Source organism: Lolium perenne, chromosome 2, assembly GCF_019359855.2.
Source record: "Lolium perenne isolate Kyuss_39 chromosome 2, Kyuss_2.0, whole genome shotgun sequence".
Taxonomy (NCBI): Eukaryota; Viridiplantae; Streptophyta; class Magnoliopsida; order Poales; family Poaceae; genus Lolium; species Lolium perenne.
In genome coordinates, this window is record NC_067245.2 from 155532616 (window position 1) to 155584416 (window position 51801).

At 44.7% G+C, this 51801-nt stretch overlaps 3 protein-coding genes across 3 annotated transcripts; 2 read left to right on the forward strand and 1 right to left on the reverse strand.

The window, feature by feature from the left end:
* The first annotated feature begins 15113 nt into the window (after window positions 1–15113).
* On the forward strand, window positions 15114–18471 carry LOC127322049 (protein LIFEGUARD 2). Its single transcript, XM_051350995.2, has 4 exons — window positions 15114–15518; window positions 16183–16296; window positions 17741–17898; window positions 18006–18471. The coding sequence occupies exons 1-4, from the start codon at window positions 15245–15247 to the stop codon at window positions 18207–18209; spliced, it is 750 nt and encodes a 249-aa protein (XP_051206955.1). The 5' UTR covers window positions 15114–15244; the 3' UTR covers window positions 18210–18471.
* A 9507-nt stretch (window positions 18472–27978) lies between these two features.
* Window positions 27979–29285, forward strand: LOC127322028 (protein LIFEGUARD 4). Its single transcript, XM_051350974.2, has 4 exons — window positions 27979–28311; window positions 28426–28539; window positions 28680–28837; window positions 28941–29285. Exons 1-4 carry the CDS (start codon window positions 28074–28076, stop codon window positions 29136–29138), a joined length of 708 nt encoding a protein of 235 aa, XP_051206934.1. The 5' UTR covers window positions 27979–28073; the 3' UTR covers window positions 29139–29285.
* A 201-nt stretch (window positions 29286–29486) lies between these two features.
* LOC127322027 (MMS19 nucleotide excision repair protein homolog) lies at window positions 29487–40083 on the reverse strand. The gene is made up of 21 exons (XM_051350973.1): window positions 39773–40083; window positions 39276–39338; window positions 39121–39175; window positions 38524–38621; window positions 36765–36923; window positions 36608–36667; window positions 35590–35778; window positions 35413–35466; window positions 35142–35228; window positions 34304–35036; window positions 33549–33922; window positions 33393–33466; window positions 33029–33131; window positions 32049–32908; window positions 31247–31322; window positions 31051–31162; window positions 30747–30823; window positions 30573–30653; window positions 30166–30245; window positions 30015–30094; window positions 29487–29897 (listed from the first exon to the last, which is right to left on the reverse strand). The coding sequence occupies exons 1-20, from the start codon at window positions 39848–39850 to the stop codon at window positions 30076–30078; spliced, it is 3432 nt and encodes a 1143-aa protein (XP_051206933.1). The 5' UTR covers window positions 39851–40083; the 3' UTR covers window positions 29487–29897; window positions 30015–30075.
* Window positions 40084–51801: the final 11718 nt, after the last annotated feature.

Sequence of the window (51801 nt, forward strand, 5' to 3'; positions counted from 1 at the left end):
CCGCTTCCCCTCTATCCAGGCAGAGCCGCGAGGACCTCTCCGGAAGCGTGCCTTTGACTCCTTCGACCCGGATCCCTACATCCTTTGGAAGGATCTGAAGATGGGGAAGACTCCGGCTGCGCGCCTTGGCCGGGACCCGCCGGAGCCCACCGGAAACCCCGAGGAGCTGGTTGTGCTCGAGGTATTTTCTTTTCCGGCTTCTTATACTTTGCCATTATCGCTTTCTTGCGAATTGCTTCTTAGCCATATCCAACTCACAGATCCACGAGCGCGTGCCGCCCCCTGCGCGCCGAGGCCGGCACCGAGTTTGTGGACAAACTCATGGCCCAGGGCCGAGAAGAACAAGCAGCCGGCATCTACTGCCGGCTCCAGCCATGCTCCTCCCTCCAAGCGCTTCCGGACGGAGCCCGTGGGGGAGAAAGAAGTGGGCGTGCGCCGCTACGGGCGCAAAGCGATGCCAACCGCTTCCGGGTAATTTCATTTTCCGGCTTGCCTCCTTTTTTGCTACGTTCCTTTTCCGGTTGCTTTTTCTCAACCACTTGTCTTTTCTCTTTTTCTCAGCCCCGCTCTCAAGCTTGGCCCAAGGCCATCGGGCTCTGAGGGATCCGCAAGGACCTCAACCCCTCCTCCTCGTTCAAGCCCGGCACCATCCGGTGCCGTAACACCTCTGCCTCCCTTTCGGGGGCACAACAAATTCGGGGCGTGCGGCCCCTTCACCGTCAGATCACCGCACGGAGGAGGATCTTTCCTTCCTCCCGAACACCAAGACACCGGCGCCGACAACACCGGCGCCGGAGAAGAAGAAGGCCGGCGGGCGGAGCCTTTTGCTCCTCCCGTCCTCGAAAAGACAACTTCCGCGCCGGAATCTTCCGCGCCGGAAGGCTCCAAGACGGGTGACGCTCCTAGCGCTCCCCCTTCTCCACGCACCATCCTCATGCCTCCGCCTGAGGCTCCTCGCGCCCAGCCCTCCAAGGCCGCTCCTGGCGCGCCGCCGGCCAAGACTTCCGGGGCCTCTTCTACCGCGCCGCCGCCCAAGCCCTCCAAGCTCATCAAGGGGAAGGCGACGGCCTCCAGCGCCCCTTCGGGCGGCCAGCAGCCCTTGGTGCTGCACGTCTCCAAGGCTGCCAAAAGCGCCAGCATGAAGGCCACCGGCCTCCTCGGCCGCATTACGGAGTTCCGGCGCCAAGGCCGGGACTGGGGCACCTCCTGCCGTATGCCCAAAAGTGGAACGCCGCGGACATCACTCCGGCGACCCGCGGCATGGGCAAGGATCGGCTGCCGGCACCTGATCCCGTCGGGGATCGGTGTTACGAGGAGCACTTCATGCGGCTCCGGGCTGCCGTAAAAGAGCTTGACAGCGCGTGGTACGATTCCACGAACAATCTGACGGTATGTTCTATTAACTTTCAACCTTTGCCGGTTTCTTTGTTTCCGGTTCTGCTTTATCTTTTCCTTAGTTTCATGCCGGTTTCTCTCTTGTCTATCTTCCCAGTCCCCGAGTTTTGTGGTGAGAGCGCAGCTCTTAGCGCAAAACTTAACTTAAGTTTTTAGCGTGAAACCGGCATCGCCAGTCCCGAGTTTCGGGTTAAACATCTTCTCCTTAACACATAATTTACCTTAGAAACGCGCAAAACCGGCACTGCCAGTCCCCGAGTTTCGGGTTAAGAACTTTGTTCTTAGCGCAAAACTTATCTTAAAAATGCGCAAAACCGGCACTGCCAGTCCCCGAGTTTCGGGTTAAGAACTTTGTTCTTAGCGCAAAACTTTATCTTAAGTTTTTAGCGTGAAACCGGCACTGCCAGTCCCCGAGTTTCGGGTTAAACATCTTCTCCTTAACACATAATTTACCTTAGAAACGCGCAAAACCGGCACATGCCGATCCCGAGTTTCGGGTTAAGAACTTTGTTCTTAGCGCAAAACTTATCTTAAAAACGCGCAAAACCGGCACTGCCAGTCCCCGAGTTTCGGGTTAAGAACTTTGTTCTTAGCGCAAAACTTTATCTTAAAAACGCGCAAAACCGGCACTGCCAGTCCCCGAGTTTCGGGTTAAGAACTTTGTTCTTAGCGCAAAACTTAACTCATTTCTTCTTTTTCTTGAACAGGTCACCGCTGACACTCGGAAGGCCCTCTTCGAGGAGCTTTTATGGGAGCACCGGGAGCTCGCTGAGGCACACGACAAGTGCCAAGGTAAGTTTTTTATTCTACCGGCATCTTTGCTACCGGAAACCTTTTCTCCTTGTGACGCTTACAATTTCTGTTCAACAGTGATCCCGGAAGCTTCCATCGACGCTCTCAAGGAGCAGCTCGCCACGGCCCAACGTACTATTTTTTCCTTTCTCCTTTGAACTTGGTTTCTTTTCAGTTTTACTAGTGTAACCTTGCTAACACTCATTTTTCCGGTTACAGGGGAGAAGGATGAGCTCAGCCGGCAGCACCAGGAGGAGCTGGACGCCCTCAAGACCAGCTACCAGGAGCTCAAGTCTCAGCTGATTCAGCTGGGGCTTGACCACGCCAAGGCCCTCAAGGCCGCTGAAGTGACCGCAGCGGCCAAGTTGGACGAGGCTCTGGAGAATGCCTGCAATGCCACTGTGGTGTTGCGGGCAGAGCTGGAGGAGATGGCTAAAGCCCGAAAGGGTGCCGAGGAGAAGGCCGTGCGGCTGGAGGAGGAGCATAAGGCATGCGATCAGCTGATCCTGCAGACCGACACACTCGCCCTCCGTAAGTTCTTTTCTTTTACTCTTTGACTACTGCATACGAGCCTTTTTTCCTTCGACCCCATTTTTCTTTCCGCTATCTTTCCGTCCGGTCTCTCTTCTTCCGGATTCTTTTCTCTCCGGTCTCTTTTTCTTCCGGTCTCTTTTTCTTCCGGTCTCTTTTTCTTCCGGACTCTTTTCCTTAAGCTTTTTCTTTCTTTACACAGGCCTTTTTCCGGACTCGCAGAGGTATGCCGTCAAGAAGGTCGACGCGCAGCGCAAGGACAAAGGCCAAGCGGATCTTACCGTGCCATGGACGCCCAAGGACCATCTGGTCGCGCTTAACGCGCGGGTGTCCCATATGCGCTGCATAGACCGCAATCTTTCGGACATCCCTGATGTAGCTACCCAGCTATACAGGACTTTATGGCCTGGCGAGGAGGTGCCGGACACCTTCTCCCTCATCAGCGACCGTCTGAAAGGTGCCGGCAGGAGGATCCGCGAGTGGCAGTGCTTTCTGCCGCGCGCTGGAGCGGACTCCGCCCTCCGCGTCGCCTGCTCCTGGTACCCGGAGCTCAATCTGGACGCCCTTACCGGCGTGCGCGAAGGCGCAGAAACGGATCTGGACCCGATCCTCTCCGCCAAGCGGCAGGATCGCGCGTACCGCATCGCGGAGTATGCTGATATGCGCACCTTCATCCCTCCCCCTCCTGGCGTCACGGACTATCTCGACGAGGAGGAGGGTGAAGCCGAAGAAGAGGTCCTGGGCGATGCTGATGCCGGTGCTGCTCCTCCGGAAGCCCCTGCTGCATGATGATTTCCTTTGAAGTGTTTGCTCATTATATCTGCTGGTCCTGTTGCCTTAAGACAATATCCGTTAAATTCTGCCCCGGAATGCCGGGGTCTATGATGTAAGACTCTAAGTTTGCCTGTGGTTGTGCTACAACATTTCCTGCCGGTAAATTATACCGGTAGCTAAGTATTTATGAGTTTGTCTTAGCATAATTGCTTTTGGTTCTGCTTTTATCCTGCACTGCAAAGATTTCTCAATTGCTTCCGCATCCAATTTGATGCATACTTGGTTCTTTTGCCTTGGCTCTGCCTGCCTTCTCTGGGCGTTCTTTGGCGTATGAGCACAAGGTTCTTTCACCAAACAAGCATCTTCTTGAACTTAGAAATAACTTTGAAATTTTGCAAAAAACCGGTTCAACCGGGGTTAGTTAAATTTTTCGGATTGTTCTTTCCTGCTCTCCCTTTTCGCAGTTCATGTGCTTATCCCCTACCGGTTTATCTTGCTTGCCATGAAGCCGGTTTGCGGACAGCAGCAGAGTCGAAGACTCCGGTAGGATTTAGCACACTACTAAACCGGAAAGAAAAAACATTCAATAAGCAACCGGTAAACTGAAAAAATAAACAAGTTACATGCAACTTAAGTTGGGGTAGTCCCCGAGATTCACTCAAGGTTCCGGCATCTTTTATTCATAGCATATAAGGTACAAAAAGGAACTTCTTACACCACCACTTCACGAGTAGAAAGGACGTAACAGAGCTACGTTCCATGGACGCTTGCTCTCCTCTCCGGACCTGTCCGCCTTTCCTTTCTTCCACTCCTGTGCATCGATCAAGTAGTATGCATCATTGTGAAGCACCTTGCTTACAATGAAGGGACCTTCCCATGGTGGCAAAAGCTTATGCCGGCCTTCAAAGGCGCTGCACCAGTGCGAAGTACAAGATCTCCTTCCCGGAAAACTCTTGGGTTAACCTTCCGGTTATGATAGCGTCTTAGGTTTTGCTGGTAAATGGCTGTTCTTGCCAAAGCCAGCTCTCTTGCTTCTTCCAGCAAGTCGACATCATTTTCTCTGGCCTCCTTGACCTCTTGCTCAGTATAGAGCTGTACCCTTGGTGAATCATGAATGATATCGGTTGGTATCACCGCTTCTGCTCCATAAACCATGAAGAAAGGAGTGTATCCGGTAGACCGGTTTGGAGTTGTTCTTATACTCCACAGTACTGATGGTAGCTCATCGAGCCAACATCCCGGTGACTTTTCCACCGCATCAATGAGTCTAGGCTTGATACCGGAAAGCACCAAGGCATTCATTCTTTCCACTTGGCCATTGCCTTGTGGGTGTGCCACTGAGCACAAATCCAAACGGATGTTCTTTTCTTCACAGAACCTTTTGAACTCACCTTGAGCAAAGTTGGTTCCATTATCGATGATGATCTTTGTGCGGGTATCCATACCGCAAAATGACATCTTTCAAGAATTTCACAGCTGTATGCCCATCACACTTTGCGATAGGTTTTACTTCTAGCCACTTGGTGAACTTATCCACCATCACCAAGATGTGAGTCATGCTGCTTCTTGCAGTTTTGAATGGTCCCACCATGTCAAGGCACCAAACGGCGAATGGCCATGTTAGCGGTATTGTCTTTAAACCGGATGCTGGGGTATGGTTTTGCTTGGCGTACCTCTGGCAGCCGTTGCATTTTCTTACCAAATCCTCAGCGTCCTCCAAAGCAGTGGGCCAATAGAACCCATGCCGGAATACTTTTGCTACTAAAGCCCTTGATGAAGCATGATGCCCACATTCTCCTTGGTGAATTTTCTCAAGCATTTCTTTTCCTTCCTCCGGTTCCACACATCTTTGAAGGACACCGGTAACGCTTCTCTTGTACACCTCACCATTGATGAATGTGTAAGCTTTGGACCTTCTTTGTATCCTCCTTGATTCATTTTCGTCAGCCGGCAAGGTGCCGCTGATCAGGAATTCCTTAATAGGTTTAACCCATGATGGTATTTCTCGAACCAAAAACACCGGTGCATCTATCTCCATGCTATCTACCAGCATTGTTTCTTCCGGTATGGGTACAGCAGTCCCCGAGCCTACCGGAGCAGTCCCCGGGTTCCCTTCATCGATATCCATGGGTACTACGTGTGACTCTGGTACAAAAATTGATTCTGATTCCGGGCTCGGCTTGATCGATGGCACTCTTAGGTGAGCCAAATCTATTCCGGGAGGAATTTCTTGCCTAGATGAGCCCATCTTGGACAAAGCATCCGCGGCTTCATTTTCTGCTCGCGGCACGTGGTGAAACTCACATCCTTCGAAGAATCCGGCAATCTTTTGCACGTGAAACCGGTACGAGGCCATGTTGGCATCTTTTGCATCCCAATCTCCTGAGCACTGCTGTACCACAAGGTCTGAATCGCCATAGCAAATGATCCGGTGTGCACCGATTTCTTTTGCGACCTTAAGCCCATGGATCAAAGCCTCATATTCAGCGACATTGTTCGATGCCCTGAAATGTACTTGCAAAACATACCGGAGGTGGTCTCCTTTTGGTGAAGTAAGCACCACACCGGCACCTAGACCTTCCTTGAGCTTAGATCCATCAAAGTGCATCTTCCAGTATTCTATCCTCTGATCTGGCGGTTTGTATTGCATCTCTGCCCAATCAACAAGGAAATCAGCCAAAGCCTGTGATTTTATGGCATCTCTTCTTTCATATACCGGCACGTACGGTGATATGTGGATTGCCCATTTTGCAATCCGGCCACTGGCATCTTTGTTGCACATGATGTCGGAAATTGGTGCTTCGCTCACCACTTTCATGGGGTGCTCCTCAAAGTAGTGCTTGAGCTTGGTGGCGGCCATGTACACGCCATAAGTCATTTTTTGGAAGTGAGGGTAGTTTTGTTTTGAGAGGGAGAGCACCTCGCTTAAGTAGTATACCGGCCTCTGGACGGTTTTTTCTTCCTCTTCTCTTTCAACTACAACCACTACACTCACAACCCGGTTTGTTGCTGCTATGTATAACAGCATAGGCTCCCTTTCTAGAGGTGAAGCCAGTATGGGTGCTGTGGCTAGCATCGTTTTTAGCTCCTTAAACGCTGCGTCTGCCTGAGGGGTCCAGACGAACGTGTCAGATTTTTTCATGAGAGCATAGAGTGGCAGAGCTTTTTCTCCCAACCTGCTTACAAACCGGCTCAGCGATGCCAAGCTTCCGGTAAACTTTTGCACATCTTTTAACTCTCGAGGGATAGCCATTCTTTCTATCGCCCGGATCTTTACCGGATTAACCTCTATGCCTCGGCTTGAAACCAGGAAACCGAGCAGCTTGCCGGCGGGGACACCAAAGGTACATTTTGCCGGATTGAGTTTCATCCGGAACCGCCTTAGGTTATCGAATGTTTGCCGGATGTCATCGATTAAAGTGTTCTTTACCTTAGTTTTTATCACGATGTCATCCACATAGACTTGCACATTTTTTCCAATTTGATCAAACAAGCATTTTTGCATACAGCGCTGGTACGTTGCACCAGCGTTGCGCAACCCAAAAGGCATAGTGACATAGCAATAAGCCCCGTGCGGGGTAATGAACGCAGTTTTTATTTGATCTTCCTTTTTCAAGGGAATTTGGTGGAAACCGGAATAGGCATCCAGGAAGGACAACAACTCACACCCAGCAGTTGAATCAATCACTTGATCGATTCGTGGCAAAGGAAAAGGATCTCTTGGGCAAGCCTTGTTCAGGTTGGTGTAGTCGATGCACATGCGCCACACCTTCGGAGCTTTTGCCTCCAGGTTCTCATCTTTCTTCTTTTCAACCATTACCGGATTGGCCAGCCACTCTGTGTGCGTGACCTCCACAATGAATCCGGCAACAAGCAGCTTGGTTACCTCTTCTCCTATGATCTTTCTTCTGTCTTCAGCGAACCGACGCAGTGGTTGCCGCACCGGCTTGGCATCTTTCCGGACGTTTAGAGAGTGCTCAGCCAGCTCCCTCGGAACACCTACCAAATCATCAGTTGACCAGGCAAAGATATTCCGATTCTCACGGAGGAAGGCGACGAGCGCTTTCCTATGCTTGGTCAAGGCCGGCACCGATACGAACGGTGCGCTCTGGGTAAGCCGGATCCAGCACAATGTTCTTTGTTTCATTGGTTGGCTTGAATGCCGGTGTGCCCATGTTTTCACTCATTGCCGCTAAGCTCATTTGTGAGGATTGAGCCAGCGCAACAGCTGTCTGCATTCTTTTCTTTTCCTCCGCGATCACCAGCGATTCTCGCTAGGTTTGATCCGGCAGATGCGATTTCCAGTGAGATCTTATAGTTTCCCACCACAGTCAATGGCCCACGAGGTGCCGGCATTTTCATCTTGAGGTAAGCCGTATGAGTGGTGGCCATGAAAGCAGCCAACGCCGGTCTCCCCAGCAATGCATGGTAGGGACTGTCTAGATCCACCACCTCAAACTCCAGATTTTCCACCCGGCAATTGTCACGTCCTCCAAATGCCACGTCCACCCGAACTTTTCCTATCGGGGCACAGGACAAGCCAGGGACGATCCCATGGAACGTTGTGCGCGTTGGCTGAAGCATGTTTTCTGTTATGCCCAGCGTTTGCATGGTGTGCTTGTACATGATGTTGATGCTACCGCCATTGTCTATCGCCACCTTGCTGAACTTCACTCGAGTTTGCGGCCCTTTCATGATCGGGTCCACAACAAGAGCATATCCACCCGGATTCGGCATGATCTTTGGGTGATCCTTGGATGACCAGGTAATTTCCTGATTGGACCACATCATGTACTTGGGAACTGCCGGCATCACAAGCATTGACCTCCATGGAGCGCCGGTGTACACTTTGCCGGTCTGTTGGCTCGATGACAAAGACAACACAGCACAGATGCGGATCTTCGTAAACATTCCGGCCTAAAGGTGCCGGTGGAGGTGGCTGGTTATCATTTTGCTCCACCCGGTTAACTTGTGATGCTGCTGCCGGTTTGGGCTGCACCGGTAAGGTGTTTGCCCCGGTAAGTGGTGGTGGTGGCGGTAGCTGTTGTTGCTGCTGCGGCATGTCTTGCGGTGGCCGCGCATCTTTCACTGTTCCTTTTTGCATCAAGTACTTGGTCCAGGTACAATCCTTCGTCAGATGGTTTGACGGATGTGCCGGATTTGGCGTGTGCCACCGGCAAGGTTGATCCATGGCAGCTTCCATGGTGTATTTTGCGGGTTCTTGCCAGTTCTTCTTCTGGACCCAAGGTTTCTTTTCCACCCATTGTTTCTTAGGACCCGCCCATGGCTGCGATCCGGTTTTTTGCCTCTGGCTGTCGCTGGCCTCAAAGTTTTCCTGCACAGCAGCAACTTGCTGCGGACCGTACCTTCGATCCGGAAAATCTTCTCTTCTTTTGTTATTCCGGTTGTCCGGTCTTTGTTCGTGGCGCAGCTGTTCCGGCTCCGGTTGCACTGCCGGCTGCGTTGGGTCTCCCAACGCATAGCTATCCGTCACACGTATCATCTCTGCCAACGTTGTCGGCATGTTGCGCTGCAACTTTTGCCACAACGGTGAACCTCTTCTGCATCCACTGCTAAACCAAGCAATGGCTTGTGCCTCGATCACCCCTTCACAGGAGTTCCTTGTGGTGTTCCACCGGGCTAGATAATCCCGGTCTGTTTCGTTCGGGCGCTGCACGCACAGAGCAAGTTGCTGCGGCCTGTTTGGCCTCGATAGGTCTTGCTGAAATTGCTCACAAAGGCCTCCTCAAAATCCAGCCAGCCATTTATGCTTCCTGCCGGCAAGTTGTTTAGCCAGATTCTTGCCGGTCCAACCAAAAACGATGGTATGATCCTCACGGCCCAACGCCGGTTTCCTCCTCCTGCTACGGTTCCTCCACCGCCTGCAACGTATACCGCGGTCACGTAATCCGAGAGCCAATCTTCCGGCTTTGTGGTGCCGTCATACGTCTTTGTGTCACGGGGCAACATAAAGTTGCGAACTGGTGGTTTTTCTTTCATGATCCTTGGGCCAAAACACTTTGGACCTGGAGGACCTTCCTCCTCGATCATTTCTGACAAGTATACTCTATCCAGACGGTGCCTCGCATCCCGTTCCGGTAAGTATCTCTCTCCCAGGCGTTCTCCCAATGGGTTCCGGTATGCTGCCGGTCTCGTGGAATCGGCTTCATCGTAACATTCCGGTACCGCGGCCCTTGCCTGCCGGTACCTTGGGGGATCTATTTCCTCCTCCTCGTACGCTGCCCTTGCAGCTCGATAGTTTTGCCCGGCCTCATATTTACCGGCATGATTGTTTCCGGCATAGCCTCTGGCGTAGCCTCGCTCTGCCCCTTGGCTTTTTCTTCCGGCATCATGTTGCCCGGCTTGTTGCTTACCGGCAAGAACCGGATCGTACACAGTCATCTGCTGCGCATTCACATCTTTTTCTCTTCTTCTATCCGGATGGGGGGACGAAGCCTGCCCATGGGACTTGCTACCGGCATTCTTTGTTGAACGCGCGGATTTTGAGGCCGCTGCCTTGTTCAGCTTAGCCAGCTGCTCAGCATTTTGCTGCTCTATGGTTTCCAGCAGCTCTCTAACACGCTCTTGTTGCTTTACCAAAGCCTCTCCGGAAAGCGACTCGCACAGCTCTACTGCAGCCTTAGCAGCTTTTATAGTTTTATCCGGGCTGCTATACTTAGGCTTTTCCACGATGCTAACAGATGCAGAGGCGCTCTTGCCGGTAAGAATCTCTTTGCGCAAATCTTGATCTAGGTTGCGAGCTTTTAGCCGGTTTTCCGGCATCCTAGCAGCATGCGCGCTAACAGAAGCAAAGCCATGGGCAGCGTTATACTCACGTACGGTTAGGTTCAGCTCGCGCTGCGCCCTGACGATGTCCTTGCCGCTCTCCAGCATCTTCTGGCGCTGCGCCTCCAGCTCCGCCTGAGCCGCTGCCGGATCGATGTTCTGCGCGATGGGGGTGGCGAGGATGTTCATCGCCGCCTGGAGCGGTGTCTCCGGTGGCGCGGATGATGCTCCCGCTGCGCCTGCGCCGCGCTCCAGCGGTGGCTTAGCCGCACGGGTCGAAACCGCGCGACCGGCACCTTCAGCCGCAACCTCCTTTCCTACACCAGCCACACCGGTCATCATTACCTCGACGCTGCCGGCGGCGCGGCCAGCACAGAGCCATCTTGGCGGGTCCGGTGCCACCAGCACCGGCGAGAGGCGCTGGCGCACGGGGACGGTGCCGAAGTAGACGCGGTGGCTGCCGAACTTGATGATGCGGCCGTTCTTGGGGAAGACGCCGCCGTTGGCGAAGCAGCCCGCGTTGTCGTTGATGAAGTCCATGGCGTAAATGCTCTGCACCAACGCGGACACCGTACGCTCGCCGGAGACCTCGAGGACGCCCGCCCGAATGTGAACTCCATCAAGCGCCACTTCATGCCCCACGGTGGCGCCAATCGTCGTCGTGGTGAACGAGCAGATGCCATAGGATGGCTTAGATTGGGGCCGAATGGACGCAAGAGGATTCGGGGGAGGGTTTGCGATCAGGTGGGAAGAGATTCCGGATGGTTTCCTCAAGAACTTGGCCAAGGCCAGAGGTTGAAGAAGAAAGACACAAGGAAGAACTCCCTCTAGATCACCATGTTCATAGATTCACACAAGTTACAGGCTCTGCCTTCCTACATACACGCGTGCCCCTGAAGAAGGGCTGCCCCCTCTCCTTATATAGGGGAGAGGGTGGCTTACAGAGCAAGAAACCCTAATGGCATCTTTGACTGGACAAACTACTTTACAGAGTTACTGTACAAAGCTACTTTAATCATGAGTGACGCCGGAGTCCTCTTTAATCAGGGCTGCTGATGTCCTCCGGCTTCTTTGGACGTCACCTCTCTCTTTGGCGCCAGGGCTCTGAATAAAGTTACTTTGCTTAGCTCATCCTTGTCTTCTTGCTCTGAAGAGAATCTTTGACCAGTCCTGCCGACAGGCTCTCCTTTCCGGTATCTTCTATACCGGGTTCCGGTATACCCCTTTGGGGATACCGGCTTAGCCTTGCTCTCCCGGATTCCTACTAGGCTTCCGGTAAGGACATTAAACCGGTATCTGGATGGCTTAAACCATCCGGTTTGGCATGCCTTTGGCATACCGGGGGTTATCCCCCCAACAACAATCTCTTTGAGAGGGTTTATATAAGGAATTTAAGTAACAAATAAGTTGAATATATAGAGCAAACTCCCCCATAATATATGCATGTGTGAATGATCTTGACTTTCATTGCATATATTGGCATTCAAAGCCTAGTGGAGTTTCCTCTAAATATTCAACTATGCAAAGCCACAAGATGCAATGCAAAAAAGGCACATGCTTAAGCACAAAGCAAAGACATAACCAAATTCCCTTAAACCCTCCAAACTTCTCCCCCATTGGCACCAATTGCCGAAATAGGTGAAAATTTTAGAAGGCCAATATAGTGAGAGTTCCTCCATAGCGTGTGCATTTCTCATAATTTGAGTGGAATCAAATGCACGTATCCAATGACGAATATTCGGAAGGAATCACACTATAGATAGGATCAAAGATCGCAAAAAGATAACGAAGTCAAGAAGCTTCAACAAATGAAGCAAGCAACCAAATGAACCACAAAGAAGATACCAAAAGAAAGATAGATATTATGATAAGATCAAGAAGATTACTCTAAATAATATGAGGAAGCTCCCCAAGGTTTGTGCACAAAACTAGACAATTTGCATTGGAGTATAATGTGCACAAACATGGAATCATCACTCCCATAATATCATTCAAAAAACAAAAGATACCAAGTGAATCAAACTCTAATGATCACAACAAAATAGTGCATTAAATAAAATGAGAAAGCTCCCCAAGGTACATGCATAAATTAAAATGTTGCATTTGGATATAATATGCATAACATGGAATCCTCACTCCCTCATTACCATTTAAAACACAAACATTTGCAATAAATCATAGATATAAAATTAAGCTTAACACTTGCAATAAACAAATGGTTGAACAACAAGTAATATGCACCATAATAATAGGCTCAACCAAGAGAATATGTGAAAGGCATGACAAAGCATATTATAAGACTATTATATGGATGAGCAAAAAGTATCATCATAGTCTTCAATGAATTATATTGCTTAGATGACCAATCAACATGCAACAAATAAATAAGATATCAACTGGAGATGTATCATCTCTTATGTGTATAAGTTTCTCTAAGTGGACAAAATCACTAAGATATTTATCCACAAAGAAACATGCACACACAAAATAGACACACAAGACATATATCATGATATCCAAGACGAAGTCATGCAATATACTAATAAGATTTTTTGCTTAATAGCATGGCCAAAGGCTCAATTTTATCTTATTGTACATTCATGAACTTCAACCACAAACATCTAAAATACATCACAAATATCAACAAGTGATAAAAGATAGTTGGGATGTATTTGAGAAAGGCAACAAGTATCACAAACGAGGATACCAAAAGAAAAAACTAAATTTGCACTTTCATCTATATGGCACACGTGAGAGCCTTGATGAATTGATATGCAATAAAATTGCTAGATATGCATAGTTGGGATGGATGAATCATGAGCATGATTTAAAATACTTCCCAACAAATGCACCCATCTCAAATTACTCACATTCACAATAAAAAGGTTTCATAAAAACTTTTTCAAGAAGCACAATATTTGCAAATCAAGAGATTCATGCCAAGATGCAACCATAAGGTTGGATACAAGAAAAGTATGCATAATAAGATACTTGTTACCAAGATAGCATTGGTGTGGATGTAGTAGATATGTGTTCGTTGATCATCCTAGCTTGCCTCAAGTTACCATTGAGTCACCACTTCTTTCCAAGAATGAGACAAGCATCCAATGCATATCCATTGTACCTAACACAAAGGTAAGTACAAAATGGTCCCCGAACTAATTGGGTCCGAAGTAGTTAGACACACTACAACATATAGGACAAACTCCACAATTCTATGTGCATATAGATATGAAATTGAATTTCATGCACATCTTAGCCAAATTAGGATTTGATGGAGTTTACCCTATATATTGGATCAAAGAAAGTAACACATGCCATAAGATATACATATATTAAATATGCATGCACAATACTTTCAAGAACCAAAGGAAGATACAATTTGGACAAAACAGCAAATAAATCAAGAGATAATGGTTGCCCAAATTATATCAAAGAATCAAATCAACACAAGATTGACTCGAAAAACTTATCTCATTATAAGAAGTTAATTAAGTCTAAGCACAAAGGAATGAGATAACCAACTCCCAAGAGAGCAAGGTTCCAACAAATAAACCAAACCCTCGACACTTCTTATGATGGCACAAAGTATCAAAAAGAAAAAATTTATATCTCCCAAAACCAAATTTTTGATAATGATCAAGAGATGTTAAGCATTCTAACAAATATATAAGAGCTCCCCCAAGATTAGTGCATTATCTAGGATTTTTCATATGAATACAAAATGCATAAAACTAGGATCATCACGCTACCTATATCTACTAAAATGCTAAGAAAGTTTGAATAGTCATCTTGAACTTGCACTTCATTTCGTTGATGTCTTGAAGTTAATCTTGAGGGCTCACTTCATCTTCAAGACATACTTGAGACTTGATCTTCTTCATTTGGATGGCAAGACTCAAGCAAAGGATCTCTTCGAGATGGCTCATCTTGAACTTGCACTTCATTTCTTCATTTTTCATCATGTTGATGTCTTGAAATAACTTGAGGGTTCACTTTATCTTCATCTTCAAGACATACTTGACATTTGATATCATTCATCAATTTCTTCTTCTTGCAACCTTGAAGCCAACAAATGGTTCAAGCATTGCCTATAGACAACACCTACAAATATAACTCAATGCAAACATTAGTCCATAGGGATTGTCATTAATTACCAAAACCACACATGGGGGCTCCATGCACTTTCAATATCCCCCATTTTGGTAATTGATGACAATCTCTTTGAGAGGGTTTATATAAGGAATTTAAGTAACAAATAAGTTGAATATATAGAGCAAACTCCCCCATAATATATGCATGTGTGAATGATCTTGACTTTCATTGCATATATTGACATTCAAAGCCTAGTGGAGTTTCCTATGCAAAGCAATAAGATGCAATACAAAAAAGGCACATGCTCAAGAAGACCGACTGAATTGAATTCATGGTTGGACGTCAAAGTAGTCTTCTCTTGCGCTGTCCGTGTCCGCACAGTCATCGTCGTCGTTGACGGCGCATGCCAACCTCGCAACTTCTCAAACGCGTATGCGGGCCCGCTGGACTCGGTAGTACAAAAAAACAAAAACAAAAAACAGATCCTGCGTCTCGGCTCGCCGCCTACCGGGACCCACCGTCGCTGGACCAACCAAAACTTTCGAAACCGCCAGGAAAAAACCACGAGCCCCAAAGCAGAGCAGGATAGCCTCTCTTCTGCAGCTGGCATACGGGGTCCACATCCTGACCCGCCTGTCACGCCGAACGTGCAGAAATCCCTCAACCACCGTTCATCCTTCGACACGGTCATTCGTCTCAACTTGACCTCCTCATCATCTGACTATAAAAATCCACAACTACAGTCGAGTCTTCTCGGCCGCACCGTCATCGCCGTCTCCGTCCTCTTGCCCCTCCTCCTCCTCTTCCACCTCTCACCTCCAAAAACCCTAACCCCCCACAGAGGAGAAGCCATCCTCGCCGCGGGGGCAAGATGTTCGGCTACCAGAAGGGCGTCGACATCGAGGCGGGGACCTCCGCCGGGGCCGGCGCCGCGCCCACGCGGGGGCTCTACCCGGGGATGACCGAGAGCCCCGAGCTGCGCTGGGCGCTCATCCGCAAGATCTACGTCATCCTCTCGCTGCAGCTCCTCCTCACCGCCGTCGTCGCCGCGGTAGTCGTCAAGGTCCGCGCCATCCCCCACTTCTTCGTCTCCACCAACGCCGGATTCGGCCTCTACATCTTCCTCATCATATTCCCATTCATCGGTGAGACGCACGCCTCCAACTAAACCCGTTTCGTTTTCGCTTACGCATTTTTTGCTGTTCCCGATTTTTCGGTCAGGTTTCCCCCAAAAGAAAAATGTGCCGTCGAATATATTTATCCCCTTCTTATTGTCGCACTTGCAGTCGTTGCGTAATTCCACCCAATTTCTAGGCAACACTACTTGTATTCGTGCGATTTAATTGTCTGTGGTTTGGACTAGACGGCTTTGGTGGAAGGACACGGTCCAAGAGCTTTTCCCTTTGCGTGCTCTGAGTGAGTATGGATGCCGTTGCCGTCGCGTCACCGCAAAGCGATTTACCTGGCTTGGTTAGCTAATGATTCTGCTGCATTTTTTTAGGAACGTCCCCATGCGGTCTCCTAATTGTGCGTTACTAACATGCCATCTTCTAGATTGTGCGAATTGCAGCCTGTATGGCTGTATCTGCTACCAAAAATCCTTGTTAATTGGGTAGTTACCTACTATTATTGTAGATTCTGTTGATTTCCGTTTGTTGGTTGCAACTCATGATTATGCTGCATTTTGCAGCAACCGTCACCCTGCAGTCTCCTAATTTTGCGTTGCTAGCATGTGGTCTTGCTGATTGTTTGAACCGCAGCAGCCTGTATCATCTGTTACTGAACATCGCTCTTAATTTTCATGTGCAGTGCTCTGCCCGCTCTACTTCTACCGCCAGAAGCACCCAGTCAACCTGCTGCTGCTCGCCATCTTCACCATCGCCATCAGCTTCGCCGTCGGCATGACATGTGCCTTCACTAGCGGTAATTGCCCTCCCCACCATCTCCTCTGTTCCTGCTGGCATCCACCTAGTTCTCGAATCACTCTAATGCTTATGTACATCAGCATCCTATAATGCCTCTACCATTGTACTTGCATCCTTGTGTTATTCATGACGCATGACAAATACTAGATAATTTTCCTGCTATTAGCTTGTTATATATTCACCTTGTACGACAATTGGGTAGTTTCCTACTATTATTACTGTGAAGCCTGTTGTCTGCGTGTGGACTGGGTCCTCAAATACATGTGATGCGAATTTTCCATCGCCAAGCAAGAGGTAGGCACTGGCAGGCAGCCCATGTGGCTGTAGTTGATGCATTTTCCTAGTCCGTGCTTATTCCAAACCTGTACGATATATATCGCCTTTTATGATATGCTTGTCTGAGTCAGAACCATTTGCAGCATTGCCCACTAGTACCATTACTTTGCATGACAATTGGACAGTTTCCTACTATTATTGCGAAAGCATGTTTATTGTGTGTGGACTGGGTCCTGAGATACATGTGCTGCTATTTGCCATAGTCATGCGAAATTGCAAATGATAGGCACTGCCAGGCAGCCCATGTGACTGCAATCTATACTTGATGCATTTCCCCAGTCTGTGCTTATGGCCAAGCTCTAGCTGTTGTCACCTTTTATGATATGCTTGTCTGAGTCAGAAGCAATTGTGAAGTTGATCTTTGATTGAGTATGCTTTGCTCTTCTCATCTGTTACCTTTTGAATTTTAAAATTAACAAACAGTACCTTTTCTTTTTTATATAGCATTGGTTGAACTTGCATTTTATTATAAAATAAATATTGTCGTCAGCTTGTCATAATATGAAAATGAATTTGAAGGGTACTTTGCCACTTTGGGTGCAACAGTTGGCCAACCTGCTTATGTTAGCATAGTTTTTGGCAAGGATTTAAGTTGTATGACTAGCTTAAACTTTATAAGAGGGGTCTTCACATAATATAGAAGACTACTGTTATAAAGGCTACTCTGTCCATGTGCTGGTCTAATCTCATCTGATTATAGCGATTGAAGATTGTAATCGGTCGATTCAGACAAAGTTATGTTGTCAGGCACTCTAAGATCTGTTATTCATTTGTGCTTGCGTCAGCAGTCGTAACTTTTTATTTTGGGTGGTTCGATCTAGCGTGTGCATGACATGAGGTTGTCTTCAGTGAGTCATCACTTTATACTTCATGCACTAGGATATGTTTAAGGCTTGTAGGTGTAAAATAAAGAGACACCATATCATTAGAATGCAAGCGCGCTTCAATGGCTCATCAATTTTGTATGAAAGTTGCCTTGGTAAAGAGATGCATGACACAGATAGGAAATCAAGTTTAAGTTCATCTGGCATCTAATTTTGGCTGCTCTCAAGTCATGTATGTATTGCTATTTCCCTGTTGCTAATATGGTCTATTAACTTGATCAGGCAAGGTCATTCTGGAGGCTGCAATTCTCACCACAGCGGTTGTCTTCAGCCTCACTGCTTACACATTCTGGGCTGCAAGGAGGGGCCAGGACTTCAGCTTCCTTGGTCCTTTCCTGTTTGCTTCACTCATAATGTTGCTCGTGTTTGGGTTCATTCAGGTCAGATGCCTATGCGGCTCGCATTTCCTTCTCTAGTTGGTTGTGCTGTCCATTTATCAGTCTTCCCAGTTTGACAACCAAATACTGATCATGCCTTTACCACGCAGATCCTCTTCCCGCTAGGCAAGCTCTCTCACATGATATACGGTGCGCTGGCGGCGCTCATCTTCAGTGGCTACATCGTCTACGACACGGACAACATCATCAAGCGCTTCACGTACGACGAGTATGTCTGGGCTGCTGTCTCACTCTACCTCGATGTCATCAACCTGTTCCTGGCCCTGCTGACCCTGTTCAGGGCAGGCGACTAAGCTCATCGCCTGGCCCCTGATCGATCGACGCCTCTCTCGCCCTGCATATCTACCACCTTGAATCCCGTGGACATATTTCCCCTATCCTGATGAGTCCTTAGACTTGGAGAACTGTATAGGTGCCTAGCTAGTACGTTGAAATTGTTGCTGAGTTTAGTGGAGCCTAGGAACCACGAAATTTCTGCCTTGGTTCTATGCATGAATGATGGATGCGATGTTGCGTTTGGGTGTTATTTGACATATGCTGGATTAGTTGTGCTGCTGCTCTGTGTCCTTGTTTATTGTTCGTTTCTGCCTTTCTGGTGTCATTTGTGTGTATGCATGTTACACTTGCAAGCGAAGATTTGACACATCGTGTCACTGGCTTAACTCGTTTTGGATCATGGGGCACGGAAGTGTAAGCGAAAAAAGAAAACATGAACAATATTGCGTCAGGCACTATCAATTGGATTTCTTGGTTCGTCTTACTTTTAAGGAAAGTGCAGACGGGGCTGCTTTCTCATTGCATGTAGAAGGTGTACAGAGTAGAGGAGGTTTGAAATCTAGAAACCGTAAAAAGAAATAACAGAAAATAATTAAAAACCAAGGCAAAGTGCTCCGGGTAGATCAGTCCGGCTCTCTCGGTCATCCATTAATCTGTCCTTCCAGCAGCCTGCCACAGATTGGCCTCCTGAAACATCTTGGCTGCAATTTCATTCAGATTTGCAGGGTGCGCTTGGAAAATTCGAGTGTTTCTCTCTTTCCACCAAAGCACACCAAGTTAACTGACAGAGGGCAGGCCAGCTGCGACGCTGCGTCTTCGGAAGGCAGACATAATTATAGGTCTATCCAGAACTCGTGCGAGAATGGTTAGTGTAGAAGATGGGGTCTTCCTGTAGAAGCCCAAAAGTTTCAGCCTGCAGCGGTGAGGAGGCTGACGGAGAGAGGCGGAAACGTGCAGCTCCTGAAGATGTTGGTTGCCATGTAAGTGAAACGACGACGTCAAGTCCAGCTTGGTTGTTCTCTGCACCTCTTCTTTTTTCTCATGGTGCATCACAATATATGATATTTCGAGAGAAGGAGCTGGCATCTTGCGCTTGTGGAGTTGGTAACGCCGGTTGGTTTTGTTCCTGAGTGTTGTTATGTCCTTGCTGATGAATGGAGTTGTCGACTTCTAGATTGGTTCCGATGATTATTGCATTTGTTGTTGCATATACCTAGGAAGATGTACTTACTTTCCTGCAAAATCAAGTGATGTTTCATGCCTTCCGAAGACACCACAAAATGTATATTTAAAGTAGTAACATTTATTTCTGGGTGCTGCGCACCGAGGCGATTTGCACAAAAATAACCCAAAAGTTAAAGAAAATCACAGACTGACCCTCCGGCGAAACTATTTCACCAATCTAACCCTTTTGTGTGGCGCCCTCTCATCGGCGCCACACAAACCAGTGTGGCGCCCCTCCTGCCGGCGCCACTCGCCCAGCCGACGTGGCGCCCTCGATGCTGAGCTGGTCTGCCGATCCGACGTGGCAGCATGTGTGGCGCCCCTCCCAACGGCGCCACACATGCACTTGTAATTGCCCAAACCATACTGTGAGACAATTCGTCTGGGACTTAGCCGTTTTGCGAGGCTCTATGTGTGGCGCCGACGCAACGGGCGCCATACTAGCATGTGTGGCGCCGATGCCGAGGGCGCCACACAGGGCAGTGTGGCGCCACTGTGTAGGGCGCCACACATTGACTTGTGTTAAAAACCTGAAAAATCCTACCAAACTCCAACTATTTTGAGTACAACATTGGACACAACAAGTAGCAATTTCAGAACATACACATATAACACTTCATAGCTCACATCGTAGCAAGTAGATTCAAACAACAAGTAGCATTACAGACATGGTTCGAAATGACATAGGGTTCACAACTCGATACTTATGAACATATAGTTCACAACAACATGGAGCACATCCTAGTGTCGTCCTCGACGTGTCGTCCTCACGGGCTGCTTCCGGACGGCCATCCTCTTCGTCCGCTGCCGTGGCTCTTGTTGCTGATGCTCCTCCTGCTCCTGCTGCTCCTCCTGCTCCTCCTCCTCTGAAGATAAGAGCTCGTCGTTCCTCATCCTCCTCAAAGATGATCTCCGCGGCGGCGCCTCATCCTCCTCAATGACAACCTTTTTTTCTTCGGTTGACATAATCTTCCGGAGTGTACCGGTTTGAAGCATTGCCCCTTGGCTTGAACTGGTAAGCAGACCGTGGGGCTTGCTTGGAGGTATGCTTTGGAGGTATGCTTTGACTCAGAATTTCCTCGTCGTCAGGAATCTTCACAAACAAATATTACATGAGATTACAAAAGTTGAAATTAGTAAGAACATGTTTGATAGCAACAAAATAGTCCATACCTCCCGCTCTCCAGAAGAGGAGGATGTAGGAATTTCGCCTTCGCGGCAACCTAGCAAGCTGGCTAACCGCCGCATCTTTCGTGCAGTGTTCTGCGGCATGGAACTCATGGTTACAAAGCCACCACAATATAATAGCGTACATTCAAAGTTGGTGATCATACCTTAATGAAATTCCGCAACGGTCCGACAGGCTTTTCATCTCTCCCGCTCTGCTCCCACATAATCTCGCACTCGTGAGCTGTTTTTTGGATCTCCTCCCGCTGTGACAAACATAGCATACACAATTGAAGCGAGCACATGGCAATCTAGATGATGTACTAGTTAGTGAGAGAATCCATTACCACGAAGTTCAGCTCCGATGCCTAGGGTTCGTCCACAAATCTAGGTCCTCCACACACATACACCCATTTCAACACATACATAGCCATTTCAAACATCTTTGGTTCAAACACAAACAACATTTCAACACATACATACATAGGATTTCAACACATACATGTAAAATTTTATATCTAGGGTTCCAACAAATCTTTGGTTCAAACACATATACTACAATGTAGATTCCACCAACATTAATTTCCATATCAATGGTTCATTTCCAAATCCACCAACATAAATTTCCATGTCTAGGGTTCATATCCAAATCCACCAACACTAGTGGATGAATCGGAGGGAATCGAAGGGGAATACCTTGAGGAATGGAGGAGGAAGGAGTTGGCCGGATAGATCTGATGAATCCTTGGTCGATTTGGTGGGGGGGGGGGGGCGAAGGGGAGGCGGGCGGCGGCGGCGGTTGGGGAGGAGAAACAGAGAGGAAGGAAGAGAAGTGGCTGGGTCGGGCTGGGGGCGGGCGCGGGCGCCACACTTAAGTGGATGTGTGGCGCCCGTGGCATCGGCGCCACACATGCTAGTGTGGCGCCCGCGGAGTCGGCGCCACATGTAGAGGCTCGCCAAAACGGCTAAGTCCCAGACGTCCGGAGCCCCTGGATGTTTTCGACCCAAAAGTTGATATAAGTTGGCATGTGTGGCGCCGTTGGGAGGGGCGCCACACATGCTGCCACGTCGGATCGGCAGACCAGCTCAGCGTCGAGGGCGCCACGTCGGCTGGGCGAGTGGCGCCGGCAGGAGGGGCGCCGCACTGGTATATGTGGCGCCGATGAGAGAGGCGCCACACAAAAGGGTTAGATTGGTGAAATAGTTTCGCCGGAGGGTCAGTCTGTGCTTTTCTTTAACTTTTGGGTTATTTTTGTGCAAATCGCCGCGCACCGAGCAAGGTACTAATCATTTTAGGGATAGATGTATGATACTCAATAATTAATTCAGTTTTAATAAACCAAGGGTAACAGTACCAAGCTGCCTTAGAGAATGGGCACAAAAACAACATATGTATTCATCTTCTAAATTGCCACATCTTTTACAATTTTTATTGATGTGCTTTGAATACCTGCATGCCCTCTTACCAGTAGGAAGTGCCTTCCTAAGTAGTGTCCAAGCAAATGTTTGTACTCTTGGCGCCATATGTTTGTCCCTCCAAACCTGCCGAAGAAGTGATATAAGTGGTGGCACACTCCTGGGCCTTTATCTCAGAGGAAGTTGCAGATTATGAAAACAGTGCTTGTAAGAACTTTTGGTGGAGAATTGACCTAAAGGGGTTAGTTTCCAAATCAAAGTATCGTGGTCATTAGCATTAAACAATGAGTGTTTCAAGTATAGCATTTGTTGTTTTAAAGTTGAACTAAGTTGTGATCAAATTTACATTCCAAGTTTTTTGGCCAGACATCCAAAGATCTTTGACTTGCGCAGGATAAATAAAAGGTTGTTGTTTTAAAATGAGATTATCATAAATGGTTTCCCAACCAGCAAACTAGGGAGAACTCCAAATGGAACTATTTCCATCAACAAGTTGATACAAAGATTCTGAGATTAGAAGAGATTTTAATGGATTGCTGACAAAAGGCCGATTTAGGCTTGTTTGATTTGGCTCTCTAAATGGAAGTATCATGGTGGTATTTCGCCTTGAGAATCTGCGCTAGCTCGCTTTGAGGCTCTTTCTCCAATCACCACGCCATCGAGAGGATGATGCCTTGGGTTATTGCCTGCAAATTTTGAATACCAAGACCAACAACATTTTTTTTCAATGCAAACATCAGCCCATGCCCGTAGGCAAAGACTTCTAGTTATGTGATCGTCTTGAACACCTATCCACCAAAAGTTTCTGATAATCAATGTGAGTTTTGCTAGGAATATTTTTGAGAAAATAATGTTTAACATGTAGTAGACTAGAATGTTGAACACATATTTTATTAGTGTTAATCTGGCTCCATGCGAAAAATGATAGCATTATAGGTGAAGAGCTTGGATTTGAATTTTTCATAAACAAAGGAATAAGCAGCCAATCTATCTTTGGAAGGAAAAATGAGAGGTGACCTAGATGAGTGAAGGAATTATCTATGTGTGGACCTGTAAAGACTCTTCTGATATCTTCTTTAACCTGCAGATTTACTCCATTTTGGAATTCGTCGAGAGTGCTGACAAAAATGGTTAAGAATTTGAGATATAGCTTGAGCTTCCAGCATGTTAGGTTTGCCACACAGACGATAAGATCATCTGCAAACATCATAGAATGGATGGGAGGATAATTTGTTCCAAGCGAAATACATGTGAGATGATTGTCTTTCAGGGCATCCTGAAGTGCCAGAGATAATTCATTCACTGCAAAGACAAAAAAAGGTAGGGCGATAGAGGACATCCTTGTCGGGCGCCTATACTATTTTTGAACTTCACAAAAGATTGACCATTAACGATCACAGAGAAAGTTGGCGAGGAAATGCATTCATGGACAAGATTAATGAAATTTTCATGAAGACCTTTACATGCAAGAGCCGAGACGATGAAATGCCACTCTATCCTATCGAAAGCTTTGGCAAGATCAACTTTTAACATGAAATCAATACTTTTTCACGAAGATAGAGAGAATGAATGGGCAATTTCTTAGACAACTATTATATTATTGCTAATGCATCTACTTTCAATAAAAACTTGTTGAGAAGGATGTACGTAATCAGAAAGATGTTTTTTCAGCCTGTTTGCCCGCTTGAGGCTTTGTATTGGCATTAATGTTTTTGTGGGACTAGCAGGGACCATCTCCGCCAAATTCCAAATCTTCGCTTATTTTTAACAACATGTTTGGTACTATAGTATTGAGCGAGTTTAATCTCCGCTTATTCCCACTTTTTTCTAAAAAAAAAATTCTTCTCAATCTCTAATACTATACATCTACCTAGTGGATTGGGATGAGATTTTATGAGGATTGGATGTAGGTAGAGGCCCAAAGAGGATGGTTGTGGCTACATCCTTTTTCGGCGCACGTATATGAATTCTTCGCGCCGGTGCCGGCGACCTTCCAGTTGATCTTACACATGCACATGCACCTTTTACGTTGTTTTTTCGAGCCCTTTTTACACACCTCGTAGACGAATGTGAGCCTTCTTGCAAATAAATGGACCTCCTCCACGCAATTAGTGGGAATGGTCTAGAAGTTTGGTAGGACGATATATAATTGTTTAACTAGAACCATGAGGGTGGGGTCAGATGCCCCTCCCATACATTTGTAGGGCAAAAGAATCAGTTTTGTCAGCTGTCAAAAGATTCTAGTCAATGTCAAATAACATAACGCAAGGTAAAAGATATCTATTTCAATTGTTATATTATTATAAACACGAACATATTTAAACAGAAGTATAACCTACCAACCTATCAGTAATTAAAGGCTTAAAGCTTTAATTTCATCCACAAGTCATATGCAATGGCAAAGCTGTATGGACCTTGCGTGTTGAATTGAACCAATACCAATCTTTTGTTTCTTCGCTCAACTGTTTTTTAAACCGAAGGCCTTAGCTGGGAATGATGTTTTGGCTCATGAGAGCATATGCTCCCTTCAGTTTGAGATTTATCTTAGATACATTTTAAATTGTTCAAAGAGTAAAACACAAAATTCGCATGTATATCTTCACGTGTTACAAGTCCATAAAGTCGTTTCCTGAATATTCGACTTGTCATGTGATGTGTGTAAAAAAGAAAAAAATCGGTGCTAAAAATCACGCTTTTCACAAGATAATTTTTTTCTTTTTTACATAGACCATAAAAATATTGGTTTTCCATGGAACTTGACGAACGCATATATAGAATTTTGTGTCAATATTTTTCGACACTTTAAAATATAGTTTTATTAGATGAAGCATATGCATCTAGGAGGTGAATTAAATTTCTCAACCTTAGCCCACCTTTATATACAAAGCCATCTACACCGACAACATCACAACATGTTATCAAGTATAGTTATTGTAAAAGTAGTAAAAACTAAATATATAGACCTGCACAAGAATAGATAAACTAAGCTTGGCATAAAGGCCTCTCATCGACTCCACCGCATCGTCCAGAGCATGCCTGATTTTCTTGCAAGCTTCCACTCCTGCAAAAAAAATCCCCCTGGTAAATAACGCGTTATTATTTATAAGTTTTAATTATTACACCCAGTATTGCATAATTAAGAAGTACACATCAGTACCAAATCCAGTAAAAAAAAGAAATCATAATAATAATAATAATAATAATAAATAAAATATATTGTCATTTCTATATAGCCAAGAGCAAAATACCATGTCGTTATTTAAATTTTTTTCCGATAAAGACAACCATGAACGGAGCAAACTAGTGATAACTTGCATGAGAGAGAGAAAATTATCATTAAAAATCTTATCATTTCTACGCAGCCAAAGCGATCAAATAACGGCTAGTCTCCCACCCTAATTAAAAATCTAAACATGTGAACAATATCATGTAACCAGCTGCCAATTATATTAGCAACACTACATGGTAATTTTGGTGGACACTAACATAGCTATGTGTACCCCCTCCACCCCCCCCCCCCCCCCCCTCCATGGATCTTGGGCAAGGTCCGCCACTGGTGGTAGATTTTCGATAAAGGGAATATATTAATATCAAAAAGATACCAATTACACCCAGCCTCTGCAACAACACACCACCCTAATGGCACTACGGATGCACACAGCCAAAAAAAGGAAAAGAAAACTAAGAAACAAAAGTCCCGCTACAGTATCTCGGGCCTAACAACAGCAATACATCCACCGCCAAAACAACACCTGAAATACAGACTCTCCAAAAACAACGCCTCCAAGAAGGGAACAGTGCTCTAACACCGTCGTCGCCCGATCAACGATCTTAGGTTTTCACCCTGAAGATAGTCCCCGCTCTCAAAACAATGCCTCCAACAAGGTCATTGCCAGGCACAACCAGTTAAGGTCAGACCTTGGGTTTTCACCCTGAAAGGTAGGACTCTGAACTTCACCTGTGTTGTCACCCCCACTTTCATACCGTTGCTGTGAAGCCCGGAACACCAAGCAAGTCCCTCAACAGCGCGGAGACTTGAACCTCCCTTAGCTAGTCCTCCCCTCCGGCCTTCATGAACTTCTCTTCTTCCGACTTTCATCATGGATCCATAGTCACTTGATGTCAACACAGAAAAAGAGCTTCGCGCCGCTCCCTCCAGAACCAATCGGTCGGAATAAAAGCATGGGTGTGCACGACCGAATACCACCGATCCAGCAAACTCCAGGCAAAAAGCACTGTTACATTCGTCGGCGGAGCCTTCCGGAACTCAACACTCCGGCTAGATCACGAGTCCAGGCCTCCGGTAGGTCTTCCTCTTCACGCAAGAGAGACCCTAGGACCACCGCCTTTATTCAGGTCGGACCCCCACGTCGGCGACCATCCTGGGCTGGCCACTCCAACCCTCCACCGGCGACTCCGTCGCCGGCTTCCATGCATCTCCATCTCGCCGCTGGAACGCGGTGATAGATCGATAGATCCACCACCACCAACCGCAAGCCGACCCTCTCCGGCGAAGAAGAGGGCCACCTCCACCGTCGTACCCAAGGCTGCTGCCCCGGGCGACCTCGTGTCGCGGGTGAAGCCCGAGATCGCCTCCACTCACCGTCGAGAGGCGGGGGGGAAATGGCGCAGGCCATGAACCTCCCTTAGCTAGTCCTCCCCTCCGGCCTTCATGAACTTCTCTTCTTCCGACTTTCATCATGGATCCATAGTCACTTGATGTCAACACAGAAAAAGAGCTTCGCGCCGCTCCCTCCAGAACCAATCGGTCGGAATAAAAGCATGGGTGTGCACGACCGAATACCACCGATCCAGCAAACTCCAGGCAAAAAGCACTGTTACATTCGCCGGCGGAGCCTTCCGGAACTCAACACTCCGGCTAGATCACGAGTCCAGGCCTCCGGTAGGTCTTCCTCTTCACGCAAGAGAGACCCTAGGACCACCACCTTTATTCAGGTCGGACCCCCACGTCGGCGACCATCCTGGGCTGGCCACTCCAACCCTCCACCGTCGACTCCGTCGCCGGCTTCCATGCATCTCCATCTCGCCGCTGGAACGCGGTGATAGATCGATAGATCCACCACCACCAACCGCAGGCCGACCCTCTCCGGCGAAGAAGAGGGCCACCTCCACCGTCGTACCCAAGGCTGCTGCCCCGGGCGACCTCGTGTCGCGGGTGAAGCCCGAGATCGCCTCCACTCACCGGCGAGAGGCGGGGGGAAAATGGCGCAGGCCATGGGCCTGGCCGCCGCCCACCACCAGCCCTGTCGGAGTGCTGCGGAGAGCCGACGGGAGGAGGGCGCAGGCAGGCCGCCGCCGCCCATCCCAACCGCGCCGGCCGATCCACCAGGGGAGAGCCGACGGGAGAAGGGGGCGCAGCGTAGGCCGCCGCCGCCCATCCCATCCGCGCGTCCGCCATGCTCGAGGAAGGGAGATCCGGCCGCCGTCCACCAAGCGTCGACGAGGAAGGGCCCCCGCCGCCACGCCCCGTGGGTCTTTGCCCCGGCGGCGCTACCGGCGGCGGCGGCTAGGGCTAGGGCGGCGGCTAGGGCACCAACCAGGGATGCACACAGCCATTTGGCATGAGTACTAAGATTTTTAATCTTGGTTAAGATTAAAGCATAGTCCTCAAGATAAATAGGAACCTAAATTCGCATCCGAGAGGATTTGAACTCAGGTGCTGGGTTTGTACATCCACTCCCCCAACCAGTTGAGCTAGGCTCACTTTCTACAAGCTAGAAGATAGAATATAGTAGTACTTATAAGACTTTGGAACTTTTCTCTTTTTTCTGGACAGTTTAAATTTTGAATTCGAAATTCACATTAAATAGTAGTAGTTTCTTTTTCCCTCGACCTATAACTGCCAACCGCTAAAACCCGCAAGCCCAAAAAAGTCAATTCCTCTCCACCATTACAAAACCGCTCAGACCAACCAAGAATAGCACAAGCGCTCGCTCGCACCACCGTCCAAGCTCCGCACAGCCAAAACCATCTTCCATTTACACGCGCGCGCACGACGAACCGGCCCGAGCGCACCACCGGCGACCGAGGTGGGCCGGCGGTGGTGGACAGCCATGGGGAAGCACCGCGACGTGGAGGCCGCCGGCATGGCGTGCCCTTACATGATCGAGAGCCCTCAGCTGCGGTGGGCCTTCATCCGTAAGGTGTACGTGATCGTGTCGATGCAGCTGCTGGCGACCATCGCCGTCGCCTCCACCGTCTACCTCGTGCCCGACATCCGCCGCTTCTTCCTGGCGCGCACCCCGGCCGCGCTCGCCGCCTTCGTGCTCATCATCGTTGCCCCCATCATTGGTGAGCTTGCGTGTGCATCATCGTTCTCGGCATTGCCTACCAATGTACTCTCGGTTTGGATGCGTCGAAACCATGTTGAGTTATTGTTGATTTTTGCTGGCATGCATGGCACAGTGATGATCCCTATGATGTGCCTCCGGAACCGGCACCCGATCAACCTCATCCTCCTCGCCTTGTTCACCATTTGCATGAGCTTCTCCGTTGGGTTGGGCTGCCTCTCCAGCAAAGGTATCAAAAGAGGCCACAAACTGATCTACATAAACAGATATTTTTACCACGAGTTTCGTGTGAAAGTGAAACGCCCGTAAGCAAACACCTTGAATCCCATCCGAGATAAGATTTGTTTCTTTTCTACCTGTAACAAACAGGCGGTGTTATAATCGAAGCGGCATTGCTGACGTTCGTGGTGGTCTTGAGCCTGACGATTTACACATTCTGGGCGGCCAAGAGGGGCCACGACTTCAGCTTCCTCGGCCCCTTCCTCTTCGCGGCATGCCTCATCTTGATGCTCTACGGGCTCATACAGGTCACACAACCAAACACCATCTTAGGTTCTCGGTGTCGAAGGACACTATAAACAGAAACTATAAAACGATGTGCACCTAACGCGGTGCTCGCTTTTGCTGCAGATGCTGCTGCCGATGGGCAAGGTGGGCACGACGGTGTACGGGTGCATATCGGCGCTTGTCTTCTCCGGGTTCATCATCTACGACACGGACAATCTCATCAAGAGGCACACCTACGACGAGTATGTCACGGCAGCCATCGCATTGTACCTTGACATCATCAACATCTTCATGGCCATTCTCACTGCCCTCAGAGAATGATGGTCACATGTCGCTGCCATGCTGATGCAAGACCTCCGTAGGAATAAAAACGTGTTGATATCGCAATGTGGAGGGGTAAAAAAAATGTACGCCTTGGCTGAACAGTTTATATGTGAATGAGCAGTCGTTCGCTGGTTGGTCAAGTTATACAGCTGCATTGTCCCTGCTCACAATTGATTGGGTAAATTGCATTGCGCTTGGCGACAAAGGCCAGGACGCCTACTTGTAGGGCAGCGGTTGATTGTGCCGCCTCCATGGCGGTGGGTATCGCAAAGGTTCCCAGCAGAAGCCAAGAGTAGATGGCAACAGAGGATTTTGCAGGGATTGGCGACAAGAGATTATCAACGGTTAGAAAGTAGAAACACAGGCAAACCATTCAGTACTATTAATTTCAGGGATGGGTTGGTCAGGTATCTTCGAGATACATTCCTACCTTTTGGCTGGTTCCATCCACATCATCTAATACCAAAAACGTGCATAATGGAGATGGCCCTATCCCATAAACGGTTTGGTCAGCAACTAAATGTATCCTTGATGAGCCAAATCACATTTTGCTCATGAACGGAGACTTCAAATAATAGGTACATAGATAAGCAATATAGTTCCATCGATTCTCAATGCCCAGACATTCGCGACTCTTCAGTGGTTCCTTGGATTTCATCTTGAAAACTCCGCTCCATCCAGAACTTGACATAAAATCCGAAAGGATATCAAAGACAGAATAAGCCACAGTCCTATCACTTTACTCTCTGGCACAGCCTGTGTACGTGCATTGAATTGACAGCTCAGTATAATTTACAAGGTTTTACGTGATGATAGAGATGATACAACCAAACGATGTAAGCATGACACACCTATATGTACCTCAATACTTACCACCAACATGATATGTCCAGTGAGTTCCCAGACTACGATGTAGTTGCAAGAGAAGGCTCCCCTAAGCAAATGACGATTGCCTACAGGAAAATAAGAGGAAAGAGCCCATAAGGCAAGGTTGCCGACTCCAAGTAGGATATAGTTTTCATACCATGTTTGTCGACATCGAACAGCCTCTTGGCGGACGGCCCTTTTCTTATCATCAAGTGCCTTGATTGCTGCTCGTAGGACCTGCATGAATTGTACCATTCTGCTCTGAGTCCTTTTTCTTCTTTCAGAAGGGTGTTTTCTTATTTCAAACAATTAGGGATATTAAGACACCATCACTTCCTAATAACATGAACTTTGTCATAAGATAGATATATCTGTCATGTCATGTATTTCTGTGCTCAAGTGTGCAGCTGAAGCATGATGCTTCGTTGACTCCGCTAAGGGGATCGTTATCCATGGATAATAACAAACATAGTTTAATAATAGTTCAAATAATTATCAACCTATGGTTACTCCAGGATCATCGTAGATGCATACATTTAACCATCTGCATAAATAGAAACTGACCTGTGGCCGCATGCGATAGACTTTTGAATGGGGAAAGCTAGACATGGCAACAAAACATTGCAACGCTGTCTCCCGAACAACCTACATAAGAAAAAGAAAAGCTTGTTTAACATGCTAATCTTACAAATGGAACGAGTGAAAGTGGACATAAAATTATAAATAACTCTAATGTACCATCGTGTGAGGATAGGAAACAAGTTGTGTAAGAACACCGACAATAATGTGGATATTTTCCAGAACACATTCTTTGCCTGCAAAGAATAAGATGATTAGTTAGCGACTAAATCAAAGAAGTAACATTAGGAGCTCAGTGTCAGAACACAGCATACATCACAGTCAAGTTTGCATAATAAATAAAAGAAAATGAAGTCGGAACTCTGACGGTTGTATCCATAAGTGCACACTAAACACAATTGTTGCATTAATGCCTAATAAATAGGAACTTACAGAAATAACAAAGTAAAGTAAATGTTATCACCTTTGTCATCCATCAACATTCCAGATAAGACAAGCAACAAACTATACACTAGATCTTTATCCTGAATATCCACACTCAATTTAGCTAAGATATCAACTATTAGGAGCAAAATCTGCAAAGAAAATGAAACAATAGGCCAATTAGTATGCTCTGATCCGACAAAGGCTGTGCATGCTCTAATTGACAAGTAGTAAACCTGATGGGCTTCTGTTATAACTGCTGATACCGGAGCATTGGAAATAATATGCCCAAATGCTCGATATAATACCAATCTGCAGTGCATGAATTTATTTTCAGTCTCTTCAAGATATTTGACAACAGTGAAGGCACAAAATGATACAGGAACTGTTAATTTAATAAAACTCACACTGCATAATAGTAAGACCATCACCTATGAATAGCAATAAATTTTAATGAAAGTAAATTTCTTCTCATATACAAGCTCGCGACGAAATAAATTCATGAGGAAAAGCATAATACATAACTAATAACTAAGTGAAGAAAGTGATGTTATGTGGTCCTGAGGTTATAAAATAACAGCATTCGACTCACATGAGAGGCACGCATAGCATAAAGGATTCCTAACTTCAAATGATGCCAGTTCAATTCATTTTGGGTTGTTATCACCAAAGTTATGTTACAGTTCCATCTTTATATCAGAAACGATGTCATCACATTGCTTCTTTCCACACACAATGGGGGCAAAGGTATGCAAGAGTACGCAAAACCCTTGGGGATTTCACGCCGAATGAATCAGAAGTTTAGAAATAAACGAACATAAGGATCAAAAAGGTTTCAATTATTCCAAGTGAAATGACAACATATTTATCCATGTATGACCAAACTTAAAGAAAAAATAGTAAGCAGAAAAACATGAAAAAAAGTGGGATACTACTGCCGCATACAGTAGCAAGACAAAGTAACAGAAACATGTTACTATAAAAGCAAGTGTTCAAATTATACGGGATAGAAACAAAGAGAGGAATGTTGATACCTACTTTGTTGTCATCGCAGGGGTCTCCTTAATTTTAGAGAGAAAAATTGGCATAAGTATTGAGAAAAAACGCTGCTTATATAACAGCTTTATTCTTGCATGAAACTTTTTATTTAGGCAGACTTCTGAGTCACTCATCATCACATGGAATGCATCAGCTGCAGATGTTGCAAGGGAAGCATTCAATGAAACATTGTCACTGTGTTCTTCCTGGTGGGGTGGAATGCCCACCGAAATCTGATTCAAGACCAGGCACTTAAGAAGAAACATCGAAATGTCCTTCACCTTTTCATCTCCTCTCATAAGCAACCCTTTCCCAATCCAAGCCAAACCACACAAGATATCAGTCCTCAAACATATGCTTGCAGACATGCCTGAGCAATTAGCATCATCTGAAGTGGCAGCAGAAGAATGAGACATCTTCAAAGTGCTGCTGGCTAATACAATTGAGAAACATCTCCCAAGAATAACATCAAGCATTTTATCCAGCTTATTCTCATCTGAGAACTCTGAATTGTGTAGATATTTATTGAAAATAGAAGCTAATGCGTGAGCAGCTGGTATTTGTCCATTCAGTAGAAAGACCGAAAAAAGGTTAATCAGCATGATCATATCTGGTACATGTGTTTGAGGACGAAGACCAACTATAACTGATGAAAGCAAACACACAAGAGCTGTATCTTGAATAGAGTGTGCAGGAACTAACTCCTCTACAGATGAAAGGTCGTGCATCATTGACTTCACTGGGAGTGACAGCATCGATGATATTATGCTGCACGCTTTCTGAACAATCAATGACTGTTGTTCCTCTGTGCAGACTCCAACTAAGAACTTCATTCCCATCATTAGTGAGTCAAGAAGACCCTGAGAGAGAAAAGGAGTGTGCCATGAGTACACATTAAATACTTATACATAATTATACCAGAGACATCTAAGTACCAAATTAATTAATTAGCATAAATATTCATTTTGATAGAGCTTCACCTGCGATCTAATCCTGTCTAAAGTAGCCACGTTCCTAATCTCATCCCAGAGACGCATAGCAAAGCTCAAAGCAAGTTCGTTGACACCACCAGAGGTAAATAACCTGCCACAATGGAGGTGGTTACTGAGGGAAGATATGATAATTTTGATACATCCTGACAAAAGGCTTGTAATTAGTGCAGGGCACAGGTATCGAGCATGCCATCAGTAACATGCTGCAGCTATCTAATTGGTCAAGTATCTGCAACATATTTTACTGTTCTAGGTTTGGATAATCTGAGCAAGATGTTTCAAGATTACAGGCTTATCGCAATCCATGTTTCTTGATACAGAAATGCATTATTGCAAGGCAAGGTTGGCATACCATGGAAGGAGCTGACTAGAGTAACAATCGATCAAATGGGCTACATATTCCGCACATTCCATTCCCTCGTTAACCTGCAGGATCCATAGAATCTTTGTTCAGCTATAAAATGCAAATTATATTGAATAAGAAGACAGCCAGACATTTGATACAGGCCTGAGAAATATTGGTGATGACAGCTTCTTCAAGTGATCTAGCGACCCTTAACATATAGCTCACACCAGTGGTACCAATTTCAAAACATGCTTCAAGTCTTAGGTTCAGAGGCATCGACGTATCACAAGATTTAGCCAAAGGAATAATCTTGTCAACAACAATACTGTTGTAAATCATTTCTTTTTTAGAAGCACGGGACTCCACAGTAAATTTACCAATGCTAGTCAATGTTTCCAACGACAATCTCCACAAATGTATTTTTTCATACTTTCTTGCAACTACTGAGGTGAGCATCAGCAGAATATACTCATAAGCATTTGCCAGTAGAAGTGAACAGTGTTCTGGGAATGTTGCAAGTATCAGTAACCCCTTCACTGCAAACAGTTTACAAGAAACAAACATATTAGCATATATATAGCCTGATCTTCATTGACTCTATAGAATCACTGAAATTAACCAAGAGAAAAGGGAAAATTAAGAGTTCATTAATCATTTTTTCAGAAGTAAAACACAACCTTGATGTACAAGGTAAATACCATACATAATAGAATCTCTAGAAATGGCAAAGGGCTAATGAGAAACTACATGTAGAGTGAAACAGCACTGCCCTAGCAAACTAGATGCATGAATTTTGAAGGTTATTTGAGGACAAGCATGGATTAGAGAAATTGGATAAATGTGAGAACATCTTATAGGTGCATGTTGTCTTACAAAATGTGGCATGTTGCAAGTCATACTTAAGGACCTCAACATACCAGCACATGAAACATATTTTTGTGTGACTGCTGACTGGATAGGCTGAGAATCAATTGACAATAATTTTCCAAGAAGATGGATGAACGGATCCAGTTTTTCCTCTAAGATAAGCCACCAGGACTCATTTGCTGATTTAACAGGAGGGAAGTCTCCTCGAGATGCCACAGCCACTTCTCGACAGGATGAAAGCATTTGAACAGATAAATAGAGAGCTCCATAATTAATAGCCGCAGAAGATGATCCATTGCAAATGTTTAAGTGCTGAGATTTAAAACTGGCTGAGCTTCCCAAAATATCCACCAAGCGTGTGAAATGCGCTTGAAAAACTCTAGTGCAGAAATATGTAGATGATTCAGCAATGATAGAAATCACACTTCCAAGGGATTGTAATTGATTCAGGTCATCTGATGACCTACAAATAGACTTTTCTTCGGTTGTTACAGAATGAATGTTATTCACAATATCCTCATCCAACAAGATCAAATTGATGAATATATCTCTATCTGCAGAATGTATACACGTAACAGCAGTCTTCAAGCAATTTTTAGCTTCTGATACTATTTGATTCTTAATCTTCTCTGCATCTTTAGGTGACCCTGTCGATAAGAGTTGATCTGAAGAAAGGCTAAAAATCACTTCTTTTAACTTAAACCATATAGCTGATGTGTGTGAAACCATTCTATCAGCTCCATAGCAGCGAATGCAATTGTCCAGATATTTTAAGGAATCAAGCTGTAGATAATAGCAGAGTGGATTTTTTTAGCAGAAATTCAAAGAGATGGTGTCCGCTTTGTTAAATTGATGAACTGGAAACAATAAGGTAAGTTAGGTCCTGACCTTTGCTAATGGAAGAGAGGAAGAAAGTTTATCGAGAAGCAATGGAATGGCAAAGGGTTCAAAATAAGGACTTGCGCAGAAGGCATGCTGCAAAGATTTAAACAGGTTATATTAGACATAAAAGTAAAATAACAGGAAGGCTTCTATAATTTACAAGCATGGCAAACTAATTTAGTAGAAGATAACTCCAATAGCTGCATTCAACAAATAATCTGTAATGCCAAGACACATCTTTAGCCCAAAAGATCAAACAAAAATGCCAAGTTCATACCATCAATGCCCTGGAAAGTTCATCCCTCGTGAGACCTACATTATCGCCCGCTCCCTGCATATATACGTGATGTCAATAATCACGATGCCATATTGGAGAAAGGAATGACAAGAACTACCAAGTTACAGAATGACAAAACACGCAAAGATATCTTGAAAGTCACAATAGTTTACATACGTGTGTGAAGTAGACAGGAAAATATTTGCTCAGAAGCTCAAAGAGATCACTTGCAAATTGGGATGCCAAACCAGATGGGTCTGAAAAAAGCTTCATGACAACTTCAACCAAATGAAAGGAAAGCTTCAAGCATTCTGGGTCTTTTTCTTCATCAATTGATTGACAGATCCACATTAGCAGTTCATCATCCTAGACATACCAATAAACTTGTGTTGGTATGTATTCATCATAGAATAAATCAACGAGAGGGTGAGAATAAACAGACAGAAATATAAAACAAGCCTCCGCGTCAGAGACTCGGAAATGAAGGTTCCTCCACTCTGATGAGGGTGAGAATATTTGGCACTTTTGACCAAATACTTCGTTCAAAGTTACTGGAGGAAAATCCATTCCCATGGTACTCCAAACTACCACTATTAAGTATCAACACTATCTCTACGCTCACTTAATTACCCTGCTGTTTTGTTCTTCTAATATTGGAGGATCGTCACATTTTAATATTTTATTCCAAGCATTATAACAACAACACGCAAGATTTGGTCAACAGTGCTCAGTGTTCGATAAAGAAACTAGTCTTATTCTATTTTCTTGCCACATTAGGGGATGCAAACATATCAAGGAGGAATAATCATGACATTACAACAATTAATCCCGCCGTTTCACAAACCTCAGAGGCACAAATTTGAAGTATTAATTGATGGCATTGGACCATGTTACACCTATTAGATAGACATACTACTGCTCTACCTGATAGGAGCAAGTATGGTACTCCCTCCAGCCTAAATTAATTGGCGCAGCCATATACTCCTAAGTTGCGTTAATTAATTTGGGATGGAGGGAGTATGATTGAATGAACATTACTTAACTTTGGGGCCTCCAAGATATATGTGCCAGGACAAATATAGTGAATTGGAGATTTGGTGTTAGCATTTACATATAGCGTAACATTGCAATAGCAACTAAGATGGTTTTGAGATGATGCAAGATCCATAGTCCAGATATTGAGTATGCAACATACCATTGTCTTGACAGCTTCTGGGTAGTGATCAAGTACACAGCAAATAATTTGAAAGCACAGCTGGAGAGAAAATAGAGTTATGAAAAGGTATCAATAGATATTAGATAGATAAAGATAACCTTATGTAAGCATATTTGCACTAAAGATTCAAATCAACCTTGCGGTCAGCAGCTGCAAGTGACTGTACTGGAATATAGTCTATCAAAGACTCGACTAGTCTTTTGACATCAGCAATCATAATAGTACCAACAGATGGTTCTCTTTGCAATAAAGCCAAGCATCCAACAAGTGCTCCCCGTAATGCTTGCCAATCTGACTGGTATGCCAAAAAGATGCATGAGTAGTAAATAAAGGGTGGCCAGTTGGCCATCATAGTGGGTAAGATCACCAAAAAAATGCATGAAGCTAAACCAAAGTTCAGTTTATAGGAGGTATGCATCTTCAGCGGAACAATTTGCTTCACTGAATATGTTCTTGAGTCAAAAACTTTGTGATACAGGTCGTAGGATTCAAATTAAAAGGTCACATTAACATTCTAGTGCACTTCTCTGCGAGGAGAGAGCATTCTTTAGAAAACATCACTTAGGTCCAATTTAGGGGTAATCTAATCTAGGCCTAAACTCAGACACCTAGGACTGTTTTCTTCTTTAGTTAAATGAAAAGCGTAGGTAAAGTGCTTATTTGCAGCTTGAATTGTGTAGTCAACACTTGTTTAGAGATGTCGAATAGAAGGAGTTACCACAATACTCCATGGCCTGCTAGGTACAACGATGATGTACTTGGGCTGTAACCGGTTGAGATTTGGTTTGCAACCAAAAGATAGCTATATAGATATTAGATTATTTGGGCTGTCCAAACATTGGCAAGCCAAATTTTAGAATTGAACCAAACAGCCTCACAAAGTCTTGCTTGTGTCAAAACCAGTTCACTGACCATTTCTCCTGTCTTAACAGCAATGACGAGCTGGGTTCACTCTTATATACAACGGTGTATTAACAAAATGTAATAGTTCTGTTACATGTAAGTTGATAAAAAAACTCATAACTCAGAAACCTAGTAACTACCCATATTCAATCATCGTGTAACAGGGAGCTTAGCAATGCTACAAAAGAAGCCCTGGAGTCAAAGATGTGATTACTGTGAATATTAAATCACTAGTTTATGCATTCTAGAGTGTGGCAAGGTCAGTCTAGCATCATCTGCGGAAAGAATGGATAGAACGTTCCTATCGAATTTCAACAGAACCAAACTTACGATCCATCCAACCGGACAAGAGACAGAGAGAAACCTAGCTAGGTACGTACGTCTGTTCAGCTGGGCCAATCATTCAGTTTGAGGTCGGTGTCGCCAAGTGTTTTCTCCTTCTTCAAGGAATCGCAAGTAGCATGCGCACCTATGTGTGCGCCCCTGTGAGGTTCGAGGTGTCCGGTTCGTTTTCGTTGCTTCTGAATCCTCATCGGGGGTAATGCACGGTCTCAGGTAAACCCTTTTTGGTGAGTTCTGCAAGTTCCCTTCTTGCTTCCACATGTGATCTAGTCATCGCATTCGATCATGTGTTCTATGTGCTCCTGGTCATTGAGCCCTGGCGATGTTTGTGCTGGTCTCCGTGTTTGGTTGATTTCTAGGGTTTCTATATAATGGCCTATTTAATTTGCACAAAGTCTGCAGTGTAAGAACAATGATAAGACTACGTGACTACAGGCATTAACTTCCCTAGATTGATGTCATTACCCAAGGTTTTTTTTATCTCACTACATGTCAAAATAAGAACACAAGACCAGTAGGTAACAACTGCTAATTTAGTTCAGGTGCAAAAGGAGAACTCATCGGACTAGCGTTGAAGAAACTGAGTATGTGCTTCCAAATTAAAATAATGAAGAAGTAGAAATAAGCACGATGCACATAGTGAAACTTACCAGTCTTGATATAAAAAAGTCTGACAATGTTGTGATGGCATTGACATCTAACCATTTTAAGGAAATCTGAGACATGATTTCCCCCAGAAGCATGATTCCTGCATAAAACAAATAAAAGCAGATCCTTAACAAACAGCATGGCATTATGCATGTCCCAACAGGAGCTTATGACGCTGACTTTGAATCTATCAGAAAGAAATGCCAAGAGAGAGAAGTTTGCAGGTCATACAACAACAAAAAATGGTTGGAGAAGGTTAACATTTTAAAAAACTGCAAGCGTTAATCCACATCCAATTAAGTGTCACGAGCTATCCCTTTTTCACTTTCTCCTGGCTACCAGTGTGTACACATATGCAGGTGTGTATCCATATTGTACAGTAGGAGTTTAATTTTTTAGCAGCAGTAATCCTCAATAATAATCAGTGGAGAAAGAGAGCTTGACTTATGCATCTTGCGGAACCGTGCAAACAATGCAGACAGCTACAGACTATAGCACCTTAAAAGTTGGCATGGATAATATAGTTTTAGCTTTTACTTGCTTTGCAAATCTTGTTAAAAAAGTACTGGAAAAAAAATGCAAAGAGGGGAAAAAGAAACCTCTTGATCTAACAATGTGGTCTGTGGTAGTCAAATACATGTCCATCTTAGAAACCTGAAACGACATGACCAACAACAGGATGCATAAAGAGCTACCCTCCTTGGCCAAATCCTGAAGCACGGTAAAAGACAATCTCTGAGAGAGCAGAGCATACCAAATCGAAGAGCGTGAGCTTGTCCTTGTTCACCAAGGCCGCAAGAGCGACCACACTTGCAGACTGTGCACATACACATAACAACATTAACATCCACGATAGATTAGAACAACAGAGGAGAGCGTCCATGAAGCATGCTAAGCTAACCAGTGGCAACATACACCCTGTGTGTTAACCAAGCAGCAGTTTGTACCAAATTGTGGTAGTAGAATTAAACAAAATCTATAAGCCTCTGTAACACTGAAGCTTATGTAAGGCTTAGGTGCTACTAGCAGTTCTCCTATGAGCATTTATATACACAGTGCCTAAGACCAACTTTTCCCCCGTCAATCAATGGCTAAGCGAGCTCATCCTACGTAAATTTCAAGCGAATGGTACTACAAGGGAAAAAAATAGAGCTTAAAATGTACCCCCAAAGCAAGACAGCAAGCATTCAGATTTGAGAACCCAGTCGGGAGAGAGAAGAGCAAGGGAGAGATGGGGAGGGGAGGCCGTACGTGGTCGGCGGGTGAGCGGGATACGTCGACGAAGGCTTCAACGTAGGGGACCCAGTGGCCGGCAGGGACCTTGGCCATTGCCGCCGCCAGCTACGAGGCTTGGGTCCCGCAGGGTTTAGGGTTTTGCTAGTGGTTGGAGGTAGTGGACAAAGGGAGAGGGGCGGGTTTCTGAAGACGCTAGGCTAGGTGGGGCGATGGAGGAGCGGCGGCCGGCGGGCGGCAGTGACAGCGCGGAAAGTCGGCGGCGAGGTGGGCTAGGGCGGAGGCCGGAGGATGAGGCGGCGCCGGGTGGGTGTTTTCCCCTCTTTCTTCTAGCACAAGGTGAACACGTGCCGTGCGTGCCCCGTTGGAAACATCAGGGCCGTCCAACGTGGGAGTTTTACATGGATCCGGTGGGAGCTTCTCTTTCCTCGCAAAAAGAAAGAAGGACATCCTGCAAATAACTTTTTTGCCAAAAAGGAACCTGATTTATCTTCATCTTTACACATACTCCCTTGTTTCTAAAATAAGTATCTCAGATCTGCGCCATCGCCGCCTTCGATCTCCCGCCCAACTCGCTCTCGGGCACCGCCGCTCACCGAACCCGGTCCCATGGACCTCAGCAAGCTAATGTCTGCCATTGGTATGGTCGTGCCGCCTCAACGGCCAAGTCCCGCATCTAGATTTGGCTATGGTTCCTCAGCCACAGATCCATCGCGCAAATGATTACGGGCGCGGGCAAGCCGAAGAGGAAGAGGTTGGGGAACATCAGCGGCCCGTGGTCAATGGCCCGTCACCAAGGCGCCCAAGAGTGTTCCCAAGAAGAGCAAGCAGGTGGTGAGCGCAGATTGCATACCGTTGGGGAACCCCAAGAGGAAGGTATGATGAGTACAGTAGCAAGTTTTCCCTCAGTAAGAGCATCTCCAACAGGCGCGCTAAATCTTGGCGCTGTAAAAGCGCTTTACAGCGCGCTCTATCCATGTTTTGTGCGTGAGGGCATATTCACCTCCAGCAGAAGCTCTAAACCTTGGAGCTGTAAAAATCTATACCTGTTTCTGCGCGCGACGGATACAGCGCGCTCTTTCCGGCGCGGTAGATATAGTGCACGACATAGCGCTTTTGCCCCAAGCTGTATTTTACAGCGCGGGATAGAGCGCCTGTTGGAGATGCTCTAAGAAACCAAGGTTTAATCGACCAGTATGAGAAAAGCGTGACTTCTGAAGGTGTTGCTAGCTGACTTGTGGCAGGGCGCACTACCGGCGTTAGCAACAACGTGGAACATGCACACAAACACAACCAAAATACTTTACCCTAACTTACAGTGAGGTTGTCAATCTCACCGGTTTTGCTAAAAACAATGGATTAACCATATAGTGTGAAAAGATAATGTTTGTTTGCATTGAAACTAAAAGAGAACAATGCTTGCAGTAAGTAAACAACATGATGATTGTATCAGTTCACTAGAGGTGTCTCTCCATAAAGATAAATAACATGTTGGGTGAATAAATTACAGCTGGGCAATTGACAGAATAAAGACCATACATGACAAGATGATTACTATGAGATTCGTTTGGACATTACAACATAATACATAGACCGTAATCCAACTGCATCTATGACTAATAATCCACCTTACGGTTATCGTCTGAACCCCTTCCAGTATTAAGTTGCAAGCAACAGATTATCGCATTATTATAGGAAAACTCTGTTAAAGGTAAGTGTTCTTCTTGATGCTGCCTTGATAGCTATTGTTGTAGGAAAACTCTGTAAAGGTAAGTGTTCTTCACACAATCCTCCAAAATCTAAGACACAAGCCCTAGGCATGTCCTCTAGTATCTGGTCTATTCTCTCGGTTTGTCCTCCCGTTTGAGGATGATAAGCGGTGTTGTAGTCCAACTTGGATCCTAAAGCTTCATGTAGTTGTTTCCAGAAAGCAAATGTGAACACAGATCCTCGATCTGACACTATCTTCTTGGGAACTCCGTGTTTACTCACAATCTCTTTGATATAGAGATCTATAAGCTTTTCACCTATATCCTTCTGATTCACGGATAGAAAATGCACACTCTTTGTCAACCGGTCAACGATTACCCATATCATATCCTTCTTTTTATTTGTCATGGGTAGTCCGGTGATAAAATCCATACCTATTTCTTCCCACTTCTATTCTGGAATTGATAAAGGTTGTAATGGTCCTGCGGGACTTTGGTGTTCTGCCTTCACTCTTTGACATGTATGACATTCTGCCACATACTGAGCAATTTCCCTCTTCATGTTGTTCCACCAAAACAATTCCTTTAGATCCATGTACATCTTGGTACTTCCAGGATGAATTGAATATGGTGTTTCATGAGCTTCTTTCAGGATTACTTCCTCGATTCTAGCGATGTCCGCAACACAAATTCTCTTTTGAAACCATAGGGATCCAGACTCGCCTAGGTTAAACTCTGATGGTTTTCCTTCATTAATCCTTCTTATTTCTTCCATGATGAATGGATCTTCCAACTAACCCATTATGATCTCATTTTTGAGGTTCGTGTTCATTTCTTCCGCTACTTGTACTGTTGATAGTGCCTCATGAGGTTCTTTCTCCCAAAGTTGTATCTATGCTTGGCTTATTTCCTACTTCAACTCCATTGGTAACTCTTGTTCAACTCCTCTGGTACTCTTTCGACTTAAGGCATCGGCTACCACATTAGCCTTCTCTGGTGTATAGTTGATGGTCAAGTCATAATCTTTGATCAGTTCGAGCCATCTCTTCTATCTCACATTCAATTCCTTCTGAGTGAAGAAGTATTTGAGGCTCTCGTGATCTGTATAAAGCTCACACTTGGTGATGACCCACAAGTATAGGGGGTGTATCGTAGTACTTTCGATAAATAAGAGTGTCGAACCCAACGAGGAGCAGAAGGTGTTGACAAGCAGTTTCGATGAAGGATTCACTGTAAATACTCACAGACAAGTTTCCAGGAGGTTTTGATATAGCAGGTAAATAAAATACAAGTAAGTAAAATGCAGGAATAATAATTGCAGCAAGTGGTCCAATCCTTTTTAGCACAAAGGACAAGCCGGTTTGTTTACTTATGATGACCAAACGTTCTTGAGGACACACGGGAATTTAGTCTAGTGCTTTCGCTTCATATAGTTGATTAATCTTCATTGTTTTGATAAGTGTTGTGTGGGTGAACCTATGCTAATGCACCGCCCTTCCTAGGACTAATACATACTTGTGATTAAACCCCTTGCAAGCATCCGCAAATGCAAGAAAGTAATTAAGATAAATCTAACCACAGCCTTAAACTCTGAGATCCTGCTATCCCTCATGCATCAATATACCAACGGGGGTTCAGGTTGCTGTCACTCCGGCAACCCCACAATTAGCAAACGAATACAAGATACATTCACCTAGGCCCATAAAGGTGAAGTATCATGTAGTCGACGTTCACATGACACCACTAGAAGAATAACACCACAACTTAAATATCAAACCATTAAATATTACTCAACATAGTTCACTACTAACATTTAGACTTCACCCATGTCCTCAAGAACTAAACGAACTACTCACAAGACATCATATGGAACATGATCAGAGGTGATATGATGACGAATAACAATCTGAACATAAACCTTGATTCAATAGTTTCACTCAATAACATCAATAACATCAATAACAAGGAGTAATTAACAGCGGGAGAGTTTCCCCTATGAAATACTCAAGATTCGACCCAAGATGTTACAGCGGAGACGAGGTGCAGCGGTGGAGATGATGGTGTCGGTGGTGGAGATGATGATGATGATGATCCCAATGAAGTCCAGCTCGATGACGGTGACGATGGCGACGATTTGCCCCCTCCGGGAGGGAATTTCCCCGGCAGATTTCTGTCTGCCGGAGAGCTCTTTTCTCTCTGGTGTTTTCCGCCTCGAGGAGGCGGCGGTGGCTATCCTCGATGTTCTGTCGCACCTTAGGGTTTCTCGTAGATGAAGTACGCGGAAGGGCGATGGCTGAGGGGGTCGTGGGCCCCCTCCCCACGTGGCGGCGCGCCAGCCCTGGTGGCCGCGTCGGCCTATGGGGAGGGCCCATGGCGGCCCTCCTCAGCCTCCCCTTTTGGCTGGCTCTGTCATCTGGAAAAATAGGAGCTTCTGTATATTTTCCGTCAATTGTTGATCTTCAGAAATATTGTATCCTGACGGTGCTTTTTCCAGCAGAATTCTGACTCCGGTGAGTAATTCTCCAATAATCATGAAACATGCAAAATAGGTGAAATAACATAAGTATCATCTCTAAATATGAAATATAGCAATGAATAACAGTAAATTATTATATAAAATAGTGATGCAAAATGGACGTATCAACTCCCCCCAAGCTTAGACCTCGCTTGTCCCCAAGCGAAACTGAACTCAGTAAACAAGACCACATGTTTATGGAGTGAAGAGTCGATAAATAAAATACGGACAAGAAGCATCACATTTATTAATTCACACAAGACATTCTAGTAAACAACTTCCTCATATAACTCAACTTGAGACAAGTAAAGGGAAATCACAAATAAAGGTGCGTAGGATATCATAATTGGTGATGGAAAACTTCGTTCTTGGTCAAAGAACAATTAACAGATTGTACTTATCTTTCGAGCAGAGCCTTTATATTAGAGCTTATATGGCAGATCTTACATGCTCAATCATAACAATCTCCTCATAATCATTGATAACCTTCAAAGTCATATTCATTCAGATAAAATTTGTACTAAACAAGGAAGAATAAAAGACATAATTAAATAGATCACAATATAAATGGTTGGATCACAACAACTCAATTGCTTGCTTGAGATAGAGGGAAATAGGTTTACTGACTCAACATAAAGTAAAAGATAGGCCCTTCGCAGAGGGAAGCAGGGATTAAATCATGTGCTAGAGCTTTTCAAGTTTTGAAATCATAAAGAGAGCATAAAAATAAAGTTTTGAGAGGTGTTTGTTGTTGTCAACGAATGGTAGTGGGCACTCTAACCTCCTTGTCAAACAGACTTTCAAAGAGCGGCTCCCATGAAGGACGTTATCCCTACCAGCAAGGTAGATCATCCCTCTGCTCTTTTGTTTACACATGTACTTTAGTTTTATTTATGGATGACACTCCTCCCAACCTTTGCTTTCGCAAGCCATGGCTAACCGAATCCTCGGGTGCCTTCCAACATTTCACATACCATGGAGGAGTGTCTATTGCAAAACTAAGTTGCTTACTGATAAATCAGGTCAAAACATGTGAAGAGAATTATTAATGAAAGTTATTAATTGGGGCTGGGCAACCCGTTGCCATCTCTTTTTGCAAAATTATTGGATAAGCGGATGTATATGCCACTAGTCCATTGGTGAAAGTCTGCCCAACAAGATTGAAAGATAAAACACCACATACTTCCTCATGAGCTATAAAACATTGACACAAATAAGAGATAATAACTTTTGAACTATTTAAAGGTAGCACATGAAATATTTACTTGGAGTGGCGCAAAATACCACATAGTAGGTAGTTATGGTGGACACACATGGCATGGGTTTGGTTTAAGGTTTTGGATGCACGAGAAGCATTCCCTCTCAGTACAGGTCTTTGGCTAGCAAGGTTGGTTAGCAAGCATAAGAGTTGAGGGAAACAAACAAATATACATGTGATAGAAACAATCATGCATCTTCCTTGTAAGCACAAACAATTTTAACTTTAGAATACTAAGCTCATTAGCTAACAAGAAAGAAAGATAATGAAATAATATATCTACATGTACTTCCCTCTTTTCTACTTAAGCTTCAAAGTATTGTTGTTGTTGACCAATGCTAAGTTTACGAAAGCCAAATAGATTTACTTGATGCTCCCAAAGTGATACCAATACTAACAACAAGATCAATCATATAACAGAAATTGAAAACTAAAATAAGGTGTGCAAAACGTAAATGATAAAACTTCTCATTAATATTCCATAACGATAACTCACACCAAGTGATACTTCCACACTGCAACCATCTTATATGATAACTTCCCTACTCATGATATGACACTACTTGATAGTAAAAAGGTAAAAGATAGTGATGATGCAATACCGCGGCACTCCCCCCAAGCTTGGAACAAACCAAGGGGGTGCCAATACCAATGATGAATTACTCCTTCGGTGGTGATGATGAATCCTTGATAAGCTTCTTAACAAGCTCCTTTAGCTCATCAATCTCGTAGGTGAGGTTGCGGATCAGCTCCGAGTTGTGCTCGACGCGGTTAAGAAGTATGTCAGACGGTGAGTCCCAACTTTTAGAGTTGTTTCCCCACTCCTCAGCTTCAGGTCTCATCCTTCCTGCATTGTTAGAACGATCCATATCCCAACTACTAGGCAATTCTGCCTTAGGAATCCTTTCAATTTGACTCTTATGAATTAGAGTGTGGAAGGGGTTATTCATGCCTGGAGGAGATGTCCTTGGAGCTAGGAAGCGACGTGGGACTTTTCCTCCGGTGCTTATTCATGCGCCTCTCTTGAAGTTGAGCGGATTTGCCACCACCCCGATACTTGCGACGGTGGCGCATGGGTATACACGCGGGTCTTCCTCCACTTCTCCTTCATCTTCACTCTCGACTTCTTCTTTCAACTCGGGGTCTTGAATATCTTCCTCCAAAGGTTCCTTGCCCTTGTTGTTGTTTGAGACCATGGCGGATCTAGATCTGAAAACAATATCTAGCAGAAAACAGCTCGAAACAAAACACGACGAGAAGACGATATACGGACCTCAGGGGATCCGGGGGATTATATAACAAAAAGTTTCACGACAAAAGGAAAGTACCAGATTGAACTCGAGTGGGAGAGGGACTCCGAGGAGCCATCCCCATATGGCGGCGCGGTCAGGGTGGGGCCCGCGCCACCACGTGGGGACGCGCCCTCGTGCGTCTCCTCCGCTCTGATTCGATCTCGTAATTTTTCATATTTTCTAATAATAGCAAAAATATTATTCGGAAAGTTGAACGCGGACTTTTTACTACCAAAATTGTTACCTATTCGAAGTCGAACTCTGCAGAACTATCAATTTGATCTTTGATGAAAGTTTCCGGAGTCACCACTTGAATAACATCAACATCTTCATTATAAGAATCTCCAGAAATATAATGTTTGAGTCTTTGTCCATTCACCACTTGTGTAGCATCACCTTTCAGCGAAGCAATTTTTATTGCCCCTGAACGATACACCTCCACAATGACATATGGTCCTTCCCATTTTGAGAGTAATTTCCCTGCAAAAAATCTAAGACGAGACCGATACAATAGGACTTTATCTCCAATATTAAATTCTCTTTTGATAATTCTTCTATCATGTCATTTCTTAACTTTCTCCTTAAAAAGTCTAGCATTTTCATAAGCTTCACTTCTCCACTCATCTAAGGAACTCAATTGTAGCAACATTTTCTTACCGGCAAGTTTAAAATCTTTATTAAGTTCTCTTACAGCCCAATAAGCTTTGTGCTCTAGTTCTAAAGGTAAATGACAAGCTTTTCCATAAACCATTTTATAAGGAGACATACCCATAGGATTTTATAAGCAGTTCTATAAGCCCACAATGCTTCCTTCAACTTACTACCCCAATTTTCCTAGATTTATTAACAGTCTTTTGCAAGATAGATTTAATTTCTCTATTTGATAATTATACTTGCCCACTAGTTTGAGGATGATAAGCTGAAGCAATTCTATGATTAATACCATATTTAGCTATGATTAATACCATATTTAGCAAGAGTTTTTCTAAAACCACCATGAATAAAATGAGAACCTCCATCAGTCATAAGATATCTAGGTACTCCTAACCTAGGAAAAATAACATCTAAAAGCATTTTTAAAGAGGTCTCACCATCAGCACTTTTTGTGGGTATGGCTTCCACCCATTTAGTAACATAATCAACAGCGACAAGTATATGAGTGTTACCTTCTGAAGAAGGGAAAGGACCCATGAAGTCAAATCCCCAACAATCAAATGGTTCAATAACAAGAGTATAATTCATAGGAATTTCATTGCGTCTAGAGATATTACCAACTCTTTGACATCCATCACAAGATAAAATAAACTTTCTTGCATCTTTAAAGAGAGTTGGCCAATAAAAACCTGACTGTAGAACCTTTTGTGCAGTTCTATCTTCGGCGTGATGTCCTCCATAAACACTACTGATACGTCCATTTTGCATCACTATTTTATATCATAATTTGCTGTTATTCATTGATATATTTCATATTTGGAGATGATACTTATGTTATTTCATCTATTTTGCATGTTTCATGATTATCGGAGGATCGCGCACCGGAGTCAGGATTCTGCTGGAAAAAGCGCCGTCAGAATGCAATATTTCGGAAGATCAACAATTGACAGAATTTATATGAAAAATCCTATTTTTCCAGAAGACGAAGAGAGCCAGAAGGAGGAGCCGAGGAGGGCCACCATGGGCCCACCTCACAGGCCGGCGCGGGCCAAGGCCTGGTCGCGCCGCCTTGTGGGGAGGGGGCCCACAGCCCCCTCTGGCCTCCTCTCCTTCGCGTACATCTTCGCCCCGAAAACCTAAGCTCCGGAGGATAGTCGCGAAGAGTCACAGCCGCCTCTGCGGGGCGGAAAACACCAGAGAGAAAAGAGCTCTCCGGCAGGCTGAGATCCGTCGGGGAAATTCCCTCCCGGAGGGGGAAATCGACGCCATCGTCACCGTCATCGAGCTGGACATCATCTCCATCATCATCTCCATCATCATCACCGTCGTCTCCACCGCTGCACCTCGTCACCGCTGTAACGATTTGGGTTGGATCTTAATTGTTTGATAGGGGGAACTCTCCCGGTATTGATTTCTACTTGTTATTGATGCTATTGAGTGAAACCATTGAACCAAGGTTTATGTTCAGATTGTTATTCGTCATCATATCACCTCTGATCATGTTCCATATGATGTCTCGTGAGTAGTTCGTTTAGTTCTTGAGGACATGGGTGAAGTCTAAATGTTAGTAGTGAATTATGGTTGAGTAATATTCAATGTTATTATATTTAAGTTGTGGTGTTATTCTTCTAGTGGTGTCATGTGAACGTCGACTACATGATACTTCACCTTTATGGGCCTAGGGGAATACATCTTGTATTCGTTTGCTAATTGCGGGGTTGCCGGAGTGACAGAAACCTGAACTCCCGTTGGTATATCGATGCAGGAGGGATAGCAGGATCTCAGAGTTTAAGGCTGTGGTTAGATTTATCTTAATTACTTTCTTGTAGTTGCGGATGCTTGCAAGGGGTATAATCACAAGTATGTATTAGTCCTAGGAAGGGCGGTGCATTAGCATAGGTTCACCCACACAACACTTATCAAAACAATGAAGATTAATCGGCTATATGTAGCGAAAGCACTAGACTAAAATCCCGTGTGTCCTAAAAAACGTTTGGTCATTATAAGTAAACAAACCGGCTTGTCCTTTGTGCTAAAAAGGATTGGGCCACTCGCTGCAATTGTTACTCTCGCACTTTACTTACTCGTACTGTATTCATCTGCTACATCAAAACCCCCTAAATACTTGTCTGTGAGCATTTAGAGTGAATCCTTCATCGAAACTGCTTGTCAACACCTTCTGCTCCTCGTTGGGATCGACATTCTTACTTATCGAAAATACTACGATACACCCCCTATACTTGTGGGTCATCAAGACTATTTTCTGGCGCCGTTGCCGGGGAGTGAAGCGCTATTGGTAAGTGGAATTGGTAAGGGAAACTTTTACTATTAGTGCTGATTTTATTCCTGCCTGCTGCTATAATTCATTATGGAGAGATCTTCTCTTGAATTTTTATTTGGAAAATCTACTACTACTGCAAAGGTAGTGGATGAGGCGCCAGGTGAGGAAGAAGTACCATATAAAATACCTACGAAAATTATTGAACGTGTTGTGGATAACCGCTATACAGGGGATGGAACTGTCCATCCAGGAGATCATTTACTGTTCTTACATGAATTATGCGGCTTATTCAAGTGTGCAGGTATTGCTATGGATGAAGTGAGGAAGAAGCTATTCTCTATATCGCTGTCTCGTAAAGCGGCGCATTGGTATAAATTACTGGATAATGGGGATTTTCTTGAATGGAATGATATTGTGCCCCGATTTTATTCTAAGTTCTATCCTCCAAGTGAAATTCACAAGGATCGGAACCGCATATATAATTTTTGGCCTCATGATGGAGAGAGTATTGCCCAAGCGTGGGGGAGATTGAAGTCTTTAATGCTCAAATGCCCCATTCATGAGCTTCCTGGTAATATTATTATTGATAATTTCTATGCAAGACTTTCTTTTCAAGACAAGACCTTGCTGGATACCTCTTGTTCTGGATCATTTACACGCAACAAAGAAGAGTTTAAAAGGGACCTTCTTAATCGGATCCAGGAGAATACTGAAGGATGGGAGAACAACAAAGATAGAGAGTCATGTATAAAATATGATTATAAATGCATTGAAGCTTTTATGGATACTGATAAATTTCGTAATATTAGTGCTACTTATGGTCTTGATTCTCAAGTTGTTGCAAATCTTTATAAAGCTTTTGCCTCTCATTATGAATTGCCTAAAAAGAACTTTGATAAGTATCATGAACCGTATAAAGATAAAATTGATTCATCTATAAATAAATGTGTTGTAGTTGAAACTGTTGATCATGTTATTCCTGAAGCTTATATTGAAAAAACTCATTTCCCTGCTAAAATGAAGGAGTATTCTGTTATAAATAGTGCGGTTAATAAAAGTGAAAAGAAACCTATAGAACCTGAAGAGCAAATAAAAGTTGAACCTGCTATTGCAATTGTTAAAGATCTTGTGACTGACAATGTGGAAGATGGTCATATTATTTTCCGTGAAGATGCTTCTAATATTGTTTCACATCCTAATAAGTCTAGGAAAGCTAGTGTTCCTATGCTATCTGTTAGAATTGGTGATCATTGTTATTATGGTTTATGTGATATTGGTGCAAGTATTAGTGCTATACCTTATGAGCTTTACACGGAGATTATGCACGAAATTGGTTCTTGTGAACTTGAAGATATTGATGTGGTTATTCGGCTAGCTAATAGAGAAACTATCTCTCCAATTGGTATTGTTCGAGATGTGGAAGTTCTATGCGGTAAGATTAAATATCCTGCTGACTTTTTGGTACTTGGTTCTGCTGCTAGTAAGTATTGTCCTATCATTTTTGGTAGACCTTTTCTAAATACTTGTGGAGCTGTTATAGATTGCAAGAAAGAGAAAATTTTGACTAAATTTGCTGGTGAGTCTTATGAGTTTAATTTCTCTAAATTTGCCAAAACTCCTTATAAAGCTGATTCGCCTAATAATGATTTTAGAGTTGAACAGTGTGCATCTATTGCTCTTGCTCCTAATAATCCTTTGCAGCAACATTTGGAGAATAGTGAGAGTGAAGTTTTTAGGGAAGAAAGAAATGAGCTTGATGAAATTTTCCTTCATCAACCTATTCTTAAACATGACTTGCCTGTAGAAGATCTAGGTACAACATTACCACCAAAAGAAGATCCTGTTTTTGATTTAAAACCATTGCCTGATAATCTTAAATATGCTCATATTGATGATAAGAAAATATATCCTGTTATTATTAGTTCTAAGCTTTCAGAGTTTGAGGAAGAAAGGTTATTGGAAATATTGAAGAAACACCGAGGAGCTATTGGCTACACTCTTGATGACTTGAAGGGGATTTCTCCCTCTATTTGCCAACATGCCATTAATATGGAAGATGATGCAAAGCCTGTTGTTGAACATCAGCGTCGTCTAATTCCTAAGATGAAGGATGTGGTAAGAAATGAGGTATTAAAACTTCTTGCAGCTGGTATTATATATCCTATTGCTGATAGTAGATGGGTTAGTCATGTGCATTGTGTTCCTAAGAAAGGAGGAATGACTGTTGTGCCTAATGATAATGATGAGCTCATCCCTCAAAGAGTAGTTGTAGGGTATAGAATGTGCATTGATTATCGAAAAGTTAATAAGGTTACTAAGAAAGATCATTACCCTTTAC

Coding starts and splice junctions, on each gene's coding strand:
- LOC127322028 (XM_051350974.2), top strand. CDS start 28,074: ATGGGGAAGCACCGCGACGTGGAGGCCGCCGGCATGGCGTGCCCTTAC. Junction 28,312..28,425: donor CATCGTTGCCCCCATCATTG/GTGAGCTTGCGT, acceptor TGCATGGCACAG/TGATGATCCCTATGATGTGC. Junction 28,838..28,940: donor TGCTCTACGGGCTCATACAG/GTCACACAACCA, acceptor CTTTTGCTGCAG/ATGCTGCTGCCGATGGGCAA.
- LOC127322049 (XM_051350995.2), top strand. CDS start 15,245: ATGTTCGGCTACCAGAAGGGCGTCGACATCGAGGCGGGGACCTCCGCC. Junction 16,297..17,740: donor GACATGTGCCTTCACTAGCG/GTAATTGCCCTC, acceptor TAACTTGATCAG/GCAAGGTCATTCTGGAGGCT. Junction 17,899..18,005: donor TCGTGTTTGGGTTCATTCAG/GTCAGATGCCTA, acceptor TTTACCACGCAG/ATCCTCTTCCCGCTAGGCAA.
- LOC127322027 (XM_051350973.1), bottom strand. CDS start 39,850: ATGGCCAAGGTCCCTGCCGGCCACTGGGTCCCCTACGTTGAAGCCTTC. Junction 33,923..34,303: donor AAAATATGTTTCATGTGCTG/GTATGTTGAGGT, acceptor AACTGTTTGCAG/TGAAGGGGTTACTGATACTT. Junction 32,909..33,028: donor TAGACAGGATTAGATCGCAG/GTGAAGCTCTAT, acceptor TTTCTCTCTCAG/GGTCTTCTTGACTCACTAAT.